The 56,543-nt window shown below is 37.3% G+C and overlaps 1 protein-coding gene across 2 annotated transcripts; it reads right to left on the bottom strand.

Moving 5' to 3' along the window:
- Positions 1–1,383: 1,383 nt before the first annotated feature.
- Positions 1,384–46,827, bottom strand: TRPM2 (transient receptor potential cation channel subfamily M member 2). Of its 2 annotated transcripts, XM_026701109.2 has the most exons (33): positions 46,767–46,827; positions 42,176–42,457; positions 41,696–41,781; positions 39,529–39,697; positions 38,049–38,229; positions 37,544–37,707; positions 35,088–35,268; positions 33,880–33,941; positions 32,074–32,274; positions 30,673–30,775; positions 29,182–29,303; positions 27,739–28,083; positions 26,270–26,407; positions 25,756–25,885; positions 24,447–24,592; positions 22,807–22,919; positions 21,377–21,590; positions 20,347–20,465; positions 19,597–19,729; positions 19,306–19,477; positions 18,379–18,562; positions 17,484–17,665; positions 13,454–13,586; positions 13,052–13,139; positions 12,447–12,534; positions 9,316–9,467; positions 8,141–8,217; positions 7,828–7,929; positions 6,832–6,918; positions 6,076–6,181; positions 4,259–4,360; positions 3,031–3,147; positions 1,384–2,504 (listed from the first exon to the last, which is right to left on the bottom strand). In XM_026701109.2, exons 2-33 carry the CDS (start codon positions 42,377–42,379, stop codon positions 2,379–2,381), a joined length of 4,527 nt encoding a protein of 1,508 aa, XP_026556894.2. In that variant the 5' UTR covers positions 42,380–42,457; positions 46,767–46,827; the 3' UTR covers positions 1,384–2,378. The 2 variants fall into 2 exon arrangements, with proteins under 2 accessions (XP_026556894.2, XP_087789215.1); XM_087933089.1 differs by lacking the exons at positions 42,176–42,457; positions 46,767–46,827 and having other exon boundaries at positions 41,696–41,776.
- Between the last annotated feature and the right edge of the window lie 9,716 nt (positions 46,828–56,543).

The following is a 56,543-nucleotide window of genomic DNA, read 5'->3' on the forward strand; positions in this document are numbered from 1 at the left end:
TAATCTTTCCCACTGCATTTTTTATGTATTAAACGGTGCCAAGTATGATTCAATAATGGCCATGCTAATGAAATAATTTACTTGAGTATATTTCACATTTTGGAGAAACTGTTTTCTGACGATAAGTATATTTGCATACTTTCGGTAGACCTTCTCTGGTCTACCGAAAGTACGCAAATATACTTATCGTATATTGCATTCATTCTCTTGAATATTTATTTCTTCATTTTCTTGAATATTTAAACATAGAACTAGGAACACAAATTGCTATTCAAGCTGCTTTGCTTTTATTCATCAATAGAATGAAACCTTTGAGGAAAAGCTGTCTTTGAAATCTTTATAAATGACACTGTGACTTCATTGGCATTTCTGGCATTGATATATCAACACTTGCTCAAGCAAATTGTTTTATTGAGAACAAAAAATGAAGCATAAATTCAGATTCCATTGACATTAGAATTATTGGCCTAAATTAAGAAATATCACAAAATCCCATCTATAATAAACATCAAGGATAAGTATTTAATAATACTGCAAATAAAAAATAGAAGCAAAAAGACTTCAGCAATGACATTCAGACGAGAGAGAAGCAGCTTCCATGGTACTAATTAATTTAGTACATACTGCTTTGAATTAATGATAACATCCATGAAGAATGAGAGCAGCACCATTTCAAGGTATGAATATGCTCCTTATGTTCTTTGTAACAATAAAACAATCTGTCCTGGGAGGAGGACCATTTGATGAACAAACCAGGAACCTCTGGAAATAGATAGCTTTCACATTAGAGTGAAATGGAGTTTTGCAATTGCCCCGTCCCAATTTTTAAGACACTATGGAAAATAGCTTTTATCTGAATTAGAGGGAAGAGAAGAAAGACCAGTGGTGGGATTCAGCCAGTTCCACCAGTTTGGGTGAACCAGTTGTTAACTTTCTGAGCAGTGTGGTGAACTGGTTGTTGGAAGAAATCATTAGATCAGGGAACCAGTTGTTAAATTATTTGAGTCCCACCACTGAGGAAGACTTATAATCTTCCATGACTAGCCAATTCATTGAAATCTTTAATTCCAGCAGTTTTTAGGGTGGTAGATAAACAAATTTTGAGCAAGTGGTTTAAGAGGTACTTTGTGTTTTTAAGTCATCAACTGTGCTTTTGGGGAAGGCATAACTTTTTAAAAAAAAAGAAATCTAGGCTCAGTTAGTCTTTGTTAGCTGAGATTCATTTCACAATGGCTTTGAGTTACTTGATTTGTCTCCCCATTTTGTTAATCTGTTATTTTGACTGTGGTGTATAGCACTGTGCTTTTAATGGAGGCAAGCTTTTAAATGTTTTGAGAAACTGATTCAATTATTGAAACATTTTCTATATTTTATGTGCGTTGATGTATTTTATTTATTTCAAATATGGGCAGATGAATTTGAGTGTGTGGATGTATTTGCATAAATAGCTCACTTTTAAATAAATCAACAGCAACTTCAGTTGTGTACAAAGGATATCGCTATTCTTTTCAAAAGAGGGGAAGATTCAGGAAGCCAAGCAATATAGCCCACCACTGAAAGACATGAGATATTCACAAAAGATCCTCACAAACTCACAGAGTTGTGAATTAAGCTACCTGTAGCTTGCTTTAACGTTTCAGGCAGAGATAGAGGATCTCACAAAGTTCAAGGCAATGCATATCTAGCTAAAAAATGAATGAGACTTTGGACATTGAGCATAATGGCCAATTGTCTGCTGAAGTGACAGTTAAGACAGTACCCAGAAAATTGGAATCTAGATTTTTTCAGGTTTCCTTTGAACTAGATTCCCACACTATTTGTGCCTTTCTTCAGAAGGAAAACAAAAACAAAAACAGGAAAAATATGCTTCAATTCAGGATTTGTGATGTTGTGCCCTTCTGCCCTCCTTTCAAGTTATTTGAAAAATACTACCACATTCCCTTTTGCTTCTTGGATGAGAAGCGATGCTGTGTGCAATTTGAAGGCAGCGATTGCTTATTCCCGTGCTATTAATCGTATTAAATAGTATTACAAGATAAATTACAATTCACTTTATTGTATATTTTACAAATGTATAAGGTTACCCAGAGCCCTGATGTCCATTACTTCTACATGATCCGCAGGAATATGTGTAGCATTTCTAGAAAGGGAATTCCGGGTTTCAGTATAATGAAAGAAAGCTCTAACCCTTCTTTTTTTGCAGTTCAAACAAGCATACATTTTTGGCCAACTCAAGAAGAATTTCATTTCTATGTTCAGCTGGAATGGAAAAATATTCTAAAGAGATTTGCTGAAAAGCAGGATACCGTTTGGTTTACTGCAGCTAGAAAGAACTGAGAAAGAAATGCAAATGCAAAATTTAATGTTGCTCTTGGCCATTAGAAATATGCTCCCAAAAGGACAGTTGCTTTCCTCAGAAGTTCTTTGTGATTGACATAAAGGGGGATCTTCTTGTCCACCACCTGCCATCGCACCATCACTTCAAAGTCACAACCCTGGAGAAACTGGAGAAAGAAATCCCAGACAGATTTTTTTTTTATTACAATTAGTTTCCCTGCAGCCTCATGAAAGCTAGAAGGAAACAGCTTTGGAACATGTGATATGAGTAGATTACCTCAAAAACCTCAGTGAGTCTATTAATCTGAGATCGATGAGAATAAAAATCACTTTTAAGGTCTGCACTATTTCTCTTTGCATATACAATACTGTGTATATGACTGTGTCTGCAGTAGACCTGCTAAATGTTCCTCTTATTACAGTGTAAGGAATTGTGATCCATTCTCTATCTATTTCATACACATGCATGCATGTACACACACACACACACACACACACACACACACAGATGCACAATTTCTCTTCTTTCTTTACCATGATTTTGTCTTTCGCCTTTCAGAGTGCTTTCCTAAATTTCCTTGGACCCTTCATCTATCTCCCTGGGGATCCACCACCCTGGGTTTTGTTCACAGAATCTTAGAATTTGCATCTTGAGGATAGCATGATGGTAAGAAGTGACCTGGTGACACATACTGAGTTCAGACGCTTCATTTCGACATCATTCTGATCTTCAAAATGTACACTGATGGCTACTGTCTCTATCCAAGCATTGTCTGTATTCCTTGGATCATCTATGTACCCTTTATATATCTGGAAGAAGATAGGATTCAGGGAGATAATGTAATAATAGAGGATAAGACAAAATAGAGAAAAGACAGGCTGGTATCATTCAGAGGATAGAACAGTTCCTTATCAATCTAAAGAACAATTGTCACAAAGGTGTATAGAAGTAAATATTTAAAAAGTACCATTCCTTCTGGAAAGGATGCTGGTGGTACTATTATTGTACTATAGGAAATACCTTTAGCTCAGATGCCCTAGAATAGAAGACATTTTTCTGTTTCTGATGTGTGTTGTGAGATTAAGGAGTTTTTATAGTGCCATATAACACATGGATAAAATCAACCCCAATTTTAACTGATAAACTGTAACATTTTATATCAAGCCAAATCCAAAAGTGCTTATATACTATCTAAAAGACAATCAAAAACCCAGGAAGGAAGGAAACAGCCTAGGCCTTAGAACATATCTCCTCCAGCAGCCAACACAAAAAAAAGCTGGAAACAATATCAGATAAATAATCAGGGAAGAAATAATACCCAAAACCAGGAACCATCAAAGAAGAAGCATATCCCCAACAAAATGACAGAGCAAAGTACTATATTTAAATAGCCACCCACTGCACTCTCCTTCACACTAATGATGTTACCTTACCTGGTTAATGAAAAGTTGGCAAAAAAGCAACTTAAGCTAGCACGAAGACCCAACCCTGACCTATATATATTCTCCTATATTGGTTAAATCATTGATTGATTACAGGCTTGTGAAAATGGATTAAAAAGTCTACTTTGCTAAATATTTGGACCTTATATAATATGGTTACATCATTACATACAGAACTTCTTCCTAATATCAATAAACAAAATGTGTATGACCTATGCTGTGTCTTCGGTAAACTGCAAAATACTGCAAAATTTTACAAAATGTAAAATTTCTGTATTGTTAAAATGTCATCTTAAAAAACATGATTCATTCGATGTTGTGTCCACATTTAGGCCCTATATGACCCCAGCATCATAAGTGCAATTCTCTACAACTGTCATGCCTTTAAGAAGATAGTGGGAAAAATGGCTAATGTTCACCAACAATTCTATAAGACTCTTCTCCACTTTTATCAAGCCACAACTTCATGGCCAAATACCTCTGTTCCTTGATTCAGCAATTTCTGAAATTGTGGCCAGAACTCTCGTCTCAGGACCTGTTTTATTTTTTGTGGCAATGCTTCCCCAGGTTCTAGAGATCCCTGGAAAGAATCAAAGCATTATTTAGTGCACGAGGCACACATTCTATTAACTGTAATGCTATAGAAAACAGAAATTTCCGTTCAGTTGGCAGTTTTGTAATGGTGGGATTCAATTTTTTTTACTACCGGTTCTGTGGGCGTGGCTTGGTGGGCGTGGCAGGGGAAGGATATTGTAAAATCTCCAGTCAGAGGGGGTATTTGCCTGTTCTTTAAACTACTCAAAATATCTGCTACTGGTTCTCCAGAACTCGTCAGAACCTGCTGGGGTGGGCCTAATAAACTTAATAAAATGATAAATCTCTGAGGTGCAGGTAAGTAACCTTTGCTGACATATTAAAATCGAGGATTTTAATTATACATCTCTACCTTCAGGGCATATCATGATACTATTGAGGTTCTGGTGTTGGAAGTGTGGCGATCTAAACAGGGAAGACCATGCTTCAATTTGACCCAAGCAAACTGGACCGATTTTGATTTTAAGGCCCCCTTATATATGGAGATTTACCATCCTTTAGCTCTTTGTAGGGTTGCCTTGCCCCAGGCAGAACTGGTACACAATATGGGGATCCTCCAGGAAATGTGGCTGCTATTTGAGGAATAAGTAGCAGCCAGAGCCAGAAGGGCTTTGTGCATAGATTGTCCTCTATACCAATTGTGTGGTTTCCTGAATTGGAAAGCATTACTAAAGATCACTGAGGCCTTGATTGCCTCCTAAATGAATTACTGCAGTGAACTCTACATAGAAAATCAGCTGCAGTATGCAGTAGCATGGGCAGTTATGAATGTACCTCAGTAGACCCATATTGCATTCTATGATTGCATCCCATAAAGCTCTTTATACTTTTCTCCAATTGTTTATCCCCAAGTTACTAGTTCTGGATAGATAGGCCTGCATGCTGAGATCAATCCATTTGATATTTCATAATCTTTAAAAATTAGGATGTTTCCTCAAGCACAGGGCCTGTAGATTAGATGAACCCATCATTTTGGGTTTTTTTTTTGTTTCTATGTGGTTGAATTGAAGGAGGTAAGTAAGTAAGATTTGTGCACACATGCCACTTCATTGGAATCAAATTCAGTCTACAGCACAGAACACATTCTTATCCACATAATGAAAAATATACCCAACTTATATGTTTTATTATGGAAAATTTCAGAAGGCAGCCATACTTTTATTTTCTTCATAAGTGTGGTCCTTGGCTTATTTTCCATTCTCCTCAGCTTATTGTCCTCAGCTTAGTGACTGTTCACAGTTACAATGGAACTCTGTGGGTCCACTTATGACCTGGGTTCAAAATTTTGATGGCTACCCCCCATGGTCACATTATTGCATTTTGTGTGCCTAGCAACTGACTCACACTTATGCACCATCCTGTGGTGACCATGATTTTCAACATTTTTTGCAGGACAACACATTTACTTGTGCTTTCAGACAAAAATGCCCACTGCAGACAATGGATTTGCTTAATGCCCATAGTATTTGTTTTAGAACTGCCATTTGTGCTTAATGCCCATAACAGAGAAAGTAAGATCAGATGATCTGCTTAACTACCAGCATTACATAACTGAAATTTTAGGCTCAATTACAGCTTTAAGTCAAGGACTACCAATAGACATAGTTTGTTGTGTTAAAAGTACATATTACTAATTGGCATGATTTTATTAAATTACCAACTTAGATCTTATTGAAGATAGACTGCCCCATATATGCTTACCCCAAGTAAAACCCAATTATCCAAGAAAGGGAAATTGACCACTAAAACTTCCAGCATTTTCTTCAAGTTTTTTCTATAAATGGATCCATCAACATTCCTTCGCCAACTATAAAAAAAGAGAGTATAGCTTGCTGTTGTATCAAGGTACATGAAGAAATCAAAAGGTATATGAAGAAATCTATAATGCTAAAATAAAATGAGCTCTGATTGTTATCTGGATGAGAAGCAGAATACAAATGTATTTTTTTCTAAATATGTATTGTATATATAATCAAACTCTATTATATCAGTCAGATATTCATTATGCACACACACACATACACACACACACACACACTGAAAGTAGATATAAACCTCTGCATAGTAGTTAAAAATCATTGTGATAGATTTTTCCAGTATCTCTGTCCTATTCAGCATCAAATATTTATTCAATAAATCATAAACTAAAAACTTAAGATGAATGTTCTGCTTTTTGATAATGAGAAAAAGTCTTTTGAAACTACATGCAGCTTCTGCTCATGCTTCAAATCATGAGCATCCAAGGTTTCCCCCCCCCTCCTGTTGCCATGGATACCACATTTAAGCTGCCAAGGTGCTGCTGTCAACACCTAAGGCTCAGAAGTGTGGTGAAAAGTGGAATGTAGTTCACAATGCTGATCTGAGGAAACAAGATGTCTGCTTCTAATCTCTGGATGGGTATAAAACAGGAATTAAAATAAAAACACATTACAAAAGAAGCACATAAAATTTCCTCACCGTGTCACAACTGAATGCAAGGCATGATTGGGTCCAAAGAACCTAAGGATTCCTTGGCCCCTCAAGCCTGTCCTGCCCATGGGATTTCTGAAAGAGAAACAATAGTTCTGTCATGAGCTAGGGCCATAGAGATGCTGCCCTTCCCCTGGGAACTCCCATCTGGAAACAAATGTTCAAGGAGAGGTCAGAACGATAAGCTAAGCCAGGAGTCTCCAACCTTAGCAACTTTAAGACTTGTGGACTTCACCTCCCAGAATTCCTCAGCCGAGTTGAAGTCCACAGGCCAAGGTTGGAGACCCCTGAGCTAAGCAGTTATTAACACAGATTTAGTTTGAACTAAGGCTCACTAGTACTTACACTTGAAGAAAAGCCGAATTACTGAGGAAAAGGCATTTGGATTGACCACCATTCAACTAAAACAGTATTATTTGACTGGCCTGCCTTTCCCTATGGAGTAACCCATCTCTAGACAATCTGCTGAAAGAGAAAGGCTGCCTTCCAATGAAGTATCACAGTAATTGATTATGTCTCTTAGGAACCCTTAAGGAATCAGAGATGTTTCACAACAGTGAAGTTCAGCCTCTCTGGCTATGAGCCTTTTGTTTTGAAGACACTGAACATTTTCACCTGATTCTTTTACTAGCCTAATTGTTATAATCTCCTATCAAGAAAATCTCTGTGTAAAAGTAACCCGGCTTTCTTTTAAATGCTGAACAAAATATATTGCACCTATAATTTGACTCTGGAATGTGCACTCTCAAAATATCTTGATCAAACTACTATGAAGTTGAAAAGGAGAGCAATTTCCTGAATAAGATTCTTCCAAATCGCTTCTTTTGTTATCTGCTATAACCGCTGCACTTGAAATGGGATATATGAGTTCAAGCATAAACATTCAGCACATCCATGATGGGACTCTGACTTCTAAATTCTCATGTTAACTAATTTTCAGCACAAAGTGGAGACAGTAACCAAGATTCCCTCTGTGGGACTTACAGTGGCAGGCCACCCTCAACAGTATAAGTGCCATGGAAACTCTGCCTGTTGATCTCTCCATCCAGGCTGTTGAAGTTTATTCTTGAAAGGTTTTCCAAATTGCTGGAAGATAGGAGCAAAACTTTTATCTTTTTAGCATCTTTGGCCAGTGAAACGCAACTTTTAAACCAAAGGACCTCAATGTAACAAAAAAATAATCAGTAGAATATTTGTGATAGAAGCAAACAGAAGCAGCAGCTCCATTAAAAAAAAGACAATGGCCAGGTATAGTGAGAGGAAGCTAGTGGTAGGAAGCAGCTATAAGAGCACTTACTCTCTCAGGAACTTTGGTGTGATATCCTCTTGTGTTTCAGGACTATAGAAGGGCGGATTATAGATATCGAACTCTGTCTGCCAGGGGAAAAAAAGGTTACTTTAGACTTCAGAATTGTGCATAGCAACATGTACTCTCATTTCAATTACGAGGTATTTTGGAGAATTCCAAAGTGAAAACTGAATTTCTTTCTGAATTTCCTTAGGCCTAGCAGATCAGGTACTATACGATACCATATTTTTTCCTATTGTTGTAGTGTTCTGCTTTGTTGTTCTTGTATTCTTGTAAGATGAAAATATGCATACTTTATAATAAACAAACATGGTTGCTCATGCATGAGCAATAGTTATATGTATATGCATGAGACAAGAAAAGGAAACAAAAGAAAAGGAAGCAAAATCTACTTAAGGCAACACATTTGCTACACATTTGAATATCTTTTTTTAGCCTTGCTTCCATCATGTCCATATAGTGTTTATACATTGCTTGTGTTCTTTAGGTTTCTCAGCTCTCTTTTAAAGGATCTCTATTAACTCCTTCTGGACTTCCCATTTTTCACATTGTAGTCTGTTACAATTCAATCCTTATTCATTTTTGCTATTGGATAAAATCACCTCTACATACTTTTTTCTACTTTTCTTTCACTTTTTTATTCAAGCCATATTCATAACCTATTAATTCTTGATCCAATCTCTTTTTTATCACACTCACTTCTAAAGCATTCCGTTCCTACTGCGTTCAGTTGATTGATTTTTAACATATTCAACTTTCAATTCCATATAACAAAATGGGGAAAGGCGTGCTCTTTACACAGACGTTTTTATTTCTTTCAGCAAGCATTATATCCTCACTGTAATCAGATACTATCCATTACTTTTCTACAAGCATTTGCCGAGCATATAATTTCTCCATTTACAAACTGAGTTCAGAGCCAAGGCCTCTAAGGGTGATCAGATTCCGCCAAATATTTTTTTTTCATTGTATAGGTATTTAGTTTATAGTTTTCCAGAATTTTCAGAATTGTAGACAGGTGAATTTATGTAGAATTCTTGTTATAGGAGATCCGTAGCACGGAATTCAGATTTGTTTAGTAAGAAGATAATTTAAGTAAACACTTGGTCCATTTAGCATTAATCAGAATAACAGAACCAACTGTCTAAATTTAAGGTTCCTACCTCCCATGGCACCTTCTCATCCGGCACAGGGAAGCGAATGGTAGTAGACTTGGGATATAGGAGGTTCCTAGAACTCACATGGGACAGGATGAATAAAGATTCCGAGACTTCCTCTGCTTGCTGCTCCTTTGTTTCAGCAGCCCTGCTAGGGACTGAAACCCACCCACCACAGAATTCTATTTATCATATGTATCATCAATCAACATTTTCCATAATTTTGGGAAAAGATCTATTTGCACTTGAGAACCATTAATGACACCAGGGGTCCCAAACTCTCAGTCTGTGGTCTGGTGCCAGGTGCAGCCCAATTGGAATCGGGCCATGGAGGTGGTAGGCAAGTGCACACGTGTGTGAGTGTGAAGCTGCATTTGTGAAAGTGGCATGCATATACAAAACCATCCCCTCTCCCCTCCACCCGTCTTTGCCTCCACCAGTCTGCTGAGCTAGAAAGATCGGAGAACACTGACTTAACTCTTCTAAGATAGAGTAATATCTTTCATTACACTAGCATATTTAATCTTGGATAAGAAACACATATTATAAAGGCAAGTGAAGTACCTCAGTTTTACCCATTTTCTCTAATTATATTAGGTGTTCAGCTCCCATAATCCCCAATCCACATAGGTCCTCGAACAGACTATAGGATTATATTTATGTAATATATTGTTTATTTTATTCTTTCTAATTCTTGAAGGGGCAAAGCTCCCCTTGAAACAGCAGATCCATGACCCGAGAGTCCTCGATTCATAGCTACCACTTGACAGCCAAGTAAAGACCATGGATAGAAGAGATATTTTTATTAATTTATACATAATACCTCCACTGTTTATAAATAACTTAAGGTGGTGACCATATCTAATACTCCTTTTCTCCTCATATTTTCTTCACAACAACCCTTGTGAGGTGGGGTGGGCTGACAGAAAATGATTGGTCCAAAATCACCCAGCCAGTTTTTCATGCCTAAAGCAGCACTAAAACTCACTTGTTTCTAGTCTGATGCCTTAAGGGACTTGCCATAGAAACTCATGTTACTATCACCAACAATTTGATTTACCACAATACTCTCCTTATGGGGATGCCTCTGAAGACCACTCAGAAATATGTGACACATGGGGTGGCCCACCCAACTTACCCAATATGGATTTTCTGCTGACATATGGAACTGAAAGAGATGGGATTACAATCAATGTTTTTCTCTTGCAGTTCCCATGCTGTGGAACACCTCCCTTTTGAGATTACATTGCCATTCTCACTGTTGGGCTCAGAAATAAAAACATGTACCAGAAGATCTCTGAGGATTCATTTACTCTTTTTATTGTTGTGTTTTTATTGACGGTTATGTTTTTATTCTGTTTTTATATTTTTGTATTATAAATCACCAAGATTCCCTTTTGTTGAATCTAGTGGTAAACATAATAAACAATCAAATATAATATAGTATATAAGCCGCAACGTTTCGGCAGAATCTCATCTGCCATCATCAGGCTTCTGTATTGTGTTCGTTTGTGAGTCAGACTTTTATAGTTGTTTCAGTTTTAAATTTGGGGCTAGCCTATTGCTGCGCCAGAATGGTTTTTTCTTCATCCTGATAGGTTGGGAATCTTGGTCTGTGTTTATTGGTCTTAGAGTTTGCTGTGTTCTGCTTGATTGGTGTTTCTAATATCTTCTGTCTGTTTTATGGCTCTTTTTGTGTCTTGATTGGCTGGCAATATTGTGTTCCTGTATTGGAGGCCTTTAGTGCAGCTTGGCTCCAAGTAAATGGATGGCTGTCATTTGTTAGGAAGCTAGGTTTCATCTGGGTGCCTGGTTGGGGTGTGTTTGAGCTGGAGGTATCAGGGGGGATCTGTTTGTGCCCAGGTGTTTGCCTGGCTAGTGGTGTGGAGATGTTTTTTGTTTGTGAGTGCAGGCTTCCAAATAATTGACAGTCTGGTGGAATCATCTCTTCTACTCATGCTTTCAGGTCTTTTTTCAATCTCCATGGCTTCTCTGATAATTCTGTGGCTGGGGTTTTCTATAGTGGCTAGGGTTTTGGTGCCATTGAAGTTGATGCTATGACCTGTGGCTTTCATGTGTTGGACTAGTGAGGAAATGTGTTCTAGCATTTTTACTGCATTTTTGTGTTCATCCAAGTGGGTACTAATTCTTCTATTGGTCTGTCCAATGTATGTGGCCGGGCATAATGCACAGGGGACTTCATGCCTGGCCACATACATACTCCGAGAAGCACAAAGCCAAAGACACAAGATGTGTCTGAAGATGATGAATGAGACTTCATCGAAACGTCACCTAGATACTTCCAATTTTACGCCGGAGAAAACCCGAATAACCAAAGATCCACATACAAATACCCGCGAAAGCCTCAGAAAACACACACACACACAGAGACAGATAAGCAATTGATACAAATTCTAACATTTTGATTTAAGCAGTCTTCCCTTCTGAGAAAGGCCCAATGCTGAAGACACATATTGCTTTTCCTCTTTCAGATTTAAAAACTTAATGTGGTGCATATAAGATTTCTTCTCATTTTTTCTAGGAAGCCAGAGAGAGAGAGAACAAATAACCTGAAGTCACCTAATGAGCTTCACACTGAGTGAAGAACCTAAATTTCCCCTCATTGCAATCCAGTACCTTAATTATATCAGAGAGTTTCTCAGGCAAAGATGATTCAGCAGTGCAATAAGGATCAACACAGCACAGTGAATATTTATGCAGGAAGTAATATAGCAAATGAGAGATCTGCTATCTTCAAGAAAAATTCTGCTCAAGATGCCATTATATCTGAGGTATATGGTCATTATTATATAATGTGAATGAGTGCTAAGAAAATCTACATTCATCTTCAAATGAGGCCAAATGAGCAGAACAAAATATAACTTGGAATGGTAAGAATTCTTTGTTTACTTCTTGTGATATATTTTATATTCAAATTCTAGCAAGTAAATATATATATACATCACAGTTCTACTATAAAGGATGTGTGTGCATTATTGTTTTTTCCCCAAAATATAAAGTGGGAAAGAAAGAGTAAGTTCCCATTTATGAAATGAAAAATGATACATACATGTAAACCAAAATAAAAATCTAATGCAAAATGGTTCTCAGAGGTATGTGCTTGCAGGAAAACATACCTAAAACAGGAATATCTTCCTCTGTACCAAACCCACTGTTAGACAACGATTGAACAATCCATTGTAATCCCTTTGCAAATTGGAATGTCTAGAGAAGAAGCAATTCATTGCACTTGTTAATTACTACATTCATTAAAAAGTGACTTTCAAGAAGGAACGTTGGCAGACATGGCTGATAAGTGAATCTAGGCCACAAGAAAGAACTCTAAAGTGTTTATAATGTTGGTTCATGTAGTACAACCTTTTTACAAGAGACCATTAAAAATTGGCTCTCCAACTGAGATATGTGCCTGCTTGTATAATGTAGCTTATTACCAGGATGTAGCTTAATCCACAACTTGCCCTATTGCCTAACACTAGGAATTTAATGACTAAAAGAAGCTTTAGAAGAATATGGGGGTCTGCAGAAATGCCTTAACTTCTGAAAGCACACAGTGTTCTTTTTAAATACTGTAGCATGGCTGACATGAAACAGCCTTATATGCTTTCCAGTTCTCGAAGAGCTGCCTTGTGTCCAGATGGGCCCATGCTTTGCATAAGTTTTCAATATTCTCCAACTAGGCTAAGCTAAAAGGCAGGATGGAAGCTTCAGAAATCAACCTTACCTGTTCTTCCAAGTGTAACAACCTTTGTTCCAATAGCTTCATCGTTTTCTCCTGATCAAGATCCAGCATTTCTGTTAGTTTATCCACTCTGGAAAAAAAGATTAGTATTTCAAGCAGCATCAAAGGGAGAGTGATTATACCCTCAAACATGAGGTTTTGTGACAGAATCAACTGCCTCATGTTAGAATGTTCTTCCACTACTGAACATATGTGGATCTTGTATTCTGAATCCTAATAGGAATACTAGGGACAAGTGGGATTTGGAGTAGTCTAAGGCCTAAAATAAGGTATGCATTAGGAGGGTTACTCAAACCTTTCACATTCTTCTGAATTATATTTCACAATCTTGATCATGAGCTGACCCGATGTTATTACTATTTAAATGGAAAAGACAATTTTCACCTGTCTGTGATGTGCTGGATTTTCTGCTCAGGAGTGTGCTTTTGTTGAGACTGTTGGAGTTGCAAATAATTTTCCTTCAGGTACATCTCCCAGGACAATAAAGCTGCCTCTTCATTCTTCTCAAATTTCTTTTCTGCAGGTTAAATCAAATATAATACATAGAGCTCTCATCTCAGAAAATTGACAGTTACAACATGGACGGACAATGGGGTAGGACATCATGACAGTGTGGCACTTGTTTTGCCACTTGGATGAAATTAGATTAGATTTCATTAGTTTAAATTATATTAGATACTGTAGAGGCCACTGCTCAGTAATGACCCTTCAATTACTGGCAGCAGTGGATTTAAGAAACAAAGAATTGCTGATCTAATAATTTTTGTTAGGTTTTTTTTTTCTACCTATCAAAATCAACTTTTATTGCTTTGCTCCTTTCTCTTCTTTCTCTTACATTATTTCTTCTCATCTTTCAGAATTCACTGATCTGCATCACCTCTTCCAAGCCACCATATTCTCCTTTTCAACTGCTCTTGAATTCCAAAACATAATAGGTAGGCTAATGCTATCTAATGCAACTGAGATTAAAGTTAGTTTGAGTTTCATTTACCTTCTGGCGACTGTACGAAAAATGCTTGTTCTTTTAATTTGCCTTTAGCAATAATTTGTAGCTTTTCCAACAACATTCCTGGAATCTTTTCCAGGAGTCATCTATTTTATATGTTATTATTTTCCTCAATCTGACAAAGAATATTTTTTTTTTATCCCATAATCTGCTCACATAATGTATCCCAAATATTTGGATTTCAGCCTGCTAAGTATCAGAAAGATAATAAGCAGTTACTCTATATTCAAAAATAATATTTTTTAATTTTTCTATTAATTCACCAGACATACTTATAGGATTTCAAGTATACTCTCAAACTTTCATTGAGATTGATATGATAATGAAACATTTCAGATTCAAAGTCAAAAGGATGCTTCAGAATATAGGAAGTACCAAAGACAATACTGGAAGTTGGAAATGTAGTGCAAATTCCTTAAATACACGGATATTTTTTCTGAAATTTTATACCAGCAGCCACATAATCATGGAAAAAAAGAATTGCAGGGACGCGATACGTGCTCCAAAACATCTTTTTGTCTTTGATCCTGGAGTGCCACATAATTCTAAATGCTAGTTTCTTAACATCTTGCAGAATTTATCATTGCATCTTTAATTAGACAAAACCATAATTCTATCACAGATTAAACCAGGCAAGAATAAAATCAAAAGAGTACATAAGTTATTTTAGTAATATTCAGGGGTGGGATTCTACCAGTTCACACCTATTCGCTAGAACAGGTTGTTAACATTCTAAGCAGTTCAGAGAATGTTAGAAGAAATTACTGGCCTAATCCTGTAAGGAAGGCAGGAAGGAAACATTCTGGGGTTGCTTACAGAAACTGCCTCTCCCTTAACCCTTGTTATATTCTTGGCAGGACTGGATTTCCTGTCTCAGGAACTTCTCTGGAGTTTTTTTCCCTTCCTTTGCTGGTACTTTGCTTGTGTGGAGTGACCATTTAAAGCTACAATGGCACTGAAAAAAGTGACTTATGACCATTTTTCACACTTACGACTGTCACAGCATCCCCACAGTCATGAGAGGTCAGGCGAGGAGAAGCGTGCCTTGATGTGAGTGATATTGAGTTTGCCATGCCCAGCCAGTCACATGACCATCAAGCCATGTCAACCCAGTCACATGACCACCAAACCATGCCCACCAACTAAGCCATGCCCACAGAACCGGTTGTTAAAAAATTTGAATCCCACCCCTGGTAATATTCACACAATCAATATATTTCTGTGTAAACACTTGTAAAGTACTTGCTTAAGAGGTCTTCCAGAACTACAGACAAGTAAAAATGAACGGATGTGATCATTTGTAATGTTAGCACATGTGCCTTTTTATACTCTTCAAAATTAAGTATTTACTTGTAATGTAACATCTGTTAGTTATTCATGAGAGGATAACTTCAGACAAGCAGTCCAAAATCTTTCCCAAATAGGAAAATGTTTTTGTACCAAATGCAGTCTCCTAAAATTGAACACAGATAAAATAATACTCTGAATATTGAATGTCCTTTTAATAAAATTTCTGCCATTTTCTGAATGTTTACCTAACTAGAACTCAAAGAAGGAATTGATAATTCTAATATGTTTCATGTTACAAGCATTCTTGGTTTCCTCTTCCATTGATATGGTATCACAGGAAGCCAAAATCAAAGTCAGAAAAAGGAATATAGAAAGGATACTTTTTATAAAATCAGCTATCAGCTTCTTCTGTTCACAATCCTTTTCATTTGATAGGTTTCTGACCAAATGATTTCTCTTGGAAAGTTTCTATATTTGATACACTGATATCCTCACCCAAATTAAAGTCTGCAGACAGTGTTTCCTTTGTCACATAAAATAGACTGACTAGTTCCTTGTTCTGTCCATAGTATTTTTTAATAAGTTTCACTAAAGATGCCTTCTTTCCTTCCTTCCTTTTCAGCTCTAAGACATACTGCTTTATTTTTGCTGTAACTGAGAGGTCATTATGATGCCTTTCTGGGGTTTGTCAAGAATGAGTTTGTCATTGCCTTTCTAGAATTAGGTCCTCTTTAATGTTTACACATGCTGTCCATTTATATTAATTTCTTCATCCTTGGAAAACAAAACTCTATACCTGCTTTGTTCACTGTTTTATAGCCAACAGACAGTTCACTAAATGTGTGAGTGGGCTTTACCATTGTGTACTTTTTTAACATTTCACATTAACCCAGGTTTTACATTTATAAGCTCGGGTTTGGCCAATTGGTATTTCCTTTTTTGTTCCTAATTTCTTTGTTTATTTAAGTCTTCTCCTTTGCAGTGAATAAGAAACTGTCATAAAAATTGAATTTGGAGAAAAAAAGAACAGAATAATATCAGAGTAAGCTGGAAGTCCATACTGTCTCCATACCTGTTTAACTTGTATTTACCAAACAAATTTATAAATGGCAGAACTTGGAGAAATGGCAGCTGAAACAAAAATCTGAGGTTTTTGACTAAGCAATAACAAATTAAAATATAAAAACACTCCTTTTAACCACAATTATTTTTAAAAACCCTAAAAGTTCATTATGAAAATAAAAAGTGAAAATTTGGTTGAATATTAACAGATAACAGATAATCAGAGTTGGAAGGGACCTTGTAGGTCAGCTAGTCCAATCCCCCACCCAAGTGGGAGACCCTACACCATTTCTGACAAATGACAGTCCAATCTCTTCTTGAAAGGCTCAAGTGATGGCACTCCCACAACTTCCAAGGGCAAGCTGTTCCATTGGTTGATTGTTCTCACTTTCAGAAAGTTTCTCCTTAAATCTCTCAGGTTAAATCTCTCCTTGTTCAGTTTCTATCCACTATTCCTTGTCTGGCCTACAGGCATTTTAGAAAATAGCTTGACCCCTTCCTCTCTGTGGCAGCCCCTCAAATATTGGAAGACCGCTATCATGTCTCCCCTGGTCCTTCTCTTTACTAGACTAGCCAAGTCCAGTTCCTGTAACCATTCTTTGTATGTTTTAGTTTCCAGTCCCCTAATCATCCTGGTTGCTCTTCTATTATATATAATATTATATATAATATTAAATATTAATGTTAATGTTTATAGTTAGTAAATTGGAGAACTTTGATTCTGTTGTATGACTGGCTGATAACCTCCATTTGTGCTGAGAACTACATCACTAAAGAAAAGTACAGTGGCAAAAAAAGCCTATATGACAAAAAAAAAAGCATTTTATAGACAGAAATACCAATGAGTTAAGTCAGAGTGCTGGTGTGCTTTGAGACCTCTAATTGATCTAAAAAGCTCTGACGGATTTTTTTTTATGCTCCATATTCTAAAAATCACCTCTTTCATTCTCCTTTTTAGCTCTGTTTCCATTGTTAATGAATTACAAGTTGTCATAAAGTGTTAATAGGCAGAAGCTGAACTATGTTATAGCCTGGCTCAAAATATCAGGGCCTTACTGAGCTGCTTGTGCCGTGTGGTTGGCTTCTGAAGAAACACACACTTGACAAATATCTGTAGGTGGTTTAGGAGGATAAAAGGTGGTGGAGCTGGTGGCCTGCCATTATACTCTTCAATCAGGTCATGACGCTGAAATTTCCAGATTTGGTCAGTGTGCTCCTGCACCTGCTGGAATGTGTAACTGGGGAGAAGAAAAGCAAATGTGTTACCGAGTTTAATCTTCTACATAACTCATGAAAACACAAAGCATAATGGTACTCTCCTGTGTATCCCACTAACTAAGAGTCAGTACAGAAACATCTTCTCTATTTATGGCAGTGGAAGAATGGACATTATAGAACTGTTTATTACTACCTTTATTAAAGCTGCCTCTCTTTACCTGCCTCTGAGCCAAGTATTTTTGGTTCACTTTCTGTTCTATAAGTCTGTAGAGATTCTCAGTCATCCAGGTCAGGTTGTCCCAAAGATGCTTTTTTCCAGAAGGCAACTGCACTTCCTTGTTTTTTCGCTTCTCATCCAAGAAGCTTCTTTAGCTCTGACAGGATAGTGGGGAATGGAAGGGTTTCTACTCCTTGCAGACAGCTGCTCATTTGCATCCTTTTAGAAGGTTGTTGAAGCACTTGGAGATTTATCTGTGTCCTCAGGGTCACCAGAGTAGTGCTCCTAGTTCCTGTAGTCTTCAATTTTTCCCCCTTCTGGAAATCTATTCCTACTCCCACACTATCCCTAAAAATCTGTTCAATACTGTTCTATACTAAAAGTCTGTTTCTGTCTATACTGGCTTATAGTTGTTATAACCAATGTGAGGGGCAGACATGTTTATTTTATTTTCTTGTGACCCTCAGCGCACTCTATGATGAGCAGGCAACACAGAATCCCGTGTGTGGAACTTACTTGAACATAGCAATGAGGAGATTGAGAAGGAGAATGTTGGTGAAGAGTAGGTATAGGCAAAGCAAAATTACTGTCAGCCACTCAGGAAAAATGGGCTTCTTGTTGGCTTCACTGCTCTCTGGACATTTAGGCTTGTATGGATCAGTCCCATTTGGGCTGCACTGATCAAAGTTGAAATTCACCCCTGTTAGAAAACATAGTAAAGCCAACAAGCGCTGGAAGTTACAGCAATAAGAGGAAGGTCATCTAATTCCCTGATGCACAACAAGTAACATACTATATTGCCATACAAACAACTATCATTATAAAGGCTTTAAAAAAAATTTAATGGGAAGGCCTGGATGATTGATTCAACCCTCTATGATCTGATTTTTAGAAGATAGTGCTAAATAGGAGAGATGATTCAGATGTGGACACACTATGAACAGCTATTAAGACCTGCTGCCATTGGAATGCTGCCAGAGACAGGTCATAACTTATCTGAGGACCTTGTGGTTAGTTGGCTTGCTATTTATAGCCAGAGTCTAAAATATGAGCCCTGGAACACAGCAATGTAATTGTTTTGGGATTAAGAAGAGAGTATCATGAGGCACATACGTTGTATGTTATTTAAGCAGACCAGAACTGGATTAAAAGGGAGGGTTTCATTTGGTTAAATTTTTCTCATATAAAGATGAGCTAAATGGCATTGTTTCTATTTATGCTGCAGCTTTATATAGTATGGCATCATCTTTCACAATTATCTATCCTCTCAGCCATTTATTCATAATTTTACTGATTTTTGCACACTATGAAATTTGTACAAACACTTTTCAGAGAAGATCATTGGTGGGATAAGATGTTTAATGATGAATAGTTTGTAATTATCACAGTCAAACAAACTGAAACTTGCTAATCCAGAGTATAAAATAATTCTGTATTCCATACCATCAACATAGGAGGGGATCTGTCCAAATAATGTCAAGTATGAATGGTAAAAAACACCTCGGAAGATCCAGTCTACCCGTTTCTCATTGTGGATTAGGATAGCTTGTTTGGCTACTCCAAAGGATACTATCCAAACAGCCAAGAGGAAAAGGAAAAAGAAGACATCCTTCATCTGTAAACCCACCAAACAAAGCAGAAAGAAAGTCTTCAGGCATCTTCATCAAAAAAAGTGAATTATGAAAAATTATGTTTAAGTTTCCATGGTGTTTATCAATAGAAACTACAACTTACCATTCTCTTCACTATAATAATCTTGGGACCAAGAGTTTTACTGATTGTGAATATGTGCAATAGACGCAGACAGAAAATAATGAAAGCTAGGGATAGTACAATTCTTCCAGGGTACAAAGTTTCTGGGAACCATCTTAGCACAAAGAATAAAAACAAAAATACATACATTAATTGTATTACCAATGTAACATTGGGGTGATGTTCCCAAAGATTCCTGGTCTTAATTATAAGGACATCTTAATTGCCAAAGGATGCAGAATGAAGTAATATTTTTCTTAAGGTAAACAATCGTTCAGACAAAAAGGATTATGCATACATTCTCTCTACGGTAATATTTCATGGTATGCTTAGCATATTAACCAAAATATGAAAAAGACTCAGAAAATTATGGATTAACAGGATAGTAAATCTCTTATAGAAAAAGACTAACCAGAAAGGCTATATATTCAGGACAACTGATCAAAGAGTGAACAAAGGGGATTTGCATATAAATGAAACTTCCTCATATATAGAGTTAAAAGGAAAGGATTTGAATTCTAAGGCATATGTTGAGAGAATGTGATATAAACTTAAGTCTGATCTTAGGGCTTTTGCAGCAAAAGAAACTGGGTGAAAATTATTTGCATTTTGATTACTTTTTCTTTTATACATTATATCAGGTAGATTTCTTAAAATAGTAATTAGCATAATGAAACAATCCTTCCACCAAATTTTTCTTTGAAAAATAGGATAACATACACAGGGACTTACCTACAGACCAATCCAACTATAAAGATCAAAATGGCACATGCATCCAATTTATTCCAGAAATCACTGAAATATAAAGAAGCCATTTTGACCAAGCCAAACCCATCAGGATCACAAAAAAGCTAAAGAAAGAAAGAAGAAAGAAAGAGAGAGAGAGAGAGAGAGAAAGAGAGACAGAGAGATGGAGAGAGGGAGGGAGGGGGAGGGAGAGAGACAAAAGATTTACCATGGGTTGGTTCAGACATTGTGATCCCGCTAATGATCTGCATCAGGGTGTCAAATTTGTGTCATCATGGTGTCGTCACATGACATAACGTGACTTTTTTTCCCTTCGCTAAACTGGGCGTGGGCATGTCCAGTGCATGATGCATCTGGCCTGCAGGCCACCAGTTTGACATCCCTGATCTACAGCATATTGAAAAGAAAATAAGCTTGAGTGATCCCTGTTCTCCCATCTCATGCACTCGTCTAAAAGAGATTTTTGAAGTTGTTAAATCACAGTTTTTATTACACTGAAACTAGTCTGATTTTGAATTAGGATATTGAAAGCAATGTCCTTAAATGGTTATGTAGGTTTGTACCATTTACAGAAAAAACTTTCCTGCCATATAGAACAATCAATAACCTCTCAAAATGATATATACAGGCCACCTTTCCTTAAGATCTCAGAGCATAGAAGTACAAGTACTATATTATGTCATGCTCCCATGTATGGACATTTCACATGAGTTCTCTATTTTTACACGGTGCATGTCCTCTGAGATATTTTCAATTATATTGGCCATCAGGAAGCACCACATTACTGATTTCAACCTTACTGGGAATTACCAGACATGGTTAGCTGTATATTATTCTATGGAGTTCATAGTCTCTACTGGGAACCCCATTGTGTAACATATGGCTCCCTGCATCTGACAGTTTCCATTAAGGATGAAAATGGCAATGCAATGTCTCCTAGTGGTCAGTGACACTGAACAACCAAGTAACAGTCTGAAGCTAAAGAGCAATGTTGTACTGATTTGTGCAACAATACCTGCCGGGCCTCTTCACACACTAAGGAGAAAAGCCAGAAATAGATGACATATTCCGGCCAAGATGGGGTTGACTGGAAATCTGTCATCAACACAAAAGCAAATAGGCAGAGAAAACTGAAGTAGGAAAGGATGTTGAGGTGGAAGATGACCACAGGGGCAGTGAAGAAAGCTCGGAAACGGTTTAAACCAGTAGTTGGCTGGATCCTCTTTTTTCTGTGAAAGGAAAGAATGGCAGATTGGCCTGGCTGTACTTATGGCAAGAAATCAATTTTGCATACCTCTTCAATATATCACTATGTCTACTGTATGGTTATGACTGAAATACCACATGGGCAGTCTTACTCTTTGTCAATGACCTTGACAACCCCCTCCATGTTAAGATTCACCGTGGATAATTGCTGACAATGCTTATATCTAGCTTAAAAATTGTGCCAACTTTAGAATAGCAAGAATACTCCATATGTTGTGCATACTTAAAAGACATTTGTTAACACGGGAACTACATCTAGACATAGCAAAAATACAGGTGCATGTTTTTGTTGGCTAATGAAACTAATTTGATTATGTGTTTTATTAGTTTGAAGTTGGACATAAATCTGTATATTGCTGGATCATTTTACTAGAAAATAGGAAATACTAGTCCATTTGTTCTTTATATTGTATGGATTTCAACAATTTAGAAAATGAAGAAGCTGACTTTTCTTATGAAAGACACACATTGTAGAAAAACATAACTGAAGCTGTTTCACACGATAACAATATGGCTGTAGAAGGAAAAATAACACATCTAATAGCTAAGATGTGTTTTACTTGCATCTAGTACAGATCTGGGCATTTTATAGCCACCAGGCCACGTCTGGTCCTTTGGCTGTTCACGAGATTGATTGGATATTAGAAATCAAATGTAAATAAATGGGTGGGAGAAGAAGCCAAGTTCAGCCCGGCTCTGCACAGTTGCTGTTTGGTCCTTCAGTCAGCTGGTGGCTGTGGGAGGGCATGGAGAGAAAGACCCTATTTGCATCCATGTAGTATTCACTTCTTGCCTGGAGCAGCCTGAGGAGGCAGTGGAGGCGGTCATTGCATGGGGGGACCTGGGCTCAACCACCCACTGTTGTCTTGGTCAACATGTGACCTTGCAGGCGAGAGGGCAGAGCACAGCCAGGAACTATTGGTTAGTCCTCCAATAGTTCCTATTATGGCCCTTGAAAAATTACCCCTAATCTGGTATTAGGGTGATAGATAAATATTAGATAACATACAAGTTAATCATCTTTTTAGAGAAGAAATGGTTAATTAGTCGGTTGCCCACATCTGAATTTTGCCCTAGTGGTATTTTTATCTTGCGCAGTGGGGAGGTGAGATGAAGTTACAAAGTCCTATAAATCTCCCTGTACTTCCATAAAACAGTACAGTCAAGTTCTGCAAGTACCTGAAAATTATGAGGCCTGTATAGAGAAGAGGGAAGAAGAGCATGCACAGGATGACCTGACATATCCCATTATCGACACTCAGCTTTCCCCACCAAACTCTGGTTAAGAAGGCCTGAAAAGAGAAGTGACATTTTGAAAGTTAGATATCCTGGATATGGGAATCAGTTTGCAGAGAAGAATGAGACTGAACTCATCAAGGGACTTAGGATAAAAAGATATGGCTAAGTAATGGATAGCTAATTATGCAATACACATTGGCAGTGTTTTAACAGGACAGAGGAGGTCACCATGTGTGTAACCAAGCATGATACAAAATGCTGAGCTGAGCTATAAGCAAGGAATCTCGCCAAACCACAACAGAACTAGAAATACATAATCCAGGCATGAAGGGTCACTATGTGACAGCTTGACTCTATATTTCTGACTAGAAATATAGGCTTCCAAAATAGCATTGTTTTCTCTTGTTTTTTCCAAAATTTAAGAAGTCATCCCCCCCCCCCCGAATTTTTTTCTTGGATGTTTTTTTAAAGTGCTACTACTTAGAAATGTGATTAATTGTGTCAAAAATGTAACCTAAGTCTGTTTAGTGTGAAATTAGTCATGCTATCATCTGGTTTAGAAATACCGCTTATGAAACAGTGATGCCATTACATAATATTCCCCTATCCCCACTTCAACTTCACCTGCCTGCTCAACAATACTGTATCATCATTTGTTCTCCAATGCCATTTCACTGGTACAGAGTTTACGTACTGAAGTGCAAACCAGGGAACATCCTGTGCCATGAAGCTACAGAAGCAAATAACATAGGCACTTACAGAGTCGTGGAAAGAAAGCACTGGAATTATATTTAACATATTCATGTTTCTGTATCCTTGGGTTTTTTTTTAGCCACAGTAGGATGTGTGTGAGTGTGTATTAATACATAGACACTGCTGTCTAGGAGAGGTGGATCCTCCAGCACAATGTTTCTCAACCTGGAAGATAGGTGGACTTCAACTTCCAGAATTCTCCAGCCAGCTTGCTGTGAATTTTGGAAGTTAAAGTTCATGTCCATTGTCCAGGATGAGAAATACTGCAGGAGTAACAAAGGAAGGTGATCAAATTGAAAAGGAAATAGTAGGTGATGTTTGTTCAGCAATGCAATCATTCCTTAATAAAAGTTACATATGCAGAGGCTACATATTGAGCAACTGGCAATAAATAAGGCTGGCAAGAGCTACTTAGATCCATGTTTTTTTAAAAAATATTCAGTAGGAATCTGACTTATCCTTTTAAAATCCATTATTCTGCACTCTGGTATAATAGAGAAAAAGTTTTGACCTTCTGGGTAATCTATTTTCAAAAGAGTACAGTCATATCCTCTCACAGTCTTCCAAAGCACAAATATTCCCACTTTTTTCCACCTTTTTTCATGTTATGTAGCTTGTAGTTCTCTGACGATCCCTGCTTTTTTTTTTCAAAGCTACTTCAATTCATCTGAATTCTTCTCAATGTGTGGTACCCAGTATTTAATATAACAGTTGAGACAGGATCTGATCCACATTAAATACAATGGCTTCTTTCCCTTGATTGGGAATCAAAACGAAAGTATTGTATTCTTTGTTGCCTGAAGGGATCATGAGAAAGTAAGTCACACCTGAACACCCCCATGAGAAACAAACTTCATATTTTTGCCTTCCAGAGCTAACTGGAGGCATGTGGTCTTTCCCCAGGCATCAGATATCCGGATCAGGAGATGCTGAGCTCTTTCTTCATCCTTCCGATAACATTCTGTAAAAACACCTAGAAAAACAAGTAAGATGAGAAATAGTTATAACTCCTATCACACTCCTGCCCCAATTGTTTCTATGGATTGCAGAGACGTTTTATCTTCAAAAGCCTATAAGGTAACTTATATTGAAAGAGAGCAAAGTTCCCTGGGCACACATAACTGATTTTTATAGATAAGGCAAAGAGAAGTAGAAAGGTATCAGTTATATTTTGTGGGGATTCCCATCATGAAAGATAACATCCATAATTCATATGTCAGTAACATTTATTTTTTTCACCACAAGCATCATTATTAAAGCCAGTACTGTATTAAAAACATTAACTTCAAGATAGGTCTTATTAGCCCATCTGATAACACAGACAATATTACTGTAGTCCTTGGTGCTCTCTGAGCTTGGCTGTTTTCTTGCAGGTCTTTCATTACCCAACTAGGTAACATCATTAGTAAGGAGTGGGGTTTGCTCTCAGTTTATATTCTGAATGCTTGCCCTGTCAGTGTTGGGAGTGGTCTTGGTGGTTTCATCCTTGATTAGGCTGTTATATACTGATCGACTGTTTATCTTAGTTAATAGTTCCTTGATTGGGTATTGTTTACTGCTTGAAGTTTCAGCAAGCAAAACAGGGAAACTCTATGATATTACTTCAGTACTGACATACTCTATGGAAATTATCCTATCTGGAATCAAAGCAGAGGTGGTATTCAGCAAGTTCTGACCAGTTCTGGAGAACTGGTAGCAGAAATTTTGAGTAGTTCAGAGAACTGGCAAATACCACCGCCTGACTGGCCCCACCCCCATCTCTTCTCTGCCTCCCATCGAGTCCCAGCTGATTGGCTGGGTCTTCTTTTGTTGCCCTGCACAGGGGAATGGAGCTGGAAAGCAGGTTAGTGGGGTGGGGAGGGAATGGGATTTTGCAGTATCCTTCCCTGCCACACCCACCAAGGCACGCCATGCCCACCAAGCCATGCCCACAAAACTGGTAGTAAAATTTTTTTGAATCCCACCACTGAATCAAAGCAACAGATGTTCACATGAATGGAGCTTGTTACAATTTCTTTGCTTGAAGCTGAAAGAGTTGTGTATGAATAGCTGTCCCAAGTATAACTGTAAGAAATTGAATAAAGCCTGGTTGAACGATGTGATAACAATACCTCGACAAAACCAGCCTAGACTCACCTACAGCTCGATGCTCATACTTCTCTGCCAGGGTTAGCATTTCCTCACAACTGTCAGTGTCATTTTCCTCCTTAGATAGTTCCTTCAGCATATTGCTGCAGGCTAATGCTGCTGCAATGCAATCTCGACTCTGAAGCAATGGGACAAGTTAACACAAAAACAATATTTCTGGCTCCAAGTAGAAATGTGTTAAATTTGAGAGTCTGTTTGAGAAGGGAGAATGCACATTCCCAGATTGCAGGGATTCTTGCTATTCTCAATTCTTTATATCCTGGCTATGGGCCGTTTCCCCTGAAATGATAATTCTGTGACTGAACTATACCTTTTCCAATTGCAAGTTACATTTATGTACTAATGAATCTCTGTTAATCACAGATATGGAAAAAGAACTTTCAATGGAAACATTTACAAAGCTACATTTACCAGATCTAATCTGCATTTTCAACTTTATCACAAAAGCAAAGGGCTTGGATTCAGCCCTGTGTAGAGATGGTTTGAAAGTATAAAAATTTACCTGAGTCCAAATTATATCAGCCAACTCCTTGCGGTTTTGAACAATTGCCCATATAAGTAAATCCCGCACAGGATCCATGCTGAATGGTGCCTGAGCAGCGGAACGCTTATAGAATGCTTGAACATGTACTCCTTGCACCTATGGGAAATGAAATATCATCTTTAAGAAAATAGCACTTCCTTGTACTTACGGGAAGAAAATAGCATCCTCAGAAAGACAATCAATGTCAGGGAACGGAGTAAAAGGCCTACATGAAAAAAGCACCCCTAATAAGAAAAGGACAGGACTGAGGCAGCAGCCTAGGAAAAAAGAAATGAGTTCCAAAACAGCATGGCTGACTTAGCACAATAGGAATGTCCTCATAAATCTTTTTGCTCTGTCCACTCTTGCAAAAAACCATTAACTATACTCTAATATTCCCTAATCACACTATTTCACACTATGATATTCCACTGCCCTTTCGGTTATCTTCCAAATCTGTTGGATTTGAATTTCCATAACAGAATAACCAGTGGTGGGATTCAATTTTTTTTACTACCGGTTCTGTGGGCATGGCTTGATGGGTGTGGCAGGGAAAGGATACTGTAAAATCTCCAGTCAGAGGCCAGTATTTGCTGGTTCTCATAACAACTCCAAATTTCCGCTACTGGTTCTCCAGAACTGGTCAGAACCTGCTGAATACCGCCTCTGAGAATAACCATGATATCCCAAACAACCTATTAGGGAAAAGTTAGTGTCCATGTTTGTATCTTTCTTCCATCAGATATTTCTCAGCAGAAAGAGAAATAAATTATTTGTCTCCAAAAATAGTCCTCAAACTGATCTCACATTTTAAAAAAATACCACTATTTGCCTTGTGCTACAAAATGAAACAAAAAATGTAAATCTATTCCTCACTAGACCTAAGGCTTCCAAGGATGTTTTGCAGAGACCAAAAGTTGTAATAAAGGGATTTTAGCGCAAGACCTTTTATGCTTTCAGTCTTGGAATAAATCGGGGAGTAGATGGGATACACTACAGAGAACGGAAGTAAATATAGCAAATGAAACCTAGATAGGCCAAATGAATATAGCAAGTATTGCAGAACACTCCAGCAGTTAGACTACTCAATTCCATTCCCCTTTCCTTCACTTTTTCATTTTCTCTCTCACGTGTTCCCATTCTGTGGTAATTTAGTAGAAATACAGACAAACCTCACTTTTGCTTAGGGAATTCCCATTATTTTTATACTGTTTTTCTATTTCTTTTTGCTGACTATTTCTGCATTGTTTATTCTGTCTTTCTTTCCTTTGCTTCTTTCATTTTCCATTGGTTTGTGTTAGTTTTTATGTTCTTTATAAAACTTTCAATAAAATATATTAAGAAAATGGAAGCAGGGTGATAGAAGAACAAACTGCTCTACAGTTCTGTATTGAAATCCAAAAGTTGTGGATGGTTTAAGGAATTGCTAGCATTAAAATGCACAGTACCTTGTTCTGGGGCACAGGAATAGGGAGATGATGTTTCTCAGTGTTCTTCAGCTTTGGATACAGATGTTGTGTGAAATCTCCCAGCAGTTCTCTCAGCACCTGGGATACATGATGCAGCTGGATCCTTGGCATTTTGGAGATGGCAGCACGCTCCTTCTCTTCCAGCAACACTTTCTGCAGCTTCCCATGGAAGACACTGGAGGGTGCCATGTTTTCATAGAGATAGAGTAAAGTATCCCATGTAACAAATTCCTTCAACTGTATGCCTTGCTCCAAAAACAGCTTCACAAACTCTGGTTTGTTTGCTATGAGGGCAGCTGCCATCATTGGATGTAGATCAAAAGGCTGTTAAGCCAGGAAAACAACCAGAATGAGACAATATCAACACAAATAAAATTGTTCTCCCCATGATAGGGAGAAAAGGGAAAGGAATAAAAATAGAAGTGCAAAGGTAAGGAGGATGCATGCATGAGTCAGGTCAGCCTCTGATAATGGCAAGATACTGCATTCCCTGCAGCAGAGAAAGCAAAAAGAAAAAAAGATAAGAGGAAGGAATTGGCTACCCAATATCCAGGTATTCTCATTACCATTTAGCCCACATTTACTTTTCGTCAACATGCATTCATATCCAAGGTGTACAGCAAAAATACTCTCTTAAAAGTCTTTTGTTTGATGTACAAACATAAAGGACAGGACAACATCTAAGGACAATGTCTATAGCATCAGGAACTGCGTCCTATTCCAAGAAATAACTACTAATTATAGACAATTATACAGTGTATAAATATTACACTAACTGTGCAATATTTATACACTGTATAATTGTCTATAATTAGTAGTTATTTCTTGAAATAGGATGCAATTGCTGATTATGTTAGTACTAAGACTGGAAAATAAATGTTCAGCGAATAACTTGGTAAATTGGTGATATAAGGGAATTGTATCTGTATGTATGATGCTAAACTAAGGCTGATTTTCCTGTAGCTTGTTTAAAAAATCGTAATCAGTCTTGCCAACAAGCCAACTGACTTTAGGTTGCTATCTCAATTTCTGGTTTGTTTCATCCTGAAAAAATCTAGAAGAGAGGAAAAAAAGAATAAACCAGAATTGTGGGTTCAGATAGATTAACAAACCATGATATTATAAATCAGAATTCATTGACAGAAGCAAGCCATAATTTCAAACTAGCCTTCCTTCTTGCAATGGATTCCCCTCTCACCAAACAAATTATAACTTAGTATTATATATATATTTGGCCATCAGGACGATATAATGCAGATCGTGTTCTGAGAGGCAAAGATACACAGAGTGATTGCAGTGCAAGGAAGGTCTCAACTGACAAGCTTGCTGTCAAACCAAGCTTGGTCCTCTAATCTCATCTTGTAATTACACAGGTAACAGAGGACATGCTCACTATCAGCATGTCATCTGATGTCTCCCCACCTTCCATTCATGATCTTCGGTGAAAATCTCACTCCTGGCAATATCCACTCTGTTCCATGCCACTGCAAGCTTCAGCTGGTAATCCCAGTTTTCATGGCCAAAGTGATCATGGCACCGGGAGGCTACAACAGAAGAAAAATCAAGAAAAGTTTTGGGCTGCAGCACAGTGTTATTTACTGGCTTATTGCCAGGCTCCAAAAACCAAGCCATGTTTTGATTCTTCCAAGGAGATTTTTTTTGTTCCACTCCTATAGTCATATACTTACCAAAGTAATCCATGTAAAGCAGGGGCATTAAACTCAAGGCCTGGGGGGCCACATCTGGCCCCTGGGGTGCTTAGATCTGGCCCACGGAGCTGCCCTGGAAACAGCAAAAGACTGGTCCACAGTGCCTTTGCCTGTGAAAACAGAGCTCAGGAGGGCTGCACACAATCCTCCCGAGCTCCGTTTTCGTTGGCAGAGGGTTGCAGGAGGCTGAAAACGGAGCTCCAGCAGAGTGCTCAGGCCACCACAGGTGCCCCTGACACAAGTGACGTCAAGCTGCCCATGCCCACCCTGGCCCCTCAAGGTCAAACATAATCCTGATGCAGCCCTCAATGAAATCAAGTTTGACACTCCTGATGCAAAGCATATGTTCTGGGAACTTTTAGGGAGGAGCTAACTTTACTTGTTTCTCTTACACAAACTATCTGAGCTGAGTTCTCTCTTGCTCCTCTCGAATGCACCCCCTCACTCCTTGGAATGCAGACTACATTCCATCACTTCTATTTACATAATTCCAGAATCCAACAGGAAACTTTAGGAAAATAGAAATATTTGTCTTGCAATGCAGATGTGCTCCAGGATCAGGATTCTCCTCCAGGAAATGGTTCTGGGAATTTATTTCATATGTACAGTACCTAATACTGCTTTCCAAAAGTTTAAAAGATTTTCTACCATAAATGTTTATCTAATGCTGCTATTTATAAAGCATGTGTTCATGCTAATATATTTTTAATCATACATTTTGCACAATCAAATAAATAAGGATTTCACTATTTTGTTCTGAAAAAGTTGCTAATAAAATCTCTATTACCAATGAGAATAATGATTAGGGTTAGGCAACCTGGCATGTTCTAATAATTAAGTTCCCAGATAATAGTCCAAACAACATATTTGGAGAATCCCAGACTGCCAATTACAATTAATAATCGATGAAACAAATAAAGCTTTTAAGCATTTCTGCTAAATCATCTTTTAGTTTTCTAGGTTTCATTCACCCACTGGTTGCAATGTCACCATCCGAGTGTGATATTGGGCAACAGTTTTACCACTGCTTATTTGTAATAGGCATGATTTTGGGCCACTCACACAAAAATAAATAAATAGCTATAATGTTCTATTTTGTCCTGCTTTCATAAAATTGAAAAGGAGTATTTAGGCCATAAAGTCCAACTCTCTGTTCAAAATGAGCCCAGGTTATATATCCTATTTTAGTAATTGCTGTTCTCACCTTTGAGCATTGCTTGCAAAATGGCCACATCAATATCTTGCTGTCCATCCTTGCCTTCCCTGAAGATGGTCAGGAGCTGCTTGTTTCGTACAATATCTTGGATCTGAAAAGAAAAAGATAATATACAATTCTAATGAACTGATCTTTCACAATTTTATTTAATGTAAGAATTAATTTTCAACTTTTTCACTTTTATACTCTCAATCACTCTTGTTTTTCTTTTTAAACCCTGAAACTGATTCTCTGTTTTTCCTAACACATAATGAAAAATACAGCCCCTTCGGACTGAGGATATATGAATATTTTCATACATTGTTCTTTCAAGTATTGAAACACTTCATATACATAAAAGTGACAAAAGTCACAACTGCTCTTTATAGGAGGCCAGTGTATCTTGAGCATACAAGGCTGGCAGAGGACCAGTTATCTAAAGCTAGCAATAAGTGTGTAGAGGAGGTAAGAGCCTGACAAGCTGAATTTATGGTCAATATGCCATGCTGGTTACATTTATCTATTCAGTGCCAACTGAAGACATTTGCTGCCAACTTGAGCTGTGCCAACTCAAGATATTTGAATCAGACCACAGATCTGGCTTCTGTCTCCAATGAAGGGAAGCGCATATTCCTGCAGGAGTAATTGCTGAAGTCTGCTCTGTCTGGAAACAATGGAAGAGGTTGAAGCAAAGCAGACACTAACTCAGAAGGGGAGAGAACTATCCATTTACTCTCTCTTTTCACTCTCTTCCTTTTTCCAACACTCACTTTTCCATCTTTCTTTCTCCTAATACAACAGGCTGCACTGGTATAACAGGCTACTCTTATCTAAGACCTACGTCAATGCAGGTTCAATTCCTGCTTTCTTCTATCCTACTGGTACAACAGGCTACTCTTATCTAAGACCTACATCAATGCAGGTTCAATTCCTGCTTTCTTCTATCCTACTTCCACATTACTTCCACCACCCGAAAGGGCTCTTTTACAAAATACACCCACTAGGATCAGTGCTATTTTACATCTGATCAAGTACAGGCTTCTAATACAGTAAGGTTTCCCTTAGGAATTATAGAAAGGTAACAGCCATCTTGAAAGGGTCCATAAAGTGGGATATGAACCAGTGGTGGGATTCAATTTTTTTTACTACCGGTTCTGTGGGCCTGGCTTGGCGGGCATGGCAGGGGAAGGATACTGTAAAATCTCCAGTCAGGGGTGGTATTTGCCGGTTCTCCGAACTACTCAAAATTTCCGCTACCGGTTCTCCAGAACTGATCAGAACCTGCTAAATACCACCTGTGATGTGAACTATATATTCCCAATTTATATACTGTATATCATGCAAATGTCAACAAGTAGTTCACAACCTATGGTACAATATCAACAAAATTTGAATAATGGTCAAACTTACCTTTTTAGTCCATTCCACGATCTTGTTCTCTGTGAACAATTCATAGCTGTCCTTGAAAAATATACTCATTTTTTTCTGAATTAGGCAAATGTTTATTTTGTGGCTGGGAAGATTAGACACTTGAGCAATGACATCGGCTATTCGACCAGAGCCTTCCACAATCACACATGGCGTGCCATTATTGATTGCATTATAAATTGTCTACAGACAAAATAATTGGAATAAGTCAGCATTTGAGGTCATGTAATTTCATAGGGCCAATGAATTAAGTGACAATACCAATGTCATATAGCCTCTGGATAACCTACAGTTTTTGCTGTTTTCATCATCTGCAATTTGAATTGATAACAAAGAAATTTCTCCCAACCTACGTAGATTTCAGTGGAAGGTAAAAATATCTTTATAAAGCTGCAGCGACCAGCAAGCACGCACACTCTGGATTTATCAGGGATAAATTTTCAAGGTTAAATTAATTAATCGTTTTGTTTGGGTAACATTTTGACTACAGTTAAGCATCAATTATGGAATGCTTGGTAATATTTATCAATTTTAGCAAAATATTGGGCAAAATACTCTATGTTATAATTAATAGCAAGTTAGTTCAATGTGGACTAGAAGGCATTATAATGATGTAGCTACTGTATGTTCAGTAACTGGGTCAAAACACTTATTTTAAGAATTATAATTAATTAGTTAATGGTTTCTCATCTAACTGGAAGGAGGTGATGCATTATAAGCATTATAAGCTATTCTTGAACATTTTTAATTATTTGGATAAAGATTTGCAGATGAGTCAAATTGGGTAGAACACCTAGAAAACAAATAATGTTCGAAATGATTGTCTTGACTGTAATTCAGCAATGGGCTGAAAATAGCAGGATAAAATTTAACAAAACAAGTGCAAAGTTTTTCTACTAACTAATCAAAAAAATCAAATGCACAAATATATGTATAGATAATAACACTTGTGAAAGAGATCTGGCAATAGTGTGGGCAAACTCAACTTTAAACTACTTCAGCCAACATACAGTTTTCAAATTACAGGAAATAATAGTGCTACTTTATTCCCTAACCTAGTAGTTGGTTAGATCCCATCTCTAGTTCTGTATCTACCTGGGCACCAACTGTGAGTCATAATTCTAAGGAATTGGAATAAGAAAGGGCAATGAGAATGATCAGAAAGCTAACAAGTAATTCCTATGAGGAGAGACTGAAGAAATGGGGCATGTTTAGCTTTGAAGAGAAGATAGAGTTGAAACCATACTCTTCGAATCCATTAAAGAATATTACACAAAAGACATTAAATTATAGGAAAGCACATTTTAATGTAATGTAATGTTAAGATTTTTTCCTCTAACAAAATGGAACTAATATTAAAAAGAAATAGTGGGCTCTCTTTGTTGGATATATTTATATGGAGGCAAGGCAGAGACAACTGCCTGAAATATTTTAATTTGGATTTATATTGAGTTTGGAGTCATGGGGTTCAGTGTCTAAATGCCCCTCTTCCTGATCTATGATTCTATCATCATCAATATCAGCATGACTGGCTTGTCACTGTCCCTTGTCTACAATGGTTCCTCTTGTCCTTTTAGCTCATTGAGAGCTCAACAGGATCTTAACTTGCTTTCATTTCTCTTGAGCAACTACCACTGTTTAAAACCTTATACAACAACAAACTCCTAACTATCCTTCTCTTAGAATCTCCTCTCTGTGTTATACTTTCTTAGGAATTAGCAAGAACTCCATACAGCCATATTGCCTTCATAACCACCCAGTTACCCTGACAGCCTACAGAGTACTTACATCAAGAGTCCCAGGGCCACCCTCCAGCACTACACAGACAATAGGTATTTTAATGGCAACTCCTGTGGGGAAAAAAAGGTTCATGTATTTAGGGGTCCTCCTTTCCTGGTATTCGTTTCAACTGGATATTGTGATGCACATAGATATTGATCCAGATTGGTAGTTATAAAACTAATTAGTGTTAAGATTCTAAAAAAATAGATTAAAAAACAATAACATATTAGTTACTTATAGCAATAGAATAAAAATAAACCCAGTCTCAGAGTTGTAGGTCTTTAGTCTGTTTCTAATAGTCAGTCCCCCCTTTTTTAGAAAAAGATAGCATAAACATTAAGTTGATGAACAATAAAAACAGAAACACAACTTATTTTATAAAATTGACAAATTATCTATTATTATTGACCCTTATCATTTAAGTTTCCATAGCTACAAACTTCCTAATAATTTGGCATCAGAATTAGTGAGTCTTCTCCAGATTGTGAAACTGAATGGAAGAAATTACATATGAAAAAGAGACACAGTATGAACATACCGTAATCTACATCTCCAATAGCAGTACAGGTAGTTCTTGACTTGCAACCATTCATTTAGTGACCAGTAAAAGCAGCAGAGAAAAATGTGACTTACAATCAGTCTTTGCACTTATGATTGTAATAGCATCCATACAATCACATCAACAAAATTTGGATGGTTGGCAACCAGTCTATATTTACAATAGTTGCAGCATCCTGGGGTCATGTGATAGCCATTTGCAACCAGCCCAACCAGCTTTCAACAAGCAAAGTGGGGAAGCCAGATAGGAGAAGCCAGATTCACTTAACGACCATGTGATTCACTTAACAATGGCAATGGTTCTCTTAACAACCATGTCAAAAGAAGTTCTAACAACCACCTTGCTTAGCAATGAAAATTCTGGTCTCAATTGTGGTCACAAGTCAAGGACTGTCTGTACTGTCCTAATTATACCCTCTTACAACATTCCCAACTTGATATCCTCCAGATGTATCTATTAATTTAAGTAATTACTTATTAATCCTAGAATTCCAGCTTTTTTGAATATCTAAATTTCTCATTTGAAATCAGCAAGGTTTAAGTGGAGAATTCATCAATAGGAGCTGATCCAGATGCCATGATAAGCAATACAAATGCAAAAAATAGTTTAGTGTTCTTGGCGTATAACATTTTTATCAGCAACAAACTGCCATTACCTCCTTTCACCTTAGTTTGCTCTGAAATGTATTTCTCAAGTTTGCTCCTCAAAGGAATCTCCACCCCATATTTCCCGTGTGTTCCATCATCCACCAGAATGAAGTGTGAATGATTGCTATCCAGGCAAGAAAGACTTCCTTGAGTTTCCTCATCTAAAATATATTCTGCAGGGAAGCTACCCTAAAAATAAACAGGTTGAAAAAAAACCACACAAAATTATATATTTATTGATCAGATTTATTATCCCATCATCCAGCAGTTAAAAGTGGAGTATATACCGTTCCCCATACTTACTTTTCCCCACAACTACCCTGTTTTTCTTTACTGAGAATGAGTGGCTAATCTAAAGTTAGCCAGAAAATATCAATAACTTATGTGGCATCTAGGTTTTCCTGATGCCAGCCTAACACTTCACTTGCTACACCAACTGTTTCTCTTATCTGGGGCTCTATATTTGCTTGAGTTAGAATTTCCATACACAAATTTTCATTCAAATAATTCTGAAAAGCAAAAGCCCGTTCCTTATTTATTTATATAAGCTCATTACACAAACTCTGTGCAGCTCGTATAGAATAAAATTTGAGATAGTATATTTTTAAAGTATAACTCTAACTCAAAATCATAAATATAATCAAATATTTAAAATTTAATGAATGCAAGGGTATTAAAAGTTGATTTGAAACTGTAATTATTTAATCTCCAAAGATTTGTTGAAATGATAGTATTGAAGGGAATATTTAAATTTCTGGAGGCTGAATGTTTCAAAAGGAGAAGATCAATACTGAGAAGACCTACTTCTGGGCTCTTGTTCCTGTCATCTCCTGAAAAAGGGATCTATAGCATTGCTTCTTGGGATGAAAAAACAGAAGAGTGATTCCATTTGGAAGAGACAGTTCCTAGATAACTCCTTATAGATTTTATAGATGATCACCAGCTATTTAAATTATATTAGAAATGTACTGGTAAACAATATAACACTTGCAGCATTGGTGTCATACAGTTGAGGTGGCTCATACCTACTAGCATGTTGGCTGGTACACTTTGCACCTATCGCAAATTCCAAGAAAACATCAAAAGCAGCCCTAAGTACACAACTTGCAGTAATCCAGTCCTGATTATCAAGAGTTACTGCCACCAAACTTTCTTACCTCAAAAGGTCCCAAACTGACATATCAGTAAAGGTACCCCTGGATAACAATTGCTATGGAAGGAGATGAGAGTTCAGGAGAACCCAGAAGTTGTTTACCTGCTCCCTCAAGGGAAATGTAATACCACCTGAGTGATAGTATTGCATGAATAGCAACTCCATTGGAGCAAGCAAAAACTCAAACACTTTTTCCTTACCATTACTAATAGGATCTAACTCAGGGTGGAATGAAACCATAGTGTCCCACACATTGCAGATGATCCCAGAAGGAGACCATGGTAAAAGGTTATCAAATAGAATTGAGAGATAAAGTAAGACCAGAAGGGCAATTTCTGATTTTTATATCCTTATTTGAAGTCATCCACAAGACTAACCAAAGCAGTTTCCATTTTTTGGTGACTGGGCTGAACCTTGACTGAAGGAAATCAATCCAATCATCTTTATCTAGGATCCTGTAGGGGATAACAGAAGCTGGGGCATAGTGAAAAGGGGGAATCAGACTAGAATCCCTATGTAGCCATAAGAGAACTAAGTTCAACTCCCCTTGAGTGCCACTGACCCTAATGTAACTCCGAGCAAATGCTGACTGTTAGTTGAGAGGATTCTTGTACATAGGCTTTTAGCAATAAATCAACTTAATTGAACCTTTATGGTCCTTCATGCCTTACAGATCCTTTGTGTCTCTTGTCCAACCACCTTCTACAACATACGGAAATTGTCTAATACTGCAAGGGAACATCACCTCCATTAAAAGTGAATATAATTCCTTCCATAAAAGTTCATGTCATCTCTAGCCATATGAAGAAATTAGGTGATACATAGATCCAGCCTTCAGATTGTCAAATTCATAATAAATGAAATGCTAAGAATCACACTGGTATTTTTTCCAGTTTGTTTCATACTCTTTCTTTTTGCTTACTGGAATAGGATGCATTTTATCAAGACTAAGAATAAAAATGCCATCCAGCTCTATGAGGTTCTGTTCCTACATGTGATAGGACACAGTGAGTAGACTATTACTGTGCTAACTGAGCTACATCCAGGTAGATAATGTTATTCATGGGTATCAAAGATGTAGAAACCCAGAGCCTAGCATTGTTTTCATCCCACCATTGTCTTGCTTCACATCCTTAATAGTATAGAGAAGTACAAAGTTGTATAAGAGATGCTGATTTTTGCTATACTGAATTCATTCTATCTCATCTCAATCTACTTCCCACATCTTTTTTTCCCAAACTAAATCCATATAGAGTTGTACTATGAATACATTTCTTCTAATAGCATGGTCTGAAAATCCTTTTGGCTCACCGTGCGGCAGATGAGACTGTTACGGTTGTGTACTGTCCCCCAAGATGCAATGCCAATAGCAACAATATCGCCTTTGTAGGTACTGCTCATAATAAAATCCTGTAGTGCTTCCCCTACATGCTTCATCACACCAGTGTGAGAACCACCTGTGATGATCCAGGCACCTGTAGAACAAAGATCTTAAATGTAAAAATAGACAAGTTGCTTTATTTCTCTACTTTTTTCCCTCTGGGCCATGAAGAAATATTTTATTTATTTTTTAAGCAGAATATGTGCCTAAGTTGTTTTAGGATAGGTCAGCAATTTTTTACCTTCTTCTGTGTATTTTTTTAAAAAAACTCTAGACTTAACTCACAATTTGCACTTTAATTAATTATTGAATTTTGTGTGCTTTTAATTATGGTAGATTGTTTTGGGACCCCATCTGGGCTGAAAGCTAAAATAGTTTAGATAAAGAAATAAAACTTCAACATACCCTATTAGTTTTGGTCAGTGATTGCTTTACCTGCTGTTTCTACCACTTTGGCAAGCCCCTGACGGAATATATTCTTCAGTCTCATCTTCATACTGAAATTTTTAGCTCCTCCTGTCACTGATATTAAGAGGTTGGGTATATCAAGCCCCCAGTACTGTGTAATCAACTGGTAAAGTGTTTTTGGAGAAGTGCTGGAAGAGACTCGCACATACTACAAAACAGAAATCAAACATAGCAGGAATATATGATCATTCCACATAGTAATCACTACACAATCATGCCCAGAACCATCTAAGACCCAAGCTGAGCTATGTGGGATTTTTTTTATTCAAAGTGACTTGAGTCTTGTGAATCAATGCAATATTCCAAAATATAGTGTATAAGTAATAGTGATGCAATAGGAAACAATAGAGGGAATCTTCTGAAAACTTTCTAGAGAAATCTATTCTATGCTTGCCAGGTCTTCTCATCAGAGGCAACTCTTTACTTCCTACTTTCCCATTTCTCTGAGCATGTCTAAATGAGGATAAGAAATTTCAGTCTAATAGGGTGACAGAGAGTTTATAGAACATGCTATTTAAAGATACAATCAAGGAGATTCTAGTTGGGATATGCAGTGCTTTATTGTAGATTTAAGGGAAAACAGTGAATTGGAACAAGCATTGGTGTGGACATAATATGTTTTAGTAACTCTAACAGGGTGTCCAACCTTGGCAACTTTATGACTTGTGGACTTCAATTCAGAATTCTCCAGCCAGCATAAGCATGGCTGGCTGGGGAATTCTGGGAGTTGAAGTCTATAGCTCTTAAAGTTGCCAAGGTTGGACACCCTTGCTTTAAAACAAAAGCATCCTTTCCTAAGATTGCACTGCAACTGCATGAGTTTGGAACAAAATGTGTCTGCTTTAAGGTATTGCCAAGAGGTATTATGTGAATACTATGAATCTGAAGCACTACATACATAGCCATAAGTTCTAGGTAATAAATCCAGAAATGATACAAGATATCTGTGGTTGGGCCTTATCACTTCAGAAAAGGTTATAAGTACATAAAATTCAGTAGTATATAAAATTTCAGAAAACCCACTACAAGTAGTCTTCGACTTACAACCGTTCTTTTAGTGACCATTCAAAGCTACAACAGCACTGAAAAAAGTGACTGTTTTTCACACTAACAACCATTGCAATATCCCCATGGTCACATGATCAAAATTCAGACGCTTAGCAACTGAGTCATATTCATGAAGATTGCAGGGGTCCCAGGGGTCATGTGATCACCTTTTGAGACCTTTTGACAAGCAAAGTCAATTGGGAAGCCAGATTCACTTAACAACCCTGTTATTGCAGTGAGTCACTTAACAACTGTGCAGGAAAGGTCATAAAATGGGGCAAAACTCACTTAACAAATGTCTCACTTAGCAACAGAAATGTTGGCCTCAATTGTGGTCTTTGGCCAAGGAGTACCTGTATATCTTCCTTGAGGGTACACTTTCAATCCCAAGTTAACTCACCTTCCCAACCTTTTGCCCCAAGCCTGTAAAACTAATGTCCCCAAAGGCATCTGTTGGCATTTCCTGGACGTGTCTTCTGGGGTCCCATTCCTTCCCTTGGAACATGACAGGTTTTATGGCTTCCTCTAAGTGCTCTTCCCTGAGATAGCCACATTCACATGCCACTTTCCTGAACAAAAGCACAAGTAACTTAAAATTAAATATTGAAAATGCTGTAGTGACATAAACCACATAAAATTTTCGAGTGTGCAGAGAGCTGCAATATTTGCAAGCACAATCAGCACAAAATAGATTGTTCAAATTGGATATGAACAATTATTTTGAAATGTCCAATGTGCTTATAACAATTTTAATTAGCAAGAATAAAGATAGCAAGTGGCAAGCCGATTGGGAATTCTGCAAAATGCAATTCAATGCATCAGATGATGGAAGATTAACTACTGGAGTTCTCTAAATTCCCAGTCATTACAAAAGTAAACATCAGTACTACTCAATATGCCTATGCTAGGTTTATTTACTTGCATTTCAAGTGTTATTTGAATATTTTGGGCATATCAGTTTTATTTATTTATACACATTAGAGCAGAGGTCTCCAAACTTGGCAACTTTATGTGTATATATAAATTTTATTGAATTAACAATTAAAAAAATAACATAACAACATTACATAAGAAACAGAGAGAGAAAAAGAAGAAAGAAAGAAGAGAAAGAGAGAGGAAAAAAAAACAAAAAAAAACGCTCGGTCTTGCGACCGAAAAAGGAGAAAAGAAGTATAAAAGAGAGAAAAAAAACAAAGAGACGGAAGAAAAAAGAAAATACGTTAAAACCAGACAGATATTCTTTTTGACAGTCTACAAGATCCAATTCTCCTACCTTACTTTAAATATACACATCTTATCACTATTTATGGTTATTTATGCTTATTTATGCTCATTGAACAGTTTATCTCTGATATAACCAATTATACCACGCATTCCAATTATTATCAAATGCTGAAGACTCTTTATTTTTAAGAGCTATGGTTAAATTGTCCATTTCTGCGCAGTCACATATTTTCTGAATGACCAATTGATCTGTAGGTAAACGGGATGATTTCCAGCACTGGGCAAATGCTAATCTGGCTGCAGTTAGAATATGAATTATTATATATTTCGTCTTTTTAGGAAAATGTTTATCAGAGATCCCTAGTAGGAAGAACTCTGGTTTGTATTCAATTTGTTCTTTGGTTTATCTCCTCCAGCCATTTTCTAATTTTTTGCCAGTATTTCTGGGCTTCTTTACAGGTCCACCACATATGAAAGTAGGTTCCCTCTATGTTTTTACATTTCCAACATTTTGGACTAGAGTTTGGGTTCATTTTCGCTAACCTCGAAGGGGGTAAGTGCCATCTATATAACATTTTATACATATTTTCTTTGTACGCCGCAGATTTTGTAATCTTAATGATTCTATTCCAGATCTTTTCCCATTCTGTTAATGTAATGCTTCTTCCAATATTCCTACTCCACATTATCATGTTCCCTTTCACTATCTCTTGCTCTAATTCTACCTCCAATAAATATTTATAAAATTTAGAGATATTCTTTTTATTTGATCCTAATAAGATTTTATCTAAGAGTTGTAATTTGCTATAGATTCCATGTAATTTGCTATAGATTCCACAAACTTGGCAACTTTAAGACATATTACAATGCTGGCTGAGGAATTCTGGGAGTTGAAGTCCACAAGCCTTAAAGTTGCCAAGTTTGGGAACCCCTGCATTAGAGCTTCCTTTCTCACTTTTAAAAATAATGCCAGATGATTTTTCTAAAATATTCCAGTGTTCCTTAGCCTTTTAATCATTTTTATTTGACTGAAAATAGTTTAGCATAATCCTTCATCATGTTTCTCTCTGAAACAAAATTCATTAACACAATTCCTTTATAAAAAGAAGCAATAAACTTTGCTGTCAACATCAGAAATATCAAAAGCTGCCTCCAATTATGTGTTTTGTAGTGATTTTCCACTTGCTGAAATATTATTGGAGTTGTCTGCAGTATCACAGCTTTTCTAAGCTAAAATGTTCTAACATTCCAGCCTTTACTGAGTCTAAACCTCCCTGATTAATTCTAGTTGTCCTCTTTTGAAGTTCTCCTAGTGATAAAGTTAATCAGAGTAGTTTTCTTACCCAGAATCTGACAACTGTGACCTTTCAATAAAATAAACACATTCTTTTTTCTGAATGTTTTCAGGGATCCATAAGCGGAGATTTTCCTATGGAGAGAACAGGGAGCAAAAGATTAGTTCTTACTTAAAAAGCATAAAATCGTCTCCTTCCCAGAGCAAATTCATATTCTATGCATAAAACACTAGGGTTTTTGTACTGCTTTTTGAGCAAAAACAATTCCAGTATTACATGTAGTCCATTATTCTTTAAAAGAGTAATGATTATCACATCTAAGGACAGCAACAAGCATACAAAAGTATAAACTTTATATAGCTAACTACAATATAATTTTACACTCTAGTGGCAACAATGAATTTGAATATCCCTCCTATTTTCTTTTTCTTTCCCATCCTTTTCGGGTCTAAATTTGTAATTTCCACCCCATAGTAGGTCAGCCCCCAAACAAACCATCATCTAGCTCTTCCTTTTTCTTGAACTTGCCTTTTCATTTATGCTGGGAGAGAAGTGAGCCCTGCGCCTGCTTCTATTGGAAGGGCTGTTGCTTCTTCTGAAGTTGGAAACCATGGTGATATCATAGTAGCTCTCAGGATCAAGAGGATAGCCTTCATCATGGTGGATCTTATTCAGCTCCGTTGGTATTCGCAGACCAGGCCCAGCCATGGGTACATTTGTTAGATCAATCATCAAAGTTGTTCAAGTACATTTGGAAGAAAAATTCTTGAAACTACCACCTCAGACTTCATGGACTGCAAATGCTGTATTCTGCATATATTTCATAAAACACCAAAAAGACATATGTTTCTTTTTTCTTTTTAAGTCCCAATTGAAGCCTCTCACAAAGACCTCATCTTTTAACTTAAGAATTTGGGATATATTTGTCATATTTTTGTGTGTTCAGAGAATATTGTTTTTTAATGTTCTGTCAGGTCAACCTTGACCCCTAGTGATTATATGGATAAATCTCTGCAGTTTTCTTAGCAATATTTGTGGAAGTGGTTTGTCAGCACTTTCTTGGTACTGGACACATACGTGGCTTCTTTGCCCAAGGTGAATTACCACTTACAGTCTCCTGGTTTCTAATTCTTAACCATTAGATCAAACTGAGTCTGCTATAGAAACTACAATAGCAATAGCAATAGCACTTAGACTTATATACTGCTTCACAGTGTTTTATATAGTCATCATATTTCCCCCAACAATCTGGTTCTCATTTTACCAACCTTGGAAGGATGGAAGGCTGAGTCAACCTTGAGCCTGGTGAGATTTAAACTGCCAAATTGCAGGCAGCCAGCAGTCAGTAGAAATAGCCTGTAAACCACTGCATCGTGACAGTTCTATATAACAACATATATATGTCACTAATACCTTTTGTATTTAGGTTGAATGGGTAGTCAGTGACTCTAAGACCAGAGAGAATAGTAGTGTCATAAAAGTACAATAATTACTAGCTTCAAAGTCATCATGTGTGTTCTAGAAATAGATCATTAATTTGTGGAAGAAAAAGAAAAAAAACAAGTTAAATTGAAGCTACATATTCATTAGCACACTAATAAACAACCCAAGGATGGTACATTTTATATGACCTCATTTTATTCTGCAGAATTTTCTTATTTAGCTGACTAATACCTGTGAATAAACTGCCAAATTACATCAAAATGCCATGGGGTGTCATTGTTATGTTCTGATTAGGAAAGCCTGTTAACTTGAAAAGTTATTCCCAATATTCAGAGAACATAAATACTGTATGTGTGGAAACCACTTTGATCTACAGGAATAAATATCTGCTTAAGACAATAAAAGAAAAGAGTTAATTGAACACATATTTCGCTTTTTTGGACAGAAAGTATTTGGCACCCTCACTTATCAGAAAACTAAACCTCATATCAGATCTTTATTACAGTCATAGATTAGCATAAACTAAGCATAATTTTAGGCTCTTCAAGTTTCATTAAGTATTATATATTTTTTTTCATTATGTTCTCCCACTACTTAAATTCATTCAATACAATCAGAAGGAGATTTGACATTTGGATATTTAAATGATTGGCATATGCAATATGCCAATTGTGCCTAGCCTCTTTGTGAAAGCTTCTTTTTAAAGCTTATATTAGATAGGGCTGTCATTAGTTCCTTGATATGGAAAAAACAGGTAGCTATCCAAAGCTAGTTTGCATAATGGCAATAGACTTAGAAAAATAATTCATACACTGTAACCCATGAAGAAAATAGAAACACAAGTTTATTTACAGTGACATGTGCAGTAAATCACAATGATGGCCAAAAGAAAGCAGGTGCTTCTAACAGCACACATAAGTGATGTCATTACATAAAACCCATTATTCCTGATATATTTACATTCCAAAAATCTTGTGCAAGGACTGATGTCATGGTATCTGTGTGATAACATCATCCCTCTTTTTGCAGATGTCCATGCTTGTTTCAAATACAGAAGTAGTTCATATGTAAATACCTCTTTCTTCAGCGTTGATCAACTAACCCCCTTTGAGCCATTTGTATATCATGGATTCAACAGACATGAATTTCACAGAAGATAAAAATACTTTCAGTACAATTTTCAAAAAAACTTAACAGTTGGTGCTAAAACGCTATTTCAAGTAGTTACTAAATATAATATTTCACTTAAATATATATATTCCACCACAGGGAATGACTTTACAACCACATTACTTAGCAAAAGAAATTCCAGTCCCAGTTACCATCATTGTACTGTTTCATGCTGCACTATGTTTTATGCTGTATTTTAACTTCTTTCCAAACTGCTGCCCATCTCAGTCAATGACTCTAGGCAGTTTACAATTTAATCCTTGTAGTCTTACTCCATTAACCTCACAGTCAACCATGAAGGTTAGCCATGTGCTAGAAAGTACAGTAGTCAGGATTCCCAGGTGGGAAGGCCTGCTTTTCAGTGGGCGAAGAGGTAGTGGAACTCAGTCAGCCGAAAGAGGGTTAAAACAGCTTACTTTTCTCAGAGTATATCTGTAGTTATGTATTAGTTGCTTTAATCTGGCAAGATTCTGTCTGTAGGTGAAGAACAATAAAAGAAATTGCTCTAAAGTAGCTACGTGTTTCTTCTTAGTTCTTTTATGTGTTTATGACCAACTGTCCACTGATTTATTTTCATTTGGTTCTCTCACAGTATTTATGCTAATTTATAATCATACATTCCAAGTAGTCAAGTATTTTATAAAAAGTATTCCTGCAATCATGGCTGAGACATTGCAGTTTTTCCAGGGATATCTACAGGGGTGGGTTTCTACCAGTTCTGTCCACCTCTGTAGAACCGGTAGCTCTGAACAGCAGTAGACATAGAACCGGTTCTATGTCTGCTGATGTTTTTGCCTCCCACCCCCCAGCCACCCGGGCTCTTACCTGATCTTTATTTCCTGATTTTTCAACTTCAGCTGCCGAACGAGGCACAGATGCAGTTAAAAAAGTAGGAAAAGAGGGCTGTTTCAAAGGCTGCATCTCTGCACACAGCATTCTGATGACGATTTACAGGCGCTCTGCTCACAGCGTGCAGGGAAGCTTGTAAATCCCAGGTAGTTAACCCTGTTCTATCCCACCCCTAGATATCTAGTTAAATTAATAACTTAAACAATTGCTATAGCAATAATAACAATAGCTATGAAACTGGACTTCAGAACATAGAGTTGGCCTTGTTTATGCTGCATCTTTTAAGACGCCATAACATGGAACAATATTATCAAAAGAAGCCAAATGGTAGAAGATAATATATTTAACTATTTGTGCATTGCTGTGCTTTGAACATGGATTATGTTGTACGGTAATCCAGAAAAAGTTATGTGTGCCATTTTTGTTATGTGTGTCAACGAAGCAAAAAGTGAACACTGTCCATTCTATGTTCCAGTAATTAGAAAAAAATGTTAGTTTGCCTTGCTTTCTTTAAAAATATTTAAGTAATTAATTTAATCATAAATTTTGCTATTCGCTTTGGTGATTCTTCTCTATATCATTAAATCATTCGCTTCAACAAAACATTCCCTTAAAGATTAAGTTTCATTCAGGCTATAATTTAAAATATTCAAATTATAATATAAAAAAGAAAACACAGCATTAAGTAATGTCCAGGGACTAATCTGTACCTTTCAAATACACAATTTTGTGTACTCAAGTAGTTTAAGATATACCATTAGCTAAAATGACATAAAATGAAATTACCTAAAGTTATCTGATTAACTGGATGCTTGAAATATGTTAATACATGAAGGAAAGTACATCAGACTCTCTAACTAATCTATTAAAGCCCATAGATAACAATGGTTCACCAAGGTTACAGACAAGATTATTTCCTTCATTTGTTTAGATGCTAGGAATAAGGCCTTCTGCAACCCAAACAAACAAACAAACAAACAAACAAACAAACAAACATGTTCTGGTACCAAGTTATAGACCTATTATAAAATCTTGTAATTATTCCAGAATGGCTTCATAAAAACTTAGAGCAGCGTCTCAGAAGCCAATCTGAATATTTCTTTTTTTTATCCTGGACACATCACAAATGAGTTCCTTGTGATCACAATGCAAATTCTCCTTAGACACAAGCTGCAAAACCATGCACATTTAGGAACACATTATCCTGAATGCAGAACACGTCCACACATTTATGCACAACTTAAAAGGAGAAAATAAAGAGCACTATTGATTTCATACAAATCCATGGCCAATAACTCGATGCATGTGCTCATAGATCCACTTACATATGCAATGTACTCAGCAAGCTTTGCTTAAAATGTGACAAGGATTTCTTCTGACCTTGCAATGCAGAATTATCTCACTATAGAAAGAACACTTACTAAGCAATTTTGCACTGCCGAATCAGCAATGGGTCAGAGTTATACTAGACTGGCTGAGACACACATTTCCAGCTTTTGATGCTTCAGGGCACTATCTTAGAATACGGAACAGAAAACAAGCCAGATGGCTGTATATACTTGTCCAACAGCATCCTTCCAATCCCAATTTTACTCACATATTCCTTGCCAGTCAGCTGTGAAGGACACACTTTTGTTTCATGCTGTAAACTCATTACCTTATTGCTGAATAATGCCAGGAGTCTACAGGAGCTTTTCTGAAGGGACTGCAGTTCAGAGGAGGAGGAGGCAGCAATCCAGGGGGCTGCACTTTGCCAGCAAATCACACTGCAGAAGCTGCTCCTAGTCATTCACAGAAGCCTGTGATGGATAGGTCAAGTGAATTGAGTTTCCTAGGCTGAATAGCAAATAACTCTTGTTTGCCTTGATTTATAGAGAAAGCAGATTATCTTTTGTTCTTTGACTGAACATTACAAAAAAAGGTGGCTAAATTCAAATTGCTTTAAGTTGTTCAAATGTAGCTTCTTTCAGAAGGAATAAAATAAGATGATGTCTTAAATATTTAAAAAGATGCTCAGGAAAAGATTTGCATATAATATGTTCTGGGATAACATTTTTATCTCATATTTAGAATGCATTCTCAAAGTTTTTTCCTTTTTCAACCAATATTAAATTGGTATTTAATAAATTGCATTCCATTGGTATTTAATACATTGCAAAAATAGACTAATAATGTACATAGGATGACTTTTTAGCTTCTTCTGTATAAAAAGGACAAACCAGTTTGGAAAATATTCAGGGAATGACTCAGGATAAAAAGCAGAAAGACAGATTGCTCCTTTAAGACTAACCTTGTAGCATTCTCAGCTACCCCTCCCCCCATCCACTAGAGTTGACATCATAGATTGTAGTATTTGTCAGATTGTTTGATCTTGTTATCTTAAATCTGTTTGCCTAAACAAATATTATAACTGTGTCATAAATAAACAGGGGTGGGATCCAACAAGGTTAACTACCGGTTCGGTATTTATGAGCATGCTGCGCGCGCATGTAAATCTTTGTCAGCTTGCTGCCTGGACAGCTGAGCAGTGCTGCCTGCAGGGAAGCAGCGTTTGAAAAAGCACTTTTTTCCTGCTTTTTCAACTGTAGCTGTGCCTCGCACGGTAGCTGAGGTTGAAAAAAGCAGGAAATAAAGGTCAGGTAAGACCCCGGGCAGGCGGGTGGGCCAAAACAGCAGCAGACATAGAACTGATTCTCTGTCTGCTGCTCTTCAGAGCTACCGGTTCTACAGAGATGGACAGAACCAATAGAATCCCACCCGTGATAAATAAGTAAAAAAAGAATATAGAATGTAGCTCCCCTGCCCTACAGTATTTACAGTATTTAATTGAAAATAAATATATATGGTCTTTTAATTTTTTAAATATTTATTATTCATTAATATTTTTAAAAGGGAGGGATAAGAGTGAGCAAGTTCTTTTAGGATCCAGAAGTTGACATTACAACATTATGCCAAGAAACATCTATATGAATAAGTATAATAGTATACACATTTTAACAATGTAATCTTTAAGAAAAATAGAATAAGAATAGAATGGAAAATATTATTGCATTATTATCTTCTTTTCCTTCATGGTACTGTATTAATTTGGCAATCTGCATCTTGTGCAAAATGTAGAAGACATAATTACATGACTATTCTTGCTTTTGTGAAAAAAATAGAAATACAGATTATATCATGTGAATATATACAGATATTCAGAGGAGCCACAGCTATGTATAGGAAAAAATGCCAGCATTACCCATAAATATTAAATATATTAAAGAGAGACAATTATGCATGCATCCTATACATACATACTACAGGCAGTATGTGTGTGTCACTTCTCCACTTAGAGTTTATAACTTTTCTGATAACTGAATGTTCTGGATATCCAAACTTTCAGGATATTCACTGAAACCTTAACCCTTTACGAGCTCTAGTTTTGCTGTATTACAAAGCACTACTTCTAGTTGGCTATGTAATACAGTCTCATACAAACTAAGCCTGGTTTGCTGATCTAAATCTGGATTAGTTCTTCTACCTGCTAACATCACAAATACACAAGCATTTTGTGGTGGTGCAGTCGTTAGAATGCAGTTTTGCAGGCTAACTCACTGCTCATTCCAGGAGTTCGCTTCTTACCAACTCAAGGTTGATTCAGCCTTCCACGCTTTTGAAGTTAGTAAAACGAGGACCCAGATTGTTGAGAGCAATATGCTGACTTAGAGAGGGCTGTAAAGCACTGTGAAGTGGTATATAAGTCTAAGTGCTATTGCTATTTTCTAGCAATGGAGGACCCTGTTATTTCCAATCCATATACTATCTGAATTCTATAAAACCTCGCCACAAAGGTTAACATATTAAGGTCAGGATGTAATTTGACAGTCCACTTAATCAGCTGAAACTGTTTGGAAGACTTTAACTAAAAATTGCACACCTATATGGAATATTATCCACTGATAAAAACCAATCTTTAATTTAACCTTAAAACTTCGAATGTGCACATAATCCACAGAATGAAGCATGAACTAAAAACTGTAAACAGGATTGAGTGCAACCTATCATTTTCTATTATTCCCACAAGTATCTTTTGTCCAACTGAGAGTCTGGCATGTTGATTTTTGATTTAAAGAACAGAAAGAAAGCTTTTCACCACCTGATGTGACAGAAACCAAATCACCTTGCATTCTCAGTAAGGCTGCAAGATACTTGGTAGAATATTCAGGGTGCTCTTGCACACTTTTGTCTATTTCTTTTAAGTAGTCCAATTTTCCCTTCATATTTTGATCTCATGGAACAATTGAGGAACAATTTTCCAAATAATTTTTTTTTTACTGAGTGCACAAAGTAGTCCACCTTTGAAAAACAAGAATCTTGGCTTCCGGTTTGAGCTTCTTTGGCGACAGACCGAAACTGCGACTCTGCGCAGTTTCGATCCATGGTCACTGCTGGAGCACCCCGAACCAGCTGGTTTTGGGGCTAAGCCGCCCCGTAGAGGTGGTGAAAAGGGGGGGGGGGCACTGCCTGCAGGGTTGAGGAGAGCCGCATCTGGAGCAGGGTTTGATATAGCGCTCCCTATTTTTACCATTTGTTGCCTGTTTGACACGAATGCAGTAATCCACTTATGAAGAGATCCGGAAATGCCATAAGAGTTTAGTTTTAACAGTAGTTTGTCATGTACCACTAAATCAAAGGCTTTGCAGAAGTCTATGTAAATTGCGTCTATTGCTTTATCCTGGTTGAGTAGAGTAGTCCATATGTTTTTGCAGTGTAGGAGTTGTAGGTTGCAGGACAATTTTTTCCTGAAACCAAATTGTTTTTTGGAGGATAGGCTGTTTGACTCTAAGTGGAAGGTGATGAATTGGTTAATGATTGATTTCATGACTTTGCATGTGACACAACATAGTGAGATTGGTCTGTAGTTTTCAACTAGGCTGGGGTCACCTTTTTTGAAGATAGGGATGACTGTAGCTAAGGACCATAGGTTTGGTAAGGAGCTGGTTCTGAATGATATATCATATATAATACTTAGGGATTTTGTTATGGCAGAGGAAAGCTTTTTTAAGAAGTATGTACATAATCCATCGGGGCCAATAGATAGGGATGGTTTTAGATTACATAATGCCTTTTCTAAATTTTTTTGTATAAAGTCAATATGTAGTAGATCATTGTAGTAGATCATTAGTTGTAGTACGACTAGGAAATGTGGGGCATGAGCCATTGCTGTTAACAAAGACTGAGCTGAAGAATGTGTTGAAGAGGTTGACCTTCATAGCTTTGTTGCTGCAGTCTTTCCCATTTGGTCACTTTAGAGTTTGGTGTTTACAAAATTGTAGAAGGCACGGGTAGATTTTGTATATAGGATGTTTTCCTCCTGTTTGCAGTAATAATTTGTACATTCTGCCTTTATCTGTCAGCATAAGGTGTTGTATTGATTTTTAAAGTTTTCTACATAGCTAGTTTTGTTTTTATGCCATAGTGAACTGCATTGGCTTTTTTGGCAGTTGCAGCTGCAGGACAGTCCTGGCTCATTCTTAAGCGGTTGTTCACTAGGACCCTTTCACACAGTTACTATAGTTAAGCCAATTCATTTTCTTATCTATTGCTGTTGCAAGCGCAACCAGCTCCTGGCTCCTTTTGATTTTCTTGGGAGGTTTTACTGCCTTTCACTTTTAAACTTTCATTGCTTATCTCTGACAAAACATGCTGCCTTCAAATGAAAAGGAATTTGGGTAAAGATCCAGCAGTTAGTGAAGATCAATCTTGAGCTGTACAGCACATCTTGTTTCTTATTTCAATTCTAAAATCACCATTCTATCAGCCTCTATCCATAACTTCAAAGCCTATGGCCAAGCTATTCATGCTTTACTGCCTAACTTTCCCCACCCTCTATCCAGATCTTTCACCTTCTATTTTTCTTTCTTGACCTGAGAGCAGCAGCTGTATGTAGCCAACCTTCAGAGCCTGGGCCTGGGTATGACAGTGATGGGGTGCTCTCGGGGCCAGTGTCTCTAGTACGTGTGGACGTAAAGGAAGCAAGGGTAAAGACATGCAGCAGAGGGAGAAACCCCTTCCCTATTCCCCTCTTTCAAAGTTAGAAACATGAAAGAGGAGAGAGGTTGGATTATATGGCTTAGGAAAGCAAAAGAGAACAATTTATCAATTTCTGTCACTCCAATGATTTTTTTCATACCTAACACTGCCTCCAAACAATCAAAAGGATGTCTCTATTCTTAGATATTACCAGGTGGAGCATATATAAATCAAACTGATTATATTATTGATAAAAGGATGTGGAGCTCAATTATAGCATCAAAGACATGGCCAGATACTGATTGTGAAACAGATCAGTAACTGCTGATCTTCAAGCCCCAAGTTAAGCTAAGAATAAGAAAGCCATAAGTTTTCACAATATGATTCTGAACACATGCTCAAGGAGAACATAAAGACTCACTTTGAAGTTCTGAACTCATTGATAGAGAATCAAAGGAATTAGGGAAGGAACTTAAAGAATGAATTAAGGATGAATATAAAAAGACTACATAAAATGAAAAAGGAGAAGAAAACTGGATGTCAGAACAAATCATGAAAATTGCCAAGAGAAGTCAAAGCCAAGAAAGACAAAAATATTAGAAAGGACCTTAACAAAGAGTTTCAGAGAGCTAACAGGAGAGACAAGAATCAGTATTACAACATCACCTGTATAAAAACATTGAAAATAAAAACAAAGAAACAACATGGAAAAATAAGTTCAGACTTTCAAAAGATCCTTGAACTCAGGAGATTCCAATCACAAATTGGTTTGCTAAAAGATGTCAGCTGACAGACAGTAACGGCTTTAAAGGAGATCAAAGGAAGATGGAACTAGTATGTTGAAACACTATATAATATATATATCAACATCTAAGATACTTTACAAGATGTTGTTTACTTACAAGAATCCCTAGTACTACAAGGTGGTGTTTGATCAGTACTCCAGTTATTACCAAGTCGGAAAGCAACAGGAATTGATGGAACATCCACTGAAATACTGTGAGCAACAGAAGAAAAATCAGCCAAGGTTCTAACCAAGATAATCTGGGGAACAGTACAGTGGCCAATCAATTGGAAGAGGTAAATATACATTCCAATGAAAAAAAAGTGGTCTTAAGAGAGTGTGTAAACTATTGTACAATATCCTTAATTTCACATGGCAGCAAAATGATGCTCACAATCATCCAAATAAGATTAGAGCCCTAGATGGAAAATGAGAGATGCTCAAGCTAGCTTTAAAAAAGTCTGAAGAACATAAGACATTACTGCCGATGCACGCTGGTTAATTGAAAAAGCCAAAGGATATCCAAAAAAGTAGACTTCTGAGCAGTGGTGGGATTCAATTTTTTTTTACTACCGGTTCTGGGGCTGGGGCTTAGTGGGCGTGGCAGGGGAAGGATACTGTAAAATGACCAGTCAGAGGTGGTATTTGCCAGTTATCCGAACTATTCAAATTTTCCGCTACCTGTTCTTCAGAACTGGTCAGAACCTGTGGAATACCACCTCTGCCTCTGAGTATACTGTGAACAGCCAAGAAAACAAACTGATTGATCATCGAACAACCCAATCTAGAGTTCTCACTCAAGGCACAAATGACCAATGTCAAATTATCCTACTTTGAACACATTTATGTGAAGATTCAGTTCATTGGAAAAAGACTCCAATGCTGGGAAAAGTAGAAAGCAACAAGGTGGATGGGCTGTTAGTTACACTCAGTGCACTATTGGGAGATATGAAAGAACAGGTTAGGGGTACTATGGAGAGTCTTGAAGAAAATCCATGAAGCCAACTAGGGATTAGAAATAACTTGATGATGTATATAATCTATTAGTTGTTGGGCAGTTCATCCCTGTGTCATTCTTCAAAGACCTCTACTTAACTTATTTATGTATGAGGGTCAACATTTCTTTTGCTATTTATGTTTCCACCAATTCAACGCTGCAAGCAGGCATTCCTCTTATTTCTTTGGCCCAGACTACAATGTAAGTGTTAAGAAGATGAAATACAAATGGGAGAAATCAGATACGCTAGTTTTTAATGTAGGGAGAAAACGCTGAATAGGAGTACGGAAAAAAGCAAGCATTTCAAGTAACAAAAAAGTGTGAATTCCACCCATAAACGTAGATCAATCCCACTCTGAAGGACAGGAAAAATACATGGTTTGCAAACAGTTTATTTATTTTATTTTATTTTGTCAATTGCTTAAAAGATAATAGGTATAAGTATAAACATAGTTATGAATACATGGATACATATAAGAAAAATAAAAGAAACAATAGGACAGGGACGGTGGGCACGATGGTGCGCTTATGCATGCCCCCTACACACCTCTTAGGAAAGGGGTGAGGTCAATAGTAGAAAGTCTAAGGTTAAAATTTTGGGGGTTTGGGGAAGAAACCACAGAGTCAGGTAGAGTATTCCAGACATTGACCACTCTATTGCTGAAGTCGTATTTCCTGCAATCAAGTTTGGTGTGGTTAACCATGAGTTTGTATTTATTGTGTGCTCTTGTATTGTTATGGTTGAAGCTGAAGTATTAATTGACAGGTAGGATATTGCATAAGGTATTCTGCAATGAGTAGAGGAGTGGAGAACTCTTCTTGTAAAATATTTCTGGACTTTCTCTACTGTGTTAATATCAGATATGTAATGTGGGCTCCAGACTGATGAGCTGTATTCAAGCATTGATCTAACAAATGTTTTGTATGCTCTAGTGTTATGACTTCCCTTCGAAATTCAAACGAACAAAACAGAAAGCAGCCGTTTCACAATTAAATCAAATGGAAAGAAGTCTTACAAGATAACGGCTGGCAGAAACCACAGCATAAATCTTTACTCTGTCCGGCAAACCAGTCCTGGCAGTAAATCTCCAGTCTCAGAGCTCCTTGTTGTAACGTCCTCACTCAAATAGTCATTTTGTTCCTGGCAAAATGTACCAGCCCAGCTGTGTTCTTTTATACTCATTGAGGCAACGTGCTAATTTACTGACTTGCTCTTCTCATTCGCTCCAGCTGATTTTGCCTTTTCAAACGTCTTCTATTTTTTACATTTAACCACAAATTTTCCAAGTTCTCATCTCCACTAGAAGACTCTCTCAAAACTTCCCTGTCAGCCATTCCCGGCTGTTGATCAGATAAGGAACCAGAGGAGGTCAAAGGTCCTGACAATTCTAATACATCAGGTCTGTCGTCCTTTGTCACGTCCATCTCCTCATCCTGGTTATCAGTCCAATCAGTAAGTCAGGCCGGCTCATATTTTTCTGCGATGACCTCTTCACTTGAACTCATATCAATCACAGGAGCTGAATCCAAGCCCGGAGTCACAACACTCGTTAGTAGTGTGATATTACCAGAGAAAAAGCTACGTTGGATTAGGTTAACAACTCTTAATGTCTTTTTGGCTATGTAGTTACAGTGGGCTCTAGCACTTAGATCATTTGAGATGAGTACTCCAAGGTCCTTGACAGAGTTTGGATCAACAAGGTCTTGACTATCCAGCTTGTATTTTATTTTCTGATTTCTTTTGCCAATATGTAAGACAGAGCATTTATTTCTTGAGATTTGAAGTTGCCATTTGATCATTCTGATACATAGTCGAGGTCTTTTTGAAGGGTAGTAGAATTATCTGTGATGTTGAATAGCTTTACATTATCAGCCAAGAGAATGCAGTTGCTCTTAATATGATCACAGAAGTCATTTATGTACAGGTGAAACTCAAAAAATTAGAATATTGTGCAAAAATTCATTTATTTCAGTAATGCAACTTAAAAGGTGAAACTAATATATGAGATAGACTCATTACATGCAAAGCAAGATAGTTCAAGCTGTGATTTGTCATAATTGTGATGATTATGGCTTACATTTCATGAAAACCCCAAATCCATAATCTCAGAAAATTAGAATATTACATGCAATCAATAAAACAAGGATTGTACATAGAACAATATCGGATCTCTGAAAAGTATAAAGCATGCAGATGTACTCAGTACTTGGTTTGGGCCCCTTTTGCAGCAATTACTGCCTCAATGCGGCATGGCATGGAAGCTATCAGCTGAGGTGTTATGGAAGACCAGGATGCTTCAATAGCCGCCTTCAGCTCTTCTTCATTGTTCAGTTTCATGTCTCTCATCTTTCTCTTGGCAATGCCCCATAGATTCTCTATGGGGTTCAGGTCAGGCGAGTTTGCTGGCCAATCAAGCACAGTAATCCCATGGTCATTGAACCAGGTTTTGGTGCTTTTGGCAGTGTGGGCAGATGCCAAGTCCTGCTGGAAAATGAAGTCAGCATCCCCATAAAGGTTGTCTGCAGAAGGAAGCATGAAGTGCTCCAAAATCTCCTGGTAGACAGCTGCGCTGACCCTGGACTTAATGAAGCACAGTGGACCAACATCAGCAGATGACATGGCTCCCCAAATCAACACAGACTGTGGAAACTTCACACTGGACTTCAAGCATCTTGCAGTGTGTGCCTCTCCATTCTTCCTCCAGACTCTGGGTCCTTGGTTTCCAAATGAGATGCAAAAGTTGCTCTCATCAGAAAAGAGGACTTTGGACCACTGAGCAACAGACCAGGTCTATTTTTCTTTAGCCCAGGTAAGACGCTTCTGATGTTTGTTGTTCAGGAGCAGCTTGACAAGAGGAATACGACATTTGAAGCCCATGTCCAGGATCAGTCTGTGTGTGGTGGGTCTTGATACACTGACTCCAGCCTCAGTCCACTCCTTGTGAAAGTCCCCAACACTTTTGAATGGCCTTTTCCTGACAATCCTCTCCAGGCTGCAGTTATCCCTGCTGCTTGTGCACCTTTTTCTTCCACACTTTTCCCTTCCACATAACTTTCTATTAATGTGCTTTGATTCAGCATTTTAGGAACATCCAACTTCTTTTGCAATTACCTGTTGAGGCTTTCCTTCCTTATGGAGGGTGTCAGTGATGGTTTTCAGGTCAGCAGTCTTTCCCATGATTGTGATTCCTACTGAACCAGACTGAGAGACCATTTAAAGGCCCAGGAACTCTTTGCAGGTGTTATGGCTTAATTAGCTGATTAGAGTGGGACACTTTGAGCCTAGAATATTGAACCTTTGCACAATATTCTAATTTTCTGAGATTGTGGATTTGGGGTTTTCATGAGCTGTAAGCCATAATCATCTCAATTATGACAAATCACGGCTTGAACTATCTTATCTTGCTTTGCATGTAATGAGTCTATCTCATATATTAGTTTCACCTTTTAAGTTGCATTACTGAAATAAATGAACTTTTGCACGATGTTCTAATTTTTCGAGTTTCACCTGTAGAGTATGAAGAGAGTTGGTCCTGAAACACTGCCTTGAGGGACACCACTGTCAACAGGTACAGAATTTGATAGGACGTTTCCAATTTTGGCCATTTGTTGTCGGTTTGATAGGAATGCTTCTATCC

The sequence above is a fragment of the Pseudonaja textilis genome, chromosome 4 (genome assembly GCF_049901715.1).
Source record: "Pseudonaja textilis isolate UNSWEBS1 chromosome 4, rPseTex1.2, whole genome shotgun sequence".
Lineage (NCBI taxonomy): Eukaryota > Metazoa > Chordata > Lepidosauria > Squamata > Elapidae > Pseudonaja > Pseudonaja textilis.

What these genes read in the sequence shown, in the direction of transcription:
- TRPM2 (XM_026701109.2), bottom strand. Translation starts at nt 42,379, where the DNA reads ATGATTGATCTAACAAATGTACCCATGGCTGGGCCTGGTCTGCGAATA. An exon ending in CAAAGTGGTAGAAACAGCAG is followed by an intron (nt 37,708 to 38,048) that starts GTAAAGCAATCA and finishes TTTGTTCTACAG; the next exon opens with GTGCCTGGATCATCACAGGT. An exon ending in TGCTGAATCAAGGAACAGAG is followed by an intron (nt 3,148 to 4,258) that starts GTATTTGGCCAT and finishes ATCTTCTTCCAG; the next exon opens with ATATATAAAGGGTACATAGA.